The sequence below is a fragment of the Gopherus flavomarginatus genome, chromosome 10 (assembly GCF_025201925.1).
Source record: "Gopherus flavomarginatus isolate rGopFla2 chromosome 10, rGopFla2.mat.asm, whole genome shotgun sequence".
Taxonomy (NCBI): Eukaryota; Metazoa; Chordata; order Testudines; family Testudinidae; genus Gopherus; species Gopherus flavomarginatus.
The window spans coordinates 69,946,456-70,014,806 of NC_066626.1; the positions used below are offsets into that span (position 1 = coordinate 69,946,456).

Sequence of the window (68,351 nt, forward strand, 5' to 3'; positions counted from 1 at the left end):
CTTATTAGAACACCACTACCACATTTTCCCCAGCTCTGAAGTCAGCGGTAGGCATACAAGAGTTTGCTCAGTCTGAGGCTTAAAAGCTCAGGAACAGATATGATGTAGACAAATAGTAATGACTAATAAATAATATATTTCTTTGTTGTATTCATAATATGGTGGAGTAGCTGGTGTACTTCACATTTGGTTTTGAAGGTCCCAGGTGCTGCTGTTCCCACAGATGCCCCCTAAGGATTTAGATAAATTTGTCCTAACAAAACCTTTTACCTTTGGAGTCTAGGCATAATAATAGCACTAGAACATCACATCTCCCAGCTGGTAGGAAGTTAAAACTCCCATGCGCTGTTTGCCTGAGTTATGATCAGAGCCGATGTCCACAGATGTCAGACATTTACAATGTCTATGAATATTTGTTTTCTATGGTTCATCAGCTGCAGCTCCAAGAAGGCTACAGCCCTTTGGGGTCTGCCAAGCTGCTGCTGAACACATGGAGCTGACAATCCCAGGGTTTGTTCCCTCTGATGCTCCCCTAGTGGTTAAAATAAATATATCTTATCCAAAGGTTCTAGTGATGTGATATTTCTTTTCTTTTGTTGATCAGCTGCAGCTCCTACAGCTGCATCAGGTATATTTCTGTAGTGTTATTCTGACAAATAAATTTTGCAGAATTTTAATATACTGTGCACATAATTTTTAATTTTTGGATGCAGAATTTTTAATTTTAGCACAGAATGCCCCCAGGAGTATAATGTCATAATATTCAATGTATATGTTGATATTTGGGATATTACCATAACAAAAAGACAAGAACAGCACATCTTCCATTTGCAAGAAAGTTAAAACTTTCATGGCAGTTCTCTGAGTTAGGTCAGGTTTGACGTCTATATTTACTAGGATGTCATTGCGTTGCTTGCATTTAAAGATTTGTTTCTTATTTACAGAAAATGCCACTTTCTTGGCACCCACCACTACCCTGTCACTCACAACTGAGCTAGTTAAGCGGGAGGAATGGAACTGACTGATAAATATAAATCTTAAAATCACAATCAAAAATATTTTGCCATAGAAAAGAATTGTAAAATATAACTGATAATGATGATGATTTAATTGTGAAGACTTAACAGAGTAGCTGATGTCAATTTGGAATTTAGTCAGTTTCTAAAAGGTGTTTAAAGGAAGCTTTCAGGTCTTCCATTTTCATCACCCTCTAGCAGTGGAACACCCATACAAAGAATGGGGATGGAACTGATTGTCTGACTCTACAGGGGAACCACTGCTATAGGCTAACACAAAGTGTTATCAAATGCCCAAAGTACAGAAACTGACTAAAGAGAAAAAATAGTTTTTTCCCTCTAAACTCTCTGTTAAATCCTTTCTGCAAATATATCACAGCTGTGTCAAGTAAACAGAAGGACTAGGAGTGAAGTGAGGAGTAATATATCTGATGTTTCATAGCATCATGCACGGGGGTGCAGAAGAAAAATCATTATTACTGATGGACTAATCATGAGACACTAACATTATTTGCAAGGAAGCTATGGCCCTTTGGAGTCTGCTGTAGCTGCTGCTGAGTACATGGTGCTGACAATGTCAGGGTTTGTTCCCTCTGATGCCTCCTAGTGGTTTAAATAAATATATCTTACCCTAACATGGTAACGTTTAATGTACATGTTAATATTTGGGACATTGTCATAACCAATGGACAAGAACAGCACATCTTCCATTTGAAAGGAACTTAGAAGTTACCTGGCTATTCTCTGAGTTAGGGTCAGGGCTGATGTCAACATATATTTACTAGGATGTCATAGCATGGCTTGCATTAAAAGATTTCTTTCTTCTCTTACAGTAAATGCCACTACTCAGGTACCCACTAATACAACAGGTAAGCATGAGGAATGGAACTGATTGATAAATATGAAGCTTAAAATTACCATCAAAATATTTTGCTATAGAAAATAATTGTAAATAATAAATAAAACTCACAGTGATTTAATTGTGAAGACCCAACAGAGTAGCTGATGATATTAAAGGGTCTTTGTCAATTTGGAATTTTGTCAGTTTATAGAAGTTCTATAAAAGAAGCTTCAGGTCCTCTCTTTTCATCCCCTGTAGCAATGAGACATCCATACAAAGAGTTCCCTGGCTCTACAGGGGAAACACTGACACAGGCTAGTCACAAGGTGTTGTCAAATGAAAAAGGCAACAAACTGACTAAATAGAGGAAAAACAGTTTTTTTCCTCCAATCACTCTGTTATTGCCATTTTGCAGGTGCAGCAGCTAACAAGTTTATGATGTGGCCCTCTTGTGCATATGTATTACAATAACAGTCTTTGTTACATGATCACTAATATTTTTTCCACAAGACCCTGGCCTCACATTCCCAGAGCAGGTCCATCACATGCACTTGGTATCAAGACTGTGTAGTGAATGAGGCTGTTATCTGTAGGATAACACATTTGTTTACAGGCCTCTGTGAGCCTCATTAGAAAGGATAGTTTTGTGGTTCAAATGGTTGAATTAGCCTCCTGGAGAATTGAATTCTATCCCTGCCTCTACCACAGAGTTCCAATGTGATGCTGGTCAAATCCCTTAAACCAACATTTTTTTACTGGTGTCTGCTAATTGTGTGTGCCTTATTTTATAGGTCACATTTGCAGAAATGCACTAACCTGCCGGATCCGGGGGACACTCGCCTCAGGCAGCTCCCTGCAAGCGGCGACCTGTCCCAGCTGGGTTCAGTAGCACCTTGTGGTGGCTAGCAGCATTACAGCCCATTTCTGTGGGGGGGCGGGTCGGGCAGAAATCTCTGCACATGTTAATTTCTGCAAAATTCTGCATTGCACAGTGGCACAGAATTCCCCCAGGAGTAATATTAGGATAAGATATATTCATTGAAACCATTAGGGGGCATCAGAAGGAACAAACCCGTCCTCATCATAGCAACTGGGGGCTGAACTCCATCAGACCTCCCTTTTCATGTCTAAAGAAAAGATTCTGTACTGCCTGGACTATCATAGCAGCGGGATGCTGGGCTCCTCTCCTCCCCACCGTTTAATGCCCTGCCTGGACTATCATAGCAGCTGGAGGCTGCCTCCCCCTCATTTTATCTCATTAAAAAGCCAGTGTTTCTTATTCCTGCATTCTTTATTACTTCATCACACAAATGGGTGGACCCTGCAATGGTAGCCCAGAAGGGTTGAGGGAGGAGGGTAGCAACGGGTGGGGTTGTTGCAGGGGTACCCCCTGTGAATGGCATGTAGCTCATCATTTCTGTGGGATCTGACATGGAGCAGTTGTGCTCTCTGGTTCTCTGGTACACTGGTTCTCTAGTACACTTGCCCCATATTCTAGGCAGGACTGACTATTTTTAGATACAACATAAAGGAGGGAATGACCCGGGGGGTCATTCCCATTTTTGTCTTTGCGCTCCCGGACGACCTCAGCGAAGGTCAGCCAAGAGCACCCATGACAGCAGCAGACGGTACAGAACAACTGATAACTGTCATCTCATCGCCAATTTACAATGGCACAGCAGATGGTACAGAACGACTGATAACCATCTCTGCTACCTTGCAAAGGCAAATGAATGCTGTTGTGTAGTGCTGCAGTACCGCTTCTGTCAGCGGCATCCAGTACACATAAGGTGACAGTGACAAAAGGCAAAACAGGCTCCATGGTTGCCGTGCTATGGCGCCTGCCAGGGCAATCCAGGGAAAAAGGGAGCGAAATGATTGTCTGCCGTTGCGTTCACGGAGGAAGGAATGAGTGAGGACATTTACCCTGAATCACCCGCAACACTGTTTTTGCACCATCATGCAGTGAGACCTCAACCCAGAATTCCAATGGGCGAGGGAGACTGCGGGAACTATGGGATAGCTACGGGATAGCTACCCACAGTGCAATGCTCCAGAAATTGACGCTAGCCTCGGTACATGGACGCACACCGCCGAATTAATGTGCTTAGGGTGGCCGCGTGCACTTGACTTTATACAATCTGTTTTACAAAACCAGTTTATGTAAAATTGGAATAATCCTGTAGTGTAGACATACCCTTGATGTCAATATATACTTACTAGGATGTCATAGTGTGGCTTGCATTTAAAGATTTGTTTCTTCTTTTATAGTAAATACCCAGAACAGCACAGCTACGCCAGGTAAGCAGGAGGAATGGAACTGATGGATGAGTATGAATCTTAAACTCATTATTAAAAATATTTTGCTATAGAAAATAATTGGAAATAATAAATGATACTGACGATGATTTAATTGTGAAGACCCAACATAGGAGCTGATGTCAATTTGAAATTTAATCAGTTTATATGATATGTTTAAAGGAAGATGTAGGTCTTCTGTGACGAGCCAGCAAATAGCTGGTGGTGCTTCACGTTCTGGTCTTTTTGTCTCTGGTCCCAGTGATAGGTTTGATCAATGTTATACCAATGCATATATACATTTATGTTAAAAGTTAACTTTAATGTAAAAAAGAGCCAAGAAACTCACGTGTCCCATTGCTCAGAAGTTAAAATTCTCATGGTAACTTTTCCCTGAGTGAGGATCCAATGCACAGATATATATGTACAATATTAACATTCACATAACAAACTAAAAAAATTACATCCCATTGCTCAGAGGTTCAAATTCCCATGGGTGAATTTTTTCCTGAGTAAGGATCAGACCCCTAGTCTATATTTAAATTATATTTTTCTCTGTCACATTGAGGTTTGAATTGTTAGGTCATTTACTCTCTTATTAGAACACCACTACCACATTTTCCCCAGCTCTGAAGTCAGCGGTAGGCATACAAGAGTTTGCTCAGTCTGAGGCTTAAAAGCTCAGGAACAGATATGATGTAGACAAATAGTAATGACTAATAAATAATATATTTCTTTGTTGTATTCATAATATGGTGGAGTAGCTGGTGTACTTCACATTTGGTTTTGAAGGTCCAGGTGCTGCTGTTCCCACAGATGCCCCCTAAGGATTTAGATAAATTTGTCCTAACAAAGCCTTTTACCTTTTGGAGTCGAGGCATAATAATAGCACTAGAACATCACATCTCCCAGCTGGTAGGAAGTTAAAACTCCCATGCGCTGTTTGCCTGAGTTATGATCAGAGCCGATGTCCACAGATGTCAGACATTTACAATGTCTGTGAATATTTGTTTTCTATGGTTCATCAGCTGCAGCTCCAAGAAGGCTACAGCCCTTTGGGGTCTGCCAAGTTGCTGCTGAACACATGGAGCTGACAATCCCAGGGTTTGTTCCCTCTGATGCTCCCCTAGTGGTTAAAATAAATATATCTTATCCAAAGGTTCTAGTGATGTGATATTTCTTTTCTTTTGTTGATCAGCTGCAGCTCCTACAGCTGCATCAGGTATATTTCTGTAGTGTTATTCTGACAAATAAATTTTGCAGAATTTTAATATACTGTGCACATAATTTTTAATTTTTGGATGCAGAATTTTTAATTTTAGCACAGAATGCCCCCAGGAGTATAATGTCATAATATTCAATGTATATGTTGATATTTGGGATATTACCATAACAAAAAGACAAGAACAGCACATCTTCCATTTGCAAGAAAGTTAAAACTTTCATGGCAGTTCTCTGAGTTAGGTCAGGTTTGACGTCTATATTTACTAGGATGTCATTGCGTTGCTTGCATTTAAAGATTTGTTTCTTATTTACAGAAAATGCCACTTTCTTGGCACCCACCACTACCCTGTCACTCACAACTGAGCTAGTTAAGCGGGAGGAATGGAACTGACTGATAAATATAAATCTTAAAATCACAATCAAAAATATTTTGCCATAGAAAAGAATTGTAAAATATAACTGATAATGATGATGATTTAATTGTGAAGACTTAACAGAGTAGCTGATGTCAATTTGGAATTTAGTCAGTTTCTAAAAGGTGTTTAAAGGAAGCTTTCAGGTCTTCCATTTTCATCACCCTCTAGCAGTGGAACACCCATACAAAGAATGGGGATGGAACTGATTGTCTGACTCTACAGGGGAACCACTGCTGTAGGCTAACACAAAGTGTTATCAAATACCCAAAGTACAGAAACTGACTAAAGAGAAAGAATAGTTTTTTCCCTCTAAACTCTCTGTTAAATCCTTTCTGCAAATATATCACAGCTGTGTCAAGTAAACAGAAGGACTAGGAGTGAAGTGAGGAGTAATATATCTGATGTTTCATAGCATCATGCACGGGGGTGCAGAAGAAAAATCATTATTACTGATGGACTAATCATGAGACACTAACATTATTTGCAAGGAAGCTATGGCCCTTTGGAGTCTGCTGTAGCTGCTGCTGAGTACATGGTGCTGACAATGTCAGGATTTGTTCCCTCTGATGCCTCCTAGTGGTTTAAATAAATATATCTTACCCTAACATGGTAACGTTTAATGTACATGTTAATATTTGGGACATTGTCATAAGCAATGGACAAGAACAGCACATCTTCCATTTGAAAGGAACTTAGAAGTTACCTGGCTATTCTCTGAGTTAGGGTCAGGGCTGATGTCAACATATATTTACTAGGATGTCATAGCATGGCTTGCATTAAAAGATTTCTTTCTTCTCTTACAGTAAATGCCACTACTCAGGTACCCACTAATACAACAGGTAAGCATGAGGAATGGAACTGATTGATAAATATGAAGCTTAAAATTACCATCAAAATATTTTGCTATAGAAAATAATTGTAAATAATAAATAAAACTCACAGTGATTTAATTGTGAAGACCCAACAGAGTAGCTGATGATATTAAAGGGTCTTTGTCAATTTGGAATTTTGTCAGTTTATAGAAGTTCTATAAAAGAAGCTTCAGGTCCTCTCTTTTCATCCCCTGTAGCAATGAGACATCCATACAAAGAGTTCTCTGGCTCTACAGGGGAAACACTGACACAGGCTAGTCACAAGGTGTTGTCAAATGAAAAAGGCAACAAACTGACTAAATAGAGGAAAAACAGTTTTTTCCTCCAATCACTCTGTTATTGCCATTTTGCAGGTGCAGCAGCTAACAAGTTTATGATGTGGCCCTCTTGTGCATATGTATTACAATAACAGTCTTTGTTACATGATCACTAATATTTTTTCCACAAGACCCTGGCCTCACATTCCCAGAGCAGGTCCATCACATGCACTTGGTATCAAGACTGTGTAGTGAATGAGGCTGTTATCTGTAGGATAACACATTTGTTTACAGGCCTCTGTGAGCCTCATTAGAAAGGATAGTTTTGTGGTTCAAATGGTTGAATTAGCCTCCTGGAGAATTGAATTCTATCCCTGCCTCTACCACAGAGTTCCAATGTGATGCTGGTCAAATCCCTTAAACCAACATTTTTTTACTGGTGTCTGCTAATTGTGTGTGCCTTATTTTATAGGTCACATTTGCAGAAATGCACTAACCTGCCGGATCCGGGGGACACTCGCCTCAGGCAGCTCCCTGCAAGCGGCGACCTGTCCCAGCTGGGTTCAGTAGCACCTTGTGGTGGCTAGCAGCATTACAGCCCATTTCTGTGGGGGGGGCGGGTCGGGGAGAAATCTCTGCACATGTTAATTTCTGCAAAATTCTGCATTGCACAGTGGCACAGAATTCCCCCAGGAGTAATATTAGGATAAGATATATTCATTGAAACCATTAGGGGGCATCAGAAAGAACAAACCCGTCCTCATCATAGCAACTGGGGGCTGAACTCCATCAGACCTCCCCTTTCATGTCTAAAGAAAGATTCTGTACTGCCTGGACTATCATAGCAGCGGGATGCTGGGCTCCTCTCCTCCCCACCGTTTAATGCCCTGCCTGGACTATCATAGCAGCTGGAGGCTGCCTCCCCCTCATTTTATCTCATTAAAAAGCCAGTGTTTCTTATTCCTGCATTCTTTATTACTTCATCACACAAATGGGTGGACCCTGCAATGGTAGCCCAGAAGGGTTGAGGGAGGAGGGTAGCAACGGGTGGGATTGTTGCAGGGGTACCCCCTGTGAATGGCATGTAGCTCATCATTTCTGTGGGATCTGACATGGAGCAGTTGTGCTCTCTGGTTCTCTGGTACACTGGTTCTCTAGTACACTTGCCCCATATTCTAGGCAGGACTGACTATTTTTAGATACAACATAAAGGAGGGAATGACCCGGGGGGTCATTCCCATTTTTGTCTTTGCGCTCCCGGACGACCTCAGCGAAGGTCAGCCAAGAGCACCCATGACAGCAGCAGACGGTACAGAACAACTGATAACTGTCATCTCATCGCCAATTTACAATGGCACAGCAGATGGTACAGAACGACTGATAACCATCTCTGCTACCTTGCAAAGGCAAATGAATGCTGTTGTGTAGTGCTGCAGTACCGCTTCTGTCAGCGGCATCCAGTACACATAAGGTGACAGTGACAAAAGGCAAAACAGGCTCCATGGTTGCCGTGCTATGGCGCCTGCCAGGGCAATCCAGGGAAAAAGGGAGCGAAATGATTGTCTGCCGTTGCGTTCACGGAGGAAGGAATGAGTGAGGACATTTACCCTGAATCACCCGCAACACTGTTTTTGCACCATCATGCAGTGAGACCTCAACCCAGAATTCCAATGGGCGAGGGAGACTGCGGGAACTATGGGATAGCTACGGGATAGCTACCCACAGTGCAATGCTCCAGAAATTGACGCTAGCCTCGGTACATGGACGCACACCGCCGAATTAATGTGCTTAGGGTGGCCGCGTGCACTTGACTTTATACAATCTGTTTTACAAAACCAGTTTATGTAAAATTGGAATAATCCTGTAGTGTAGACATACCCTTGATGTCAATATATACTTACTAGGATGTCATAGTGTGGCTTGCATTTAAAGATTTGTTTCTTCTTTTATAGTAAATACCCAGAACACCATAGCTACGCCAGGTAAGCAGGAGGAATGGAACTGATGGATGAGTATGAATCTTAAACTCACTATTAAAAATATTTTGCTATAGAAAATAATTGGAAATAATAAATGATACTGACGATGATTTAATTGTGAAGACTCAACATAGGAGCTGATGTCAATTTGAAATTTAATCAGTTTATATGATATGTTTAAAGGAAGATGTAGGTCTTCTGTGACGAGCCAGCAAATAGCTGGTGGTGCTTCACGTTCTGGTCTTTTTGTCTCTGGTCCCAGTGATAGGTTTGATCAATGTTATACCAATGCATATATACATTTATGTTAAAAGTTAACTTTAATGTAAAAAAGAGCCAAGAAACTCACGTGTCCCATTGCTCAGAAGTTAAAATTCTCATGGTAACTTTTCCCTGAGTGAGGATCCAATGCACAGATATATATGTACAATATTAACATTCACATAACAAACTAAAAAAATTACATCCCATTGCTCAGAGGTTCAAATTCCCATGGGTGAATTTTTTCCTGAGTAAGGATCAGACCCCTAGTCTATATTTAAATTATATTTTTCTCTGTCACATTGAGGTTTGAATTGTTAGGTCATTTACTCTCTTATTAGAACACCACTACCACATTTTCCCCAGCTCTGAAGTCAGCGGTAGGCATACAAGAGTTTGCTCAGTCTGAGGCTTAAAAGCTCAGGAACAGATATGATGTAGACAAATAGTAATGACTAATAAATAATATATTTCTTTGTTGTATTCATAATATGGTGGAGTAGCTGGTGAACTTCACATTTGGTTTTGAAGGTCCCAGGTGCTGCTGTTCCCACAGATGCCCCCTAAAGATTTAGATAAATTTGTCCTAACAAAACCTTTTACCTTTTGGAGTCTAGGCATAATAATAGCACTAGAACATCACATCTCCCAGCTGGTAGGAAGATAAAACTCCCATGCGCTGTTTGCCTGAGTTATGATCAGAGCCAATGTCCACAGATGTCAGACATTTACAATGTCTGTGAATATTTGTTTTCTTTGGTTCATCAGCTGCAACTCCAAGGAGTATGGCCCTTTGGGGTGTGCCAAGCTGCTGCTAAACACATGGCACTGACAATCTTAGGGTTTGTTCCTTCTGATGCCCCCTAATGGTTTCAATGAATATATCTTATCCTAATATTACTCCTGGGGGAATTCTGTGCCACTGTGCAATGCAGAATTTTGCAGAAATTAACGTGTGCAGAGATTTCTCCCCGCCCTCCCCCCCAGAAATGGGCTGTAATGCTGCTAGCCACCACAAGGTGCTACTGAACCCAGCAGAGCCCAGCTTGCACATAGAAGACACTGCTGGGGGGAGAGGGAGGGAACTAGAGGGTTTCAGGCAGCTGCAGTTCCCAGCATGCCCTGAGGGAAGGAGGGGCAGTGTACAGGAAACTGTGCAAGCCTGGGACCAAGCATCAGGCTGTTTCTCCCTCTGGATCCCAGGGCTCTGGGGGAAGAAGGGGACAGATGTCTAGGCTGGGCTCAGGGAGGCATGGCTGGGCTCGGGGGTGTTGGTTGTGGTGGGATCAAAGAAACAGGAACTGGGTTGTCATAGGGTTTCTTTAGCTCTCTACTCCTGTGAGAATTTTTGTGTGTGTCTGTATTTTTACAGACATACTGGCTGGCAGGTATTTTGAAATAAATTACCAAAATAATTGACCTGGCATGACTACGTAGCATATACCAAAATATAACTATATAGCATATATATAGCATTTAACATTTGCAGAATTTTAAAATATTGTGCGCAGAATTTTTAATTTTTGGCGAAGAATGACCCCAGGTGTATAACATGGTAACATTCAATGTATATGTTACTAGTTGGGGCAAGAACAGCAAGAACAGCACATTTTCCATTTGCAAGGAAGTTAAAACTTTCATGGCAGTTTTCTGAGTTTGCGCCAGGCCTGGGCCTGGTCTACACTACGCGTTTATACCGATTTTAGCAGCGTTAAACCGATTTAATGCTGCACCCATCCACACAACAAGGCCCTTTATATCAATATAAAGGGCTCTTTAAACCAGTTTCTGTACTCCTCCCCGCCGAGAGGAGTAGTGCTGAAATCGGTATTACCATATCATATTAGGGTTAGTGTGGCCACAAATCGACGGTATTGGCCTTCGGGTGGTATCCCACAGTGCACCACTGTGACCGCTCTGGAAGCCAATCTGAACTCAGATGCACTGGCCAGGTAGACAGGAAAAGCCCCGCGAACTTTTGAATTGCATTTCTTGTTTGCCCAGCGTGGAGCTCTGATCAGCATGGGTGGTGATGCAGTCCCAAATCCAAAAAGAGCTCCAGCATGGACCATACGGGAGATACTGGATCTGATCACTGTATGGGGAGACAAATCTGTTCTATCAGAGCTCCGTTATAGAAGATAAAATGCCAAAGCATTTGAAAAAAATCTGCAGGCTATGATACAGGGTCCACAGCACAGTGCTGTGTGACAAGTGTAACGGAAAGCCAAAGAATCAAATGGATGCTCATGGAAGAAGGGAGGGGGGACTGAGGACTCCAGCTATCCCACAGTCCCTGCAGTCTCCGAAAAGCATTTGCATTCTTGGCTGAGCTCCCAATGCCTGTAGGGTCAAACACATTGTCTGGGGTGGTTCAGGGTATATCTTGTCAATTTACTCCCCCTTTCCCACCGTGAAAGAAAAGGGAAAAAAATCATTTCTTGACTTTTTTCAATGTCACCATATGTCTACTGCATGCTGCTGGTAGACACGGTGCTCTGGCACTGAATAGCAGCATCCTCTCCTCTCCCTTCCCTGGTGGCAGATGGTATAGTGCAGTAGGACTGGTAGCTGTCCTCGTCATCATCCCGTGAGTGCTCCTGGCTAGCCTCAGGTGAGGTCAGCCGGGGGCGCCTGGGTAAAAATGGGACTGACTCTCGGTTATTCCCAGCAGATGGTACAGAACGGCTGGTAACCGTCCTCATCATAGCAACTGGGGGCTGAACTCCATCAGACCTCCCCTTTCATGTCTAAAGAAAAGATTCTGTACTGCCTGGACTATCATAGCAGCGGGATGCTGGGCTCCTCTCCTCCCCACCATTTAATGCCCTGCCTGGACTATCATAGCAGCTGGAGGCTGCCTCCCCCTCATTTTATCTCATTAAAAAGCCAGTGTTTCTTATTCCTGCATTCTTTATTACTTCATCACACAAATGGGTGGACCCTGCAATGGTAGCCCAGAAGGGTTGGGGGAGGAGGGTAGCAACGGGTGGGGTTGTTGCAGAGGTACCCCCTGTGAATGGCATGTAGCTCATCATTTCTGTGGGATCTGACACGGAGCAGTTGTGCTCTCTGGTTCTCTGGTACACTGGTTCTCTAGTACACTTGCCCCATATTCTAGGCAGGACTGACTCTATTTTTAGATACAACTTAAAGGAGGGAATGCCCCGGGGGGTCATTCCCATTTTTGTCTTTGCGCTCCCGGACGACCTCAGCGAAGGTCAGCCAAGAGCACCCATGACAGCAGCAGACGGTACAGAACAACTGATAACTGTCATCTCATCGCCAATTTACAATGGCACAGCAGATGGTACAGAACGACTGATAACCATCTCTGCTACCTTGCAAAGGCAAATGAATGCTGTTGTGTAGTGCTGCAGTACCGCTTCTGTCAGCGGCATCCAGTACACATAAGGTGACAGTGACAAAAGGCAAAACAGGCTCCATGGTTGCCGTGCTATGGCGCCTGCCAGGGCAATCCAGGGAAAAAGGGAGCGAAATGATTGTCTGCCGTTGCGTTCACGGAGGAAGGAATGAGTGAGGACATTTACCCTGAATCACCCGCAACACTGTTTTTGCACCATCATGCAGTGAGACCTCAACCCAGAATTCCAATGGGCGAGGGAGACTGCGGGAACTATGGGATAGCTACGGGATAGCTACCCACAGTGCAATGCTCCAGAAATTGACGCTAGCCTCGGTACATGGACGCACACCGCCGAATTAATGTGCTTAGGGTGGCCGCGTGCACTTGACTTTATACAATCTGTTTTACAAAACCAGTTTATGTAAAATTGGAATAATCCTGTAGTGTAGACATACCCTTGATGTCAATATATACTTACTAGGATGTCATAGTGTGGCTTGCATTTAAAGATTTGTTTCTTCTTTTATAGTAAATACCCAGAACAGCACAGCTATGCCAGGTAAGCAGGAGGAATGGAACTGATGGATGAGTATGAATCTTAAACTCATTATTAAAAATATTTTGCTATAGAAAATAATTGGAAATAATAAATGATACTGACGATGATTTAATTGTGAAGACCCAACATAGGAGCTGATGTCAATTTGAAATTTAATCAGTTTATATGATATGTTTAAAGGAAGATGTAGGTCTTCTGTGACGAGCCAGCAAATAGCTGGTGGTGCTTCACGTTCTGGTCTTTTTGTCTCTGGTCCCAGTGATAGGTTTGATCAATGTTATACCAATGCATATATACATTTATGTTAAAAGTTAACTTTAATGTAAAAAAGAGCCAAGAAACTCACGTGTCCCATTGCTCAGAAGTTAAAATTCTCATGGTAACTTTTCCCTGAGTGAGGATCCAATGCACAGATATAGATGTACAATATTAACATTCACATAACAAACTAAAAAAATTACATCCCATTGCTCAGAGGTTCAAATTCCCATGGGTGAATTTTTTCCTGAGTAAGGATCAGACCCCTAGTCTATATTTAAATTATATTTTTCTCTGTCACATTGAGGTTTGAATTGTTAGGTCATTTACTCTCTTATTAGAACACCACTACCACATTTTCCCCAGCTCTGAAGTCAGCGGTAGGCATACAAGAGTTTGCTCAGTCTGAGGCTTAAAAGCTCAGGAACAGATATGATGTAGACAAATAGTAATGACTAATAAATAATATATTTCTTTGTTGTATTCATAATATGGTGGAGTAGCTGGTGTACTTCACATTTGGTTTTGAAGGTCCCAGGTGCTGCTGTTCCCACAGATGCCCCCTAAGGATTTAGATAAATTTGTCCTAACAAAACCTTTTACCTTTTGGAGTCTAGGCATAATAATAGCACTAGAACATCACATCTCCCAGCTGGTAGGAAGTTAAAACTCCCATGCGCTGTTTGCCTGAGTTACGATCAGAGCCGATGTCCACAGATGTCAGACATTTACAATGTCTTTGAATATTTGTTTTCTATGGTTCATCAGCTGCAGCTCCAAGAAGGCTACAGCCCTTTGGGGTCTGCCAAGCTGCTGCTGAAAACATGGAGCTGACAATCCCAGGGTTTGTTCCCTCTGATGCTCCCCTAGTGGTTAAAATAAATATATCTTATCCAAAGGTTCTAGTGATGTGATATTTCTTTTCTTTTGTTGATCAGCTGCAGCTCCTACAGCTGCATCAGGTATATTTCTGTAGTGTTATTCTGACAAATAAATTTTGCAGAATTTTAATATACTGTGCACATAATTTTTAATTTTTGGATGCAGAATTTTTAATTTTAGCACAGAATGCCCCCAGGAGTATAATGTCATAATATTCAATGTATATGTTGATATTTGGGATATTACCATAACAAAAAGACAAGAACAGCACATCTTCCATTTGCAAGAAAGTTAAAACCTTCATGGCAGTTCTCTGAGTTAGGTCAGGTTTGACGTCTATATTTACTAGGATGTCATTGCGTTGCTTGCATTTAAAGATTTGTTTCTTATTTACAGAAAATGCCACTTTCTTGGCACCCACCACTACCCTGTCACTCACAACTGAGCTAGTTAAGCGGGAGGAATGGAACTGACTGATAAATATAAATCTTAAAATCACAATCAAAAATATTTTGCCATAGAAAAGAATTGTAAAATATAACTGATAATGATGATGATTTAATTGTGAAGACTTAACAGAGTAGCTGATGTCAATTTGGAATTTAGTCAGTTTCTAAAAGGTGTTTAAAGGAAGCTTTCAGGTCTTCCATTTTCATCACCCTCTAGCAGTGGAACACCCATACAAAGAATGGGGATGGAACTGATTGTCTGACTCTACAGGGGAACCACTGCTATAGGCTAACACAAAGTGTTATCAAATGCCCAAAGTACAGAAACTGACTAAAGAGAAAAAATAGATTTTTCCCTCTAAACTCTCTGTTAAATCCTTTCTGCAAATATATCACAGCTGTGTCAAGTAAACAGAAGGACTAGGAGTGAAGTGAGGAGTAATATATCTGATGTTTCATAGCATCATGCATGGGGTTGCAGAAGAAAAATCATTATTACTGATGGACTAATCATGAGACACTAACATTATTTGCAAGGAGGCTATGGCCCTTTGGAGTCTGCTGTAGCTGCTGCTGAGTACATGGTGCTGACAATGTCAGGGTTTGTTCCCTCTGATGCCTCCTAGTGGTTTAAATAAATATATCTTACCCTAACATGGTAACGTTTAATGTACATGTTAATATTTGGGACATTGTCATAACCAATGGACAAGAACAGCACATCTTCCATTTGAAAGGAACTTAGAAGTTACCTGGCTATTCTCTGAGTTAGGGTCAGGGCTGATGTCAACATATATTTACTAGGATGTCATAGCATGGCTTGCATTAAAAGATTTCTTTCTTCTCTTACAGTAAATGCCACTACTCAGGTACCCACTAATACAACAGGTAAGCATGAGGAATGGAACTGATTGATAAATATGAAGCTTAAAATTACCATCAAAATATTTTGCTATAGAAAATAATTGTAAATAATAAATAAAACTCACAGTGATTTAATTGTGAAGACCCAACAGAGTAGCTGATGATATTAAAGGGTCTTTGTCAATTTGGAATTTTGTCAGTTTATAGAAGTTCTATAAAAGAAGCTTCAGGTCCTCTCTTTTCATCCCCTGTAGCAATGAGACATCCATACAAAGAGTTCCCTGGCTCTACAGGGGAAACACTGACACAGGCTAGTCACAAGGTGTTGTCAAATGAAAAAGGCAACAAACTGACTAAATAGAGGAAAAACAGTTTTTTCCTCCAATCACTCTGTTATTGCCATTTTGCAGGTGCAGCAGCTAACAAGTTTATGATGTGGCCCTCTTGTGCATATGTATTACAATAACAGTCTTTGTTACATGATCACTAATATTTTTTCCACAAGACCCTGGCCTCACATTCCCAGAGCAGGTCCATCACATGCACTTGGTATCAAGACTGTGTAGTGAATGAGGCTGTTATCTGTAGGATAACACATTTGTTTACAGGCCTCTGTGAGCCTCATTAGAAAGGATAGTTTTGTGGTTCAAATGGTTGAATTAGCCTCCTGGAGAATTGAATTCTATCCCTGCCTCTACCACAGAGTTCCTATGTGATGCTGGTCAAATCCCTTAAACCAACATTTTTTTACTGGTGTCTGCTAATTGTGTGTGCCTTATTTTATAGGTCACATTTGCAGAAATGCACTAACCTGCCGGATCCGGGGGACACTCGCCTCAGGCAGCTCCCTGCAAGCGGCGACCTGTCCCAGCTGCTCCTAGGTGGAGGCATGGCAGGCAAGGTGGACGGATGGTTCAGCTGGTGATGAGAATGTCATTGATGGTGGTTGTTACTGACACTTGTCACACCAAGCGAATTCCAGCGTCATATGGCATAAGAGACCATAAAGGGCATCTAGAAGACAGGCGAACTGGAGGGTGGTTTAAGAGGTCTGAATATAGAGGCAAGTTCTCATGGATCTTGGCCAGGAGCATGATTAGGGTGACCAGATATCCCGATTTTATAGGGACAGTCCTGATTTTGAGGGCTTTTTCTTGTATAGACACCTATTACCCCCACCTCCATCTTGATTTTTCACACTTGCTATCTGGTCACCCTAAGCATGATGGAAGCCCCCTCAAAGCAAATATGCTTTGTTAGTAAGTATTGGTGCCCTCTTTCAGGGGCGAATTCATCGTTGGTGCTGACACGCTAGGTTTTGTTCCCACCAACTAACCCTGGCGGTTTCGCATTCAGCCTATATGAAATTACACTTATTTTCCATGGTAACATTTGAAACAGTGATGTGACCAGTGGACAAGGCCAGCACATCTCCCAGTTGCTAAGGAATTAAAATAGCCATGTCATCTAGTTGCCTTTGCAAAGTTCAGACCCGATGGCGTTTATACGTTTACCATTTCCTTGTATTCTAAGATTTTGTTTCCTTTTTTCATAGGAACTAACTCTTCCACAGGTCCCCTGACGACGACAAGTAAGCTTGGAGAAATGGAAGGGATTGATCACTTAGGGGACTAAAAGCACCTGACCCAAATAGGATGCTATGGGGAAATAATTAGAATTAATAAATAATAACGATACAATTCTGAGCAGCCAGTTCAGTAGCTAGTAATACTAAAGGGACACTGCTAACTGGGAAGTTAGTAATTTGCAAAAAGGAATTCAAAGTTGTTTCAAGTCCCACACCAGACCCTAAGCTCCTCAGCCAAATTCTGGGGTTCTGCAATTACATTTTCCTCTCCCTCGTTGCCATGTGAGACCCACACAAACAAGAGAGGAAGCAGTGAAACTGACTATGCACAAAGTGTTCCTCTCTCCCTTTGCTGTGGGGAAAACGAACACGGACAATACGGGAAACTAATTAAGGCCCCACAAAGACTTATGCACTTGCTTAACTTTAAGCATGTGACTAGTCCCACTCCATTTATTTGGGACTATTCATATACTTAAAGTGAAACAAGTGCATAACCTGGTTGGCTATACTGAGCAAGAGGTGACACTTACTTGATATAAAGAAATCCACAAATATCTTCCAAACCAGTAAAACTTTAAATTTTTGCTCCCATACTCCACCATGTATTCTTGATTATTCCTCCCCACCCCCACCCCCACCCCCAAAATATAATAGACTAAACCCCCATTGGTGTGATTTGGTGTCGCTCTCACAATACAGTTACACTGACTTACTCCAAGGATCAATTTAACCCAATATTTATATGTGTACAATAGGGTAAGTGTCACATACATGTTAGCACATTGAAGGTTTACAGCAAATGAACAAGTACCTCACAACTCCCAGCAAGTTGAAATATAATAGACTGTGGGCCCAAAACGTGGTACACAAATGCATGGGAATTCAATGATAAGTAATGGTAGGATTGGGTCCTGTGTCTATATAAATTTACCAGAATGTTGCAGTGGTGTTTGCATTTTAAGAATTGTTCTATCTGTTTCAGAATTACCCGTTACGACAGCACCCCCAGCTACAACAGGTAAGAAGGGTACCAGGAGGAATGGAATACATGTGAGGTTTGCAGTAAAGCTGCAAAGATACCTGCTCTCCCCTTATTCTAGCAAAACTCCCGTAAGCTTCAATGGGAGTTTTGCTTGTGTAAAGACTGGATGGGTTTGGGAGCTTTATCTTTCATGAGTGAATGAAAAAGAACTATTTTCACTCTGAGCAGAATATAGGTCGTTCTAACAAATGCCTTAGGCCAGCAGAAGGCATTAAGGGCTCATTCCTTTCAGTTGCTGAGCATTCTGGCCCCAGTCCAGCAAATCACTTCTCCGTGTGCTTGAAGTTTAAGCATGTGAATACTCTATTGAAGGTAAGCATGTGTTTAGATGCTTTGCTGGATCAGAGTTGAGTGGTCTGCACCTGTAAGGATCTAACCTATAGTGATTAGAATTCAGACAAATAAAGACTTTGAGATTATCTTGTGATCTCCAAATACACTCATAGCATGTCTGAATTTGGAGATCACTAGATAATATTCTACTACCAATTTTATACCATATTACATGTTCAAAACTCTACATGCACATCAGGTACTGATATATCTGTGATGTGGTCTTATTATACAGTTGGTTCTCTTATCCACATTGTACTGATGGTGAAATTGAGACATGAAAGAGGCTTGTTTTCCACTAGAAGTTTTTGCATCATTTGTCTAGGGCCAGTGCAGTTCCACAAGTGCTAGTAACAGTGGAAGCACTAGGTTAAGACAGTGACATGATGGTAAAATGTCTGTGCCTGGTGCTGGATGCAAAATGTAACAAATCCTATGGTACGTACAGCCAATGAGAATAAATACTCTTTCCAAGGGCAACTCATGAGTCCTTTTTGCCCATGTTTGCTTATAGAAAAACTTTCAGGTTTAGAATTGATTGCATATCATGATTCATCTGTGGTCTCACTGTTGCATGCTGGGCCAGATCCTCAGCTGCAGTAAACAGGCATAGCTCCATGGAAGTCATGCGGGGGAGGGATAGCTCAGTGGTTTGAGCATTGGCCTGCTAAACCCAGTGTGTGAGCTCAGTCATTGAGGGGGCCATCTAGAGATCTGGGGCAAAAATCCATACTTGGTCCTGCTAGTGAAGTCAGGGGACGGGACTGGACTGGATTTGATAACCGTTCAGGGTCCCTTCCAGTTCTATGAGATAGGTAATATATGCATATTCTACACCAGCTGAGAATTTGGCCTACTGTCATAAGGAATGTTTAAGTGTTTGAATTTTCCTGAAGCATATATAGTTTAATAGGAGGAAAATGAAAAGCTTCCATCCTCCTGGTCTAGTGCACTGTTCAGCTGTATCAATATCTTTTCTCTTAGAAGCACCTCTGCCCTGTGCAAATAAACCATGCAGTGGCAGTGCTAAGTGTATTAACCTATATCAAGGTTATACATGCCAGTGCTCATACGGATACTACTACACAACATCAGGATGTCAGGAAGGTGAGTTGGGGGTGATCTGTTTTCTTAATCCACTGCACAGACAATGTTGCATTTTCTATACTCATTCTAATTTTCTCGGTGAAAATATTCATGGTCTGGGCAAGTCTCTTCCACTCTCACCCACGCTGAGTAGTACTTTACTCTGCAAATAGTTTCCATTGAGTTGACCTGTTTTATCTTCTGAAACATTATTGAAACAAAAGGATTTAACACACTAGAAAAAATTGCACTTCCACAGTGCTCAGGGTGTGGATTAAATTGTGTGAAAAGCAGACAGAAATCCCAGGGTAAGTAGAAGCTAATGTTTATGGCCAAGATTGTAAAAAAGCAGGTGCCTAAAATAGGCTTCTAAAAAAATGGCCCGGTGAGCACCCACCAAGTCCTGTTGAAGTGGGACTGCATAGGAGCTGCTGGACGCTCAGCATTTGGGGAAATTAGGCCTCTTAGGTGCCAAAGGGCCAGTTTTTCAAAGTTATTTAGGCACTGAGAGATGCATATTGGCACTTAGTAGGATTTTCAGAAGTGTTGAAGCAGGTTAGGCACCTAACACTCATGATTTCAATCATTAGACACCTTTGGGCACCACTGTACCTTTGAAAATCTGACCCAAAATCCATACGTCATAGAATCATAGGACTGGAGGGGACCTCAAGAGGTCATCTAATCCAGTGCCCTGCACTCATGGAGGACTAAATATTATCTAGACAATCCCTGACAGGTGTTTGTCTAACCTGCTCTTAAAAATTTCCAATGATGGAGATTCCACAACCTCCCTAGGCAATTTATTCCAGTGCTTAACCACTCTGACAGTTGGAAGGTTTTTCCTAATGTCCAAACTAAACCTCCACTGCTGCAAATTAAGCCCATTGCTTCATGTCCTATCCTTGTAGAATAATGTTAATTTTTCTCCCTCTTTGTAACAACCTTTTATGTACTTGAAAAATGTCCCCTGAGTCTTCTCTTCCTTCTCTTTCCTCTCTTCTCCAGATTAAACAAGCCCAGTTTTTTTCAATCCTCCCTCATAGATCAAGTTTTCTAGACCTTTAATCATTTTTGTTGCTCTTCTCTGGACTTCCTCCAATTTGTCCACATCTTTCCTGAAATGTGGTGCCCAGACTTGGACATAATACTCCAGTTGAGGAGTAATCAGCGTGGAGTAGAGTAGAAGAATTACTTCTCGTATCTTGCTTACAACACTCTTGCTAATACATCCCAGAATGATGTTTGCCTTTTTGGCAACAGTGTTACACTGTTCACTCATATTTAGCTTTTTATCCGCTATCCAGATCATTTTGTATTTTAACCCTATCCTCCAAAGCATTTTCAACCCCTCCCAGCTTGGTATTCTCTGCAAACTTTATAAGTGTACTCTCTGTGCCATTATCTAATTCACTGATGAAGATATTGAATAGAACCAGACCCAGAACTGATCCCTGGGGGACCCCATGTCGACACCTAGACACCCATTTATGAAAATCTTGGCTTATGCCATTAAATGCTGTAATACTTAGACATATCCTGTTTTTGTTTGCATTGAGCCACACTCATAGTTTAACATTATTTTAGTAGAAGAACCACATCAGTTTCTCTTCCCTCCGTGCCCACTGATAGCAGGGTTTAGCCCTTTGTTGATAAAAGTTGATGAAGTGAATACTTATCCCTTCCTGTCTCCTCCAATAGAAGAAAATTAACAAATATAGATCCTATGTAGAGCTGCTTCCCATTTCTAAAACTTGGATAACCCAACATTTAACCCTGTTTATTACAAATGCAGTGTAATGAATTAATGTCTCTGCTTTATTTTTAGGAAAAGTATTCCCTGGACAGTTTACAGTGAATATAACGTATTCCGACAGGATGGCAAATGAAAGCTCTTCAGAGTATGAGAAATTATACAAGATCATCACAGATTTTGTGAGTCATTTAAAAAAATTCTTCCATATATATTTAATAGTGAGATCTGCTTCCTGGAATGAGATATGTACAGGAAGATATGGGGCCTCAAAGTAGAGTCTTGGTCAGTGTAACTTACACCTTCCTCTACCTCCGTCACGGGACATGCTACATCAGTCTAGACCCCTTTACATGGCAGCCAAATTCTACCCTCAGATACGTACACACATCATTCCTACTGAAGTCAGTGGAAGTTGCATGTATGTGTCGGAGATCAGAATTTGCCCTAATTTGCTTACTAGCTTCCCTTCTGAAAAAGTCCTGCAGAATGTAAAACAAACAGACCCTATGACGGAGTGCTATCCCTTTAAGAGCAAGGCAGGTTGGAAGCCCTCTCCAAGGTATTAAATAAAAGTTGGTGCAGGGAATGCAGTCTGGGAGCAGTCTGTGGTGAAATAAGGGCCTAGAAGCAGATAGGAAACTGAGTTTGGCAGTATAGGTTGTGCCCAGGGCCGTCCTTAGGCATAGGCAGAATAGACAGCCGCGTAGGGCCTCACACTGCCTGCGGGCACCATTCTGCAGGCAGCCCAGACAGTGTAGAAGCAAGGCTGCTGGGTCCTAGAGAAAGCCGAATGCAGCACAGTCTGAGGAATGGGATTGGCTGCTGGGGTCTCTGGGAAGGGAAGGGGGTAGGGGTTGGGGAAGGAGCTCACCTGTGAGTGTGACTCTTTCCCCCCGGCTGAGGTCAGGTGAGGCAGGCTCTGTGGCTCTGGAACCAGTATCCTTTGTTGTCCCCCATAACATCCATTCTTCTCCCCCCCGCCCCACGGAGCACCCCCTCCTTTCTCCCTCCTCCCCAGGAGCACCCCTCTCTCTCTCCTCCCTCCTCTCCCTCAGGGCGGGTTGGGTGAGGTGCTGGGGGTAGGTGGGGGGAGGAGGCTGGCTGGCTGCCTGCTGAGGAATGAAAGTGAAAGTAACTCACTTACTGGGCAGGCAGCCAGAATTGGAATGTCACACAGGGCTTGGCTGGGGTTAGCCAGATGTGTGAAAAATCAGGATAGGGGATTGGGGTAGGGTGAGCAGATATCCCTATTTTATAGAGACAGTCCCAATTTTGGGGTCTTTTTCTTATATAGGCTCCTTTTACACCCCCCCCCATCCCTGTCCTGATTTTTCACATTTTCTGTCTGGTCACTCTAGGTGGGGGTAATTGGTGCCTATATAAGACAAAGCCCCAAATATCGGGACTGGCCCTATAAAATCAGGACATCTGGATCTGGCCACCCTAGCTGGGGAGCGCCTCTCCCCTGAGCTGGCAGCTGCCAGCGATCCATCTCATCCGGGGGAAGCTGCACAGGGCAGGATGAGCTGCTGTGGCTCCATGGGTGCCCCGTCCCTGAGATCAGATGCTGTGCTAAGTTCACCATGGTCCGTAAGGCTGGTGGTGGTGCCCATTGGCATGTGATTGGACCTGAGGGTTTGCTGCTACTGTTGCCACTCTGCACCCCAAGAGGTGGATTTTGGGGTCCTGCAGTTTTCCACCTATCTCCTCCTCTATTGCAGCTGTTGGACCAGCAGGCTGGAGGGTGAGCCAAGCACGAAAGCAGTACTGTGTTGCCATTTAGATTGTCATTTAACAACTTTGTTTGCCAAAAATTCTTGCTAACAATCCTGAATCCAATTTCAATATTTTTTTTAAAAAATATCAATATCTTAGCCAAAAACAGAAAATTAAGTTGTTGACAATTATTAGTGACAGGTTTGGTTTGAGGCAGGGAGTGGGCCAGTTTTCATCAGAGAAACAAAAAATGTTGACTGACTTTCCTATAGCCTGTTACTCCTGATAAGAGCCCTCCAACAACTGTAATATGCTCATCTCCTTACTAGTGTATAAAGCAGGGGTCGGCAACCTACGGCACACGTGTCAAAGGTGGCAGGTGAGCTGATTTTTGATGGTATGCAGCAGCAGGCTGAGTGGCTCAGCCCATCACTGCTCTGGGGTTCCGGCTGCTGCCCTATTGCCAGCTGGGATACCAGCCATCGGCCCCACTCAGCACCTGCTGCTGGCCTGGGGACCTCCAAGGAACCCCAGGCTGGCAGTGGGCTGAGCAGGCCAGCTGAACCACTCAACCTGCTGTCAGCCTGGGGTTCCATTCACTCAGCCAGCAGCGGGCTGAGTGGGCTGGTAGCGGGCTGAGCAGGGCCGGTGGGGGGTTGAGTGGCTCAGTCTGCTGCCAGTCTGGGGTGCCAGCAGCACTCAGCCTACTGCTACTCCGGGGTTCCAGCTGCCGGCCCCTTGCCAGTCAGGAGCTCAGCCGCCAGCCCCACTCTGCCTCCTGCCAGCCTGGGTGAGCAGAATTCCAGGCTGGTAACGGGCTGAGGGGAGGTTGGCGGCCGGGATCCTGGCTGGCAGGAGTTGGTGGTCAGAACCCCAGACCAGCAGCGGGCTGAGCGGGGCCTGGGATCCTTGTCTAGGGTTCCAGCCACCAGCCCGCTGCTGGTTTGGGGTTTCATTTATTCAGTGGCCTGCGCAGGACCGGTGGCCAAGACCTCAGATAATAACAATAGTTTATTTATATAATATAGACATAGAGAGAAACCTTCTACAAACATTAAAATGTATTACTGGCATGAGAAACCTTAAATTACAGTGAACTTGGCACACCACTTCTGAAAGGTTGCCGACCCCTGGTATAGAGTAACCATATGTTGTACTAAGATTCTCCTGCTTTTTTTTTTCCCTGTGAGTCAGTATAACTTTTGCCAGCCCAGAAGTTGGGCAGCCAATGTTTTACGTTTTCACAATGTTTTCTCCAACTTTCATAAAGTAAATACATAGTTAATATGAGTTAAAAAGGCCAGGGACACTTCTTTGTGAAGAATCTGTACAGCAGATCATGCCCATAGACAATCCAGAAAAGAAATTTGAGGTTGAATTTTTTAATGTTGTGATGGATAAAGCAGTATCTGCTGTTGATGAAAGGTTTAATACCTTACAAGTACACCATGAACAGTTTGGATTTTTGTATGACATAACTAAATTTAACGAAATAGGAAAACAAGAGCAACTAATGACAAAGTGCAAGAACCTAGAGAGCCTCCTGAAGCACAGTGATAGTTTTGATTTAAATGGACTTGAACTGTACGAAGAATTGAGTACACTGTCATCAATGTTGCCACATGCAAAATCGGTGATGGACATTGTACAGTTTATTCATACCCGCAAACTTGTTGACATATATCCTAATGTGTACATTGCCACTCATATTCTACTGACAATTCCTGTAACAGTAGCATCAGGAGAACGGAGTTTCTCAAAACTAAAGCTCATTAAAAACTATCTCCGCTCTACAATGAGTCAGGAACGCTTAACTGGTCTTGCTATTCTTGCGATCGAACAAGACACGACTTTGTCTTTGTCATACGATGACATTATTACTGATTTTGCAGCCAAAAAAGCCAGAAAGATTGCTTTTAATTAAAAACAAATCTTTGTTTCAATACCTCTTCATATAAATTTCCAATAAAATTTTGATAAATTAAAAAATATATATTATTTGCATCATTCTGTCATATCAGAATTTTTTCTATAGTGCTGCTTCTTTAGTGCTAGTCGATCAGCGTTACAGTGTGCTTAATTAAGTTAAACTGGTTTTAATAACGTGAATGTGGCAAGTTTTCCAATACTGTAAGCTTATGTTTGTGTTGCTAAGAGCAGATCAGGCACAGGGGCACCAGTTTAATAATCTCGCCTAGGGCACCATAAATCCTAAGGCCGGCCCTGGTTGTGCCTGAAGTATCGTTCTTTTTCTTTTATAGATAAGAAACCAAGATATGGCCTTGTATACTAGAGCTGGCCAACAAATGGGATTTCTTTCCCACAGGAAATTCCAAGTGTGCAAGATTTTGTTTCGTTCCAAATCGGTTCAAAACATCAAACTTCAGAATTTCCCATGAAAGGGAAATTCCCATTTAGGAACATATCAATGCTGCTGGCACCTGTTCCAGGTCTCCCTGTCCCTTCTTCCCGGCTGACTTAGGATGGCGGGGAGTGGGAGGGTGAACCCCCCAGACTGGCACCAGAAGGAAGTTTGAGGAGGAGAGGGAATGCCTCAGGCTGATAGAAGGGAAAATTCTACTGCTACCTCCATTTTTTCCATTGTCACTTTCATAGAAATCGACATGTTCCTGCAAAACTTTTACATTTTTGACAAAACTCAGTAAACATGATCCTACTCAGTAATAACTATTTGAACATCATCAGCAAGTTCAAGACAGTAATTCTCAATCATAAGAGTAGAAGTAGGTTACAGTTTTATACAGGAAAAGATATTCCTACCATATGACCATAAGTAAAGGCCAGCATTTTCAGACATTGATGCCTAAAGGTTAGATGTCTAAATATGGATTTAGGCACCAAAATAAGAGTCCTAATTTCTGTTCCATAAGTAGATGAATAGTATGAATGAGAGGAATGTTAAATACCATGTGCATTTGTATAAACATTAACTGAAGTCTTGGAACATCTTTCCTGGGGAAGTGGGATATACTGGGTGATTATACTAGTGTTCTTTAATGACTATGATGATAAGTTTGCTTATCATAAGAGGTGCTTCTTGGTGCCCCACATGGCACTGATAAGTGAAGGGAAGGGAGATCTTTCCCCCCCTGCTAAGAAACCGGTGTGAGGAGGTCTCGGAACAGAAGCCACTATGAGTTTCTCTTTGTGGGATTTCCCCTGGGTACTTAAGCCAGGGGGATGGAATCTGTGTATGAGTGTATCCGCACACAGACATCCTTGTGCTCAAAGAAGGGGGCTCAGCCACTAAACTTCCCAGATCCACATGAATATCTGTGAGGAACAGGAACATCTGTGGGCAGATGTGCCTCCCCATCATCTCCTGGGCTCACTGTCCTGCACATGCTCTCTAGCTGTGAACTTCCATTGGACCTGTGCTACCAAGGATTCCTCCATTATCCAGTGCTTCTGAGAAACTTCTCTCTACCCTACTTTAAGTGGTGGGGGGAAAGCCAGTGCACAGAGTCGGGGGCTGGATGGGGCGGAGGAGGAGGCACAGAAAAGTTACCACTGCTTAAGACTCAACTAACCATTCACCGCTTGCCAAGGGGGCAGGGAGGGAAATGATGTTCATCCTGAACCCACCCCACTGCCTCTGTCCCTGGTCTGCTTCCTCACCATGGATATCAGAGGCCCAAGGATGCCCAGCCATAGTGTCGCGGGGAACAGGGTTTTGGTTCCACCGGGGTGGCTGAGCCCCTCTCGCCCTCTGTCCAATCTGGATGAGGAAGATCTGTGCACAAAGTCATCTCTTTAAGTGTGGAGCCTGGGAGGATGGTGCCCACTACAGTGTCTGTATGTAGTGGTAATTTATTATTATACTCATAATTGTATGGCCCACTCCGGCATTCCTTGCTTAGGCTGAGCTCTCTTAGGAGTCAATAGGAATTTGCCTGGACAAGGCGTGAGGAACTCTGGGCCTTTAATTTCCCTAACTGGCTCTGAGAGAGATGAACCCCGCAAATTTTCCTTGGCTATTTTGTTCTGTGGTCTTACAAAGGTATAAACTAAATTCATTTTATCTTTCATAGTTCAACACAACTTTCCAAAATGAGACAGACTATGAAGAGACGATAATTGTGAATATAAAGTAAGTTCAGCAGCTCCTCTGTGTGTGTGTGTGTGTGTTTGTGATCTCTCTTTGTGTACGTAGCATAGGCACAGAACACATAGCTCACATTGCTTTCCTGGTTTGCCCCAGCTTATATACCCTCAATCCTCATTTAATCAAATGAGATAAGCAATATGAAATGAACTCAGCTAAACGAGGTTTCAGATCAGTGGGGACTTCTTACTTCTGGGAATGTGGCACACTTTGGAACATACACATTTTAACATCAGAAGTTTCAGACTCATCCTGTGTGTCGGGTGAGCTGAGACAATACCCTATATACCGCTTGATGCACAGCAGAACTCCCACTAGTAACAATGGGAGTTTTGCAAAAATACTAAAAGTAGAATATAGTATCGATGTGGTACATACATTTTTAGGGCCAGATTCCAAGAATCTTACTTATGCTGAGTAGCGCGTTACTCCATGGGTATTCCCACTGATAATAGCCAATGGAGCAAGACAGACATGGCATGAGACCACGTTCATCATGAATATAGGTATCAGAATCTGGCCCTTAGTAAAGTTACTATTGTATTCAGCAGCATTAAGAGGGAAAAATGTTTTGGGGCACATTTAGGATCACTCTGACTTCAGCCTTTTACTTATTTGTACGTGTACATATGCACTTAACACAATGTGCAAAAATTACTTGGGCAATTGTACACCCATGTTATTTGAAAATCTGGCTCTTGAAAGTGTATTGATTAGAGTTAAGAGTGAAAACCTCATCACAACAGGGACTGGATGCCTCAAGATGTTACTAAGTAAGACAGCATCTTAAACCTCTTGGTTACTAGTTGACATGAGATCCTGGTTAGTGCAAATAACCAGTAGTCAGTGAATTTGTGATCTCAGTCTAATTTCTAGTGAGAAAATGACCATTTCATAAAATCCTGTTGCAACTCATTTGACATTCATTGGCTCACTTGTTGGCAGAGCAGAGACTAAGCCCTCGTCCAGACTAACCCGCGGCATCGGCGGGTTAAAATCGATTGCTCGGGGATCGATATATCGCGTCTAGTCTGGACGCGGTGTATCGATCCCTGAGCGCACTTACATCGATTCCGGAACTCCATCAATCCGAACGGAGTTCCGGAATCGACGCGGAGAGCCGCGGACATCGATGCCGCGCCGTCCAGACTGGTGAGTACCTCGATTTTAGAAATTCGACTTCAGCTACGTTATTCACGTAGCTGAAGTTGCGTATCTAAAATCGATTTTAATTCCTAGTCTGGACGTGGCCTAAGAATGAGATGTGGAGACTGAATTATCTTTACCCCCTCAAGATGTTATTGCTGGAGAACCAAGAGGCACTGCACAGTGGTATAATGTGTCTGTGGGCAAATCTGCTCTTGCTGCCTACGATATGCCTGTTGACTGATTACAAAAATCTGTTGTTAAAGTAAATGTGGTGTTTATGGTACTTTCTACAATTACACTAGATATTTATTTTTCAGACAAAGTTCAGCAAAATCTAAAATACAGAATAAAGCGGGGACCAGTGGAACTAGTGTGACAGTAAGGAACATGTTTAAAGTGACCACAAAATTAAACTCTAGCGAAGTTACTAAACTCATAGAAGACACAATGAAAGGCAATTCCGGTTTCAGTAGTGATAGCTATGAAGGTAAGTACCGCACTAAGAACACTGCCTGAGATTTTCCAAGCTGATAAGGACAAAGCTCTTAGAAACATACCCTCTGATAATATTAATGAGTTATGTCTAAATCCCCTAATCTACTTTGAAAACGCAACCATTCATTGTAACTTTTTGTCTTTTTGAGACACAGACAATGTTCTATTTGTATTTGGGAATAAAAGAGAAATATTCATTTCCCAAAATGAATGTTTTTCTGAATGTTACAGGTTGTGTAGTTAATGGGAGTATTATTATTTATTGTTTGTATTATTACAGCACCTAGTTATGGACCTGGAACCCATTGTACCAGGTGCAGGACAAACACATAATAAAAATACAGTCCCTCCCTTTAGACAGAACAAAAATAAAATAAATATGACTCCTGTGTTTCTGAACATAAGACAATCTCTTACTGGTGAGTGAGGAAGAAACTTCTTTATTGTCTGATTATTCATAATTGTCCAGTAGGGAGTTTCTTACCCCATCCTCTGTAGCATTCGGTATTGGTCACATTTAGGCCAGCATCCCTATTTAGATTCATAGGTTCATAGATTCTAGAACTGGAACGGACTTTGAGAGGTCATTGAGTGCAGTCTTCTGCCCTCATGGCAGGACCAAATACTGTGTAAACCATCCCTGATAGACATTTATGTAACCTACTCTTAAATATCTCCAGAGATGGAGATTCCACAACTTCCCTAGGCAATTTATTCCAGTGTTTAACTACCCTGACAGTTAGAAACTTTTTCCTAATATCCAACCTAAACCTCCGTTGCTGCAGTTTCAGCCCATTGCTTCTTGTTCTATCAGTAGAGGCTAAGGTGAACAAGTTTTCTCCCTCCTCCTGATGACACCGTTTTAGGAAAATATTTAAGTAAATGCGTAGCTTAAGCATGTGCGTAAGTGTTTTCTTGAATAGGGATGGATTAAGCACATGCTTGAGCTCTTTTCTGAACTGGGGCCACAGTGACCAGGTACGAGACTAGATGTCTCACCAATGTAATCTAGTATGGAAATTCTTATGTCACTAAATAACCAACGCTTGCAGGAAAAATGCATTAATGCTTAGAGCTGAACATTTTTTGTTATGTTTTGCACTTTCTCTATTATTTCCTGCAAAAGTATCATTAATTAAAAATAACCAGAAGCTAGGACTAGTCAAAAAATGTTGACATTTTTCAAGGAAACACAGGGACAAGATATTTTTTTCTAAAATTTTCATGAAAAATGTTCACATTTTTAACCAGCTCTGGCAAAAATAAAACTTGCACGCCAATGCCCTGATCCTGCACTGAGCTCCATGCAAATGGAGACCTGTATACATGCAGAACTTACGGCTCATTTGTATGGATGCCAAATCCTTTTGTCCTTAGCCAGTAAAGCACTAATGCATATGTTTAACTTCAAGCACATGAATAATTCCGCTGAGTTCAGTGTGACTACTTTTGTGCTTTATTGCCTTGCTAAAACAAAGCCTGCATATTTACCCAGTAATACTATTCAGATGCTTAAAGTTAAGTATGTGTTTAAGTGCTTTGCTAGATCGAGGTCAGTTCACTGAGCACCTTGCAGGTTTAAGCCTGTAGTTAGGAACTGAGATGAATCTTTTGTTGAAAAATTGGGGGGAGCTCAGAGGCTGACCTAGCATGTGACTCAATTTTGCCTGAATTACAATAGATTTGAACTGTTTGTGAGTCATGGTGGATTAAGATTGCTTTGTAAAACTGAATCTTTAAAATTTACAACTCAGTCACTTCTGTTTATAGTCCATTATTAAATAATTTAAGATGCCTAATTATCTTCTCAAAAAGATTCCTTCTGTGCATGGGGTGGCTGAGCACTATCAGTGCTGTAGCAGCAAGTTTGAGTTTGACAGAATATTTTATGCTAGTCTTTTTTTTGAGGATGTAACATTCTAAATGGAAAAATTAAACTAAGATGTAAGTAGTGCATTATTAGTGCCATTTACTCATTTTTCGTCACTTACGGCTGTGCAAATCAAACAACGCCATAGTTTTTGAAACCAACTTTAAACAAAATCCTGAGAGATTTATTTTCAGAGTATCATTTTGAGGTTTATTTTCCTGAATCAATTTTAAATAATATAGAAATATAGAAATGGCTATGCTAGTTCGGACAATCAGGTGAATCTAGTGCAGTATCCTGTCTCTGCGTGGTCAGTACTAAATGCCTCAGAAAAAGGTAGAAGAAACTCCATAGTGGAAATTACTGAATAACCTGTGCAAAGGGGAAATTTCTTCTAACCCCAATCAATTATAGAGCTCCTCCCTTCGTCTGAGCTCCTATCCCAATTTCAAGTTATATATAAGTTGAACACTGTATGACATATTAAATATAAGCCCAGATCCTGCAAATACTTACATATATGCTCAGCTTTACATCCATCAATAGTCTCCACTAAAGAGCAACTCCCTGTATGGGAGGGCAGGGAGTGGAATGTGTTTTTTTAAAGGGGGTTAAGGGAAGAAATTTTCACAAGAGCTCTTTGTTAAAGTATTGGTAGAACATCACTCTTTCTGGATGGCATTGGGGAAGGTTAGGCTGCTGGGAGGCAGATCAGGCCAGTTGTAGGCAGGGAGAAATGAGAGATCAGTACCTGTGATGGGAATGGTTCAGTTGTTGGGAAGGTTGTCAATACTGTAAGGGTTAATTCAAGGTGATGGGGGTATTTGTACCCTACATATACCTTAAAACTGAATTCAGAAATACTAACTATACAATACATAGGTTATTAAGGAGGCACACTGCTTCATATTAAAGGCTACTGCTAACTATAGATTTAACTTTATGATCAGTCTTTGAAATACTTCATTTTGTTTTTAGCACTTTCACAATGTGCCATTTATGACTGTGACGAGGCAACTACTACTTGCCAGGACACTGATGAAATAACATGTGAATGTAAATCAGGATTTTCTAAGAAGAACCCAGAAGACAAAAGCTGTTCAGGTGAGAGCTTTGTGACCCTTATAAGCTCTTATAATGGGTTGTGCTTTCCCCTCCCCACCTTCATTCCTCCTTCATCACACTCTGTGTCAGCACCATTTGAAAAAAAAAGGGATTTTCTCAGGTGCTGAGCACCTGCAGCTCTGAAAGTTGGGCACTGCAGCCCTGATGAAACAGTGGCCTTAAGCATATGCTTAACTTTAATCACATGAGTAATTCCATTCCAATTTAGCAAAGCTCTTAAGCACATGAGTAATTTAAAACATATGATTGTTGTGATTGAAATCACAGTATTGGCAGCACATAGCCAGCTGAGTATTGGGTAGACAATCTACTCTCCTTGCAAACAGTTCAGGAGTCAATCCACCATGACTGCTGGGCTTGAAAGAATCTGGAGCCTGACTGTGCATACCAGTGGTTTACAAATAGCAGGTCTTTGTCATTTGACAGGATCTATTGAATAAAATATTCTCTCTTACCAGCATGCCTGTGGGACAGTATTATTATTTTCCCTGACAGTTGGCAGATTTTCTTGAGGCCTATGGTCCTCCTCAAACTGAGATTTGCCAGTTGCCTCACCACAACCCAGAGCTAGCCAGCAGTCCAACTACCCCTAATCTTCTTTCTAGGATTCAGCTGCCCTGCTGCCCTTTGGGCTTTAGGGGTTGTACCGTGACAGTGCCGCACACGACAGCATTGCCAACCCTAAGCATTCAAAAATCATGAGGAGATTTCAGAAGATAAGGAATTTGGGGGTTCTTATTTGCCTTTTGGTTTTGGAGCCTTTACCAGATATTCAATTCATGTTTTTCAAGCTTTTCTCCATAATCACGAGTGCTAGAAACATGCTTTATTAGCTGAGATTTCTCACATAATCAACTGATTCCAAGAGCTGAGGCTTTAAGGAAAACACTAACTCTTGCAAAAATTCATGATAAAATCGCAAGAGTTGGCAAGGCTGCAGACTGGTGGGAACCAAGCAATGATACTTTTTCTTCTGTTATTGTGCCTATATTTACGTTTCCTTTCTGTGTGTGTATTTCTATTAAAAGATCATTCTGTAGCCCTTAAACACATAACACAGTTCAGAGGCGAATCAGAATTCTGTGAGTTTATAAAGGGACAGGAAAAACCATGTGTGTTTTGCCACCTTCTTCTGTGTTAACTAAAAATGTGAATATTTGCATATTGAAGTATTAAGCCTCTATATCAGAATATCCATTTTCAGACTTTCTTTAAAACAACTCTTTTTTTTTCCCATTGAAAATGTAGGTTGTGATAACACATGTTCTGAAGAAAAGCACATGCATTGTGTTATAGATAGAAACAATGTCCCAGTTTGCCAATGTCTTCCTAATTTCCAAAACAAAGATGGAAACTGCATGGAGTGAGTACTCAGCTACTTCCTTTGTTCTATCAAGATAAGGGGCAACACGGTATTTAAAACAGGATGGAGTTGACAGTATTGCTTTTAGAACCACAGCCCTAAACTGGACAAATTAAATGACATTAAGTAAGCAACAAAGACTGAGCTATACTGCTTCAAATTCCTGGCAGAACTTCCGCTGAGGTCCAGGGGAAGCACATGTGCTGACCAGTATAAGTCCTGTGGTATTTTGCTTGGGTTTGCCTCCAGAGGTGCTTCCTCCAGGACAGGGTTAAAACTCATTACTGGAGTAGTGTGGGGAAACTATGCTACTACCCAGGCTGTACCTCTGGATAAACAGAGAACGTCTTCATTCTCTGTCAGTCCGGCTGGTCCTATGACTGTTACATTCACCAGCAAAATTAATGCTGACACTAGCATACGTTTTATTTCAAAATGGTAACATTGGGATGAAAAGTGAGGCGCTGTCAGCAGTCAGGTGCCCAAGAAAGACTATGACTCACAAAGACCAAGTTTTTCAGAAGTGACTAGTGACTCTGAGTGCCTCCATTTTTGGGCATCCATCTTGAAACACCTACGGAGTCTTGATTTTCATAGACGGGTGCTCAGCACATTCTGAAAATCAGCTTCTTTTAAGGTTTATCAAGTTGGACACTTCAAAAATTGAGACATCCAAAATCACTAGTCATGGGGGTTGGACTAGAGGACTTCCTTAGGTCTCTTCCAACCCTAATCTTCTATGATTCTATATCTGAAAATCTTGGTCAAAGAAATTTTAGTTTAAAAAGGAAATTGGTGTTCCTCAACTGTTTCTTCTCACCCAAATCACCACAGAGAAACTACACAGATATAGCGATAAGATGACAAATATGAAACCCAACAATAAGAGAAGGTGGTGGTGGGTGGGAGTGTTCTATTGTTTCATGACCATCTACTGAATAGCATGAACTCAGTTTCCATTTCTTTTGCTATCGTTTAGGTGTGATGTGGGCTACTCTGGAGTAAACTGTAGCAACAGTGAGTACAAGAGTTTTTGATGTTTACTTATTGGAAAGATTTCCAGCAATGTTTTACTTGCAGAGCAGACCCTGCAATAGTAGAGTGAGCATTAGCAGCATATGGAGATGCAAACACACCATGTTAACAACAACAAAAAGTTAGAGAAGGATGAGTTAAAAAGCATGAGTCCTGTAGCCATGTGGAGAGAAGCATCATAGACTTTAAGGCCAGAAGAAACTATTAGATCAGTGGTTCCAAAACTTGTTCCGCCGCTTGTGCAGGGAAAGCCCCTGGCATGCCAGGCTGGTTTGTTTACCTGCCGCGTCTGCAGGTTCAGCCGATCACGGCTCCCAGTGGCCGCGGTTTGCTGCTCCAGGCCAATGGGGGCTGTGGGAAGTGGCGCGGGCTGAGGGACATACTGGCCACCACTTCCAGCAGCTCCCATTGGCCTGGAGCAGCGAACTGCTGCCACTGGGAGCCGCGATCAGCTGGACCTGTGGACGTGGCAGGTAAACAAACTGGCCTGGCCTACCAGGAGCTTTCCTTGCACAAGCAGTGGAACAAGTTTGGGAACCACTGCATTAGATGATCTAGTTTGACCTCCTTGTGTCCACAGAACACAGGCTATCAAACTGCATCCAGTTACACCCTATGTTGAGCCCAATAACTTGTGTTTGGCTAAAGCACGTCTTTCAGAAAACCATCCAGTCCTGTTCTGAAGACATCAAGAGATGGAGAATCCACCACTTCCCTTGGTAGTTAATTTGTTCCAGTGGTTAATCATCCTTCATGCTTTATTTCTAGTTTGAATTTGTGTAGCTTTAACTTCATCCACTGGTTCTCGTCATACCTTTCTCTGCTACATTAAAATGCCATTTAGTACCCCATATTTTCTCCTCAGGAAGGTATTTATACACTATGATTAAGTCACCTCTTGATCTTCTTTTTGATAGCTGAACAGATTGAGCTCCTTCATTCTTGTGGATTTTATCTGCAAACTCTCCAATTTTTCAACATCTTACAGGACAGGAAAATATTGTTGTGAGAGAAATGTCCCCCTTGTCCCTCTCGGGTTGTGGCTACAGTATCATCCTGTGTAGAGAGAAGTTTGCTGAAGAATTGACACTTATGACTGTTTAATCACTGCGACTGGCTGGGGTTTAATTCAGTGCAGGGTGCATTTGTGTGTGAATGTTTCAACTTCTCTTACCCCCACTGTATTCTTACACAGGTTAAACATATACCAATTTATGTATTCACCTCTAAGACCTCAAAACCTTTGCATGTTTGGCTGAAAGTTTAGGGAAATGGCTAATAGTAGTTTTAACACAGCACAGAAAAGCTGGCCAGGCAAAAGCACATTGTTATAAGAGGAAGAAATATTTGACCTCATTGAATGCTCTGCATGTATTTTGTTAAGAAGGCTTTTGGGTTCTTTCTTCTAATGCCTTTTCTAAAACGATTAAGAAAACCAATTGCTTAAAATACGCACAAATGCAACAGCAAGGTTATGAATTTAAAGACAATCTTGGGAAATTCTAACAATAAAATTTAGAGGGCAACATCAATTCACCCACATACCATATGGAGTCTACCAAAGATATACATTTAACAGACTAACTCATGATCCAAAATGCTACAGCACTACTAGTACTAAAGGTTGTGTGGGCAAAGTGATATCTCCACTATACCTCTTCCCCTTCTCCCCACTATCTTCAGAGTAAACATTTAGAGACACTTTGTATCCTCATTGCCTGCGATGTAGCTGCACAGAGCTAAGTGATCATAAGGATGTGGAATCCAGGTCACTCTCTGAGGGCAGATCTCCACTACCACATAAGTCGATCTAACGTACGTCACTCAAGGGTGTGAAAAAAACCACCTTCCTGAGCAATGCAAGTTACAGCGACCTAAGCACTGTTCACACCGGCACTATGTTGGCAGGAAACGCTCTCCCACTGACATAGCTTACGCCACTCACGGAGGTGGAGTAGTTATGCCGACAGGAAAGCGCTTTCCCGTCGACATAGAGTGTCTTCACCAGATACGCTACAGGGGCCCAGCTGCACCGATGTAGCACTTCTAGGGTAGATCTGCCCTTATTTGTGTTGACTCTGCAGGAGTAAAGAGCAATGAAAAGTTATTTTACTCACCAAAGTTAGCAAATAAGTTTCTGGTTACTCTATCTTAAAGCAAAAACTGAAGCTGCAGCATTATGGAGTTGTGCAAATGTATTTTGCTTAATTCCATGTGGCTAAACTCCTCCACACTATAGATGCAGAAAAACCATAGCTGCAGCACTATGGCATCGGGCAGGTGGTTTTTATTATTCCACAGTGCTTCAGGCAATTACACAACTAAAAGCATCAGAAAAATGTCATCCTAAGCAAGTGTAAAAGAGAACTTCCCTACTGAAATTTCCTCCCCAAATTGATCAAGGCAATGATTCTTGACCGAGGAGTTTATAGTGTCTTCAGAAACTTTAATCTACACAGTAGCTCTATGAGGTCAGGAAGTGGTATGAGCCCCATTTTATAGAAAGACCGTTGAGGCAGAGTGTGTTTAAATGTTTTGCCCAAGGTCTTATAAGAAGTCTGTAGCAGAGCTGGGAATTAAACCCAGGCCTTCTGGTTCATACTTGCACCCATCTGTCCTCCCCTGCGAAGAGATAAAAATTTAAAAGTTCAGAGTAGACATAGTTAGAACTTTCTTTCATGCTCCCCACCCCAAAACAATTGAATGAAAACAATTTTTTAATGATTTGTAATGATTTTTTGGGTGGGGAGGTAGGTGACGGCTGTAGAAAAACGGAGGGTGTTTTGTTTTATTTTCACAAACAAAATTTGGAAAATAGCAGCCAGTCAGAAGAAAAAAATCAGTTTTACCCAAGTGGGTATTTTTTCCCACCCTTCCATAAGGTGTAACTATACAAAGGAATTTCTCCAACTTTCCAAAAACTCCAGGCTTTCACTGAGAGCAAACAGGTGACATTTCAGCTCAAAAAGTAAATATGTCAGAGAGGCACAAGCAAGTGTAAATAGGAGGTTGCAATAGACGTTAATTTGCAACCTTAGGCCCTGAGCCTGCACTGGGATCTGCTGGTATGGAACACTTGCTGAGGACCATTTACTTCAAGAGAACTCTTCACCCGTGCAAGGGTCTTTACTAGCAGAGCCTAATGCGGGAACAGGAGTTTTCTGATGGCAAGTATAACCCACCGGTGAGTGTTAAAGAGTCTCCGCCTCCCCCATGCTGATCCACAGAGGATATGAGTTGTTATAATCCCTACCTGTACAGGTATGACTCTTTAGTTCGAGCCTTAGTAGCTTATACTTTTAACTCTGGTGATTCCTAGTTCAATCCCCAGTGTGTTGGCCAATATAAGGTGGCCAATGTCATGTAAGTGGGGTCTGATCCAGGATTCAAACTGCTATGGGCCTCAGATGCTTTGGATGAGCTTCCTTTGACCTGAGAAAGTATGTAACCCACTGGTGAGTAGGTGTTGTGGGGTCTCCCTCTGCAGATTCACAGCGGATATAAGGTGTTACAGTTCTCCCTGCGCTTTAGCTCAAACTATAGCAGCTTTTAGCTCTGGAGCAGAGTTGTCATAAACAGATAGCTAAGGGTTAATGTCTCTTTCACCTGGAGCACCTGACCAGAGGACCAATCAGGAAACCGGATTTTTTCAACTTTGGGTGGGGGGAATTGTGTGTCTGAGGTCTTTGTTTTCTGGCTGCCTGCTTTCTCTGAGCTTTGGAGAAGTAGTTCTACTTTCTAGTCTTCTGTTTCTAAGTGTAAGGACAAAGAGATCAGATAGTAAGTTCTATGGTTTCTTTTCTTTGGTATTTGCATGAATATAAGTGCTGGAGTGCTTTGATTTGTATTCTTTTTGAATAAGGCTGTTTATTCAATATTCTTTTAAGCAATTGACCCTGTGTTGTATCATCTAATATCTAATAATACAGAGAGAACATTTGTACTTATTTTTCTTTCTTTTTATATAAAGCTTTCTTTTAAGACCTGTTGGAGTTTTTCTTTACTTCAGGGAAATTGAGTCTGTACTCACCAGGGAATTGGTGGGAGGAAGAAGGGGAGATCTGTGTGTTGGATTGCTAGCCTGACTTTGCATTCCCTCTGGGGAAATAGGAAAGTACTTTTTGTTTTCAGGATTGGGAACAGAGAGGGGGAGTCTCTCTGTGTAGTTTCACAGAGCTTGTGTCTGTGTATCTCTCCAGGAGCACCTGGAGGGGGGAAGGGAAAAAGGATTATTTCCCTTGGTTGTGAGACTCAAGGGATTTGGGTCTTGGGGTCCCCAGGGAAGGTTTTTCAGAGGGACCAGAGTGCCCCAAAACACTCTAATTTTTTGGGTGGTGGCAGCAGGTACCAGGTCCAAGCTGGTAACTAAGCTTGGAGGTTTTCATGCTAACCCCCGTATTTTGGACGCTAAGGTCCAAATCTGGGACTAAGGTTATTACAAGAGTGGTTCAATCCATGATAGTGGCCATCTCATAAGCACTGCCCCAAGAGTAATAGCCTGAAAGACAGATATGTTTTGATGGTGCAGAATATATTTTACTCCAAAATATATTCATGTTGTAGTATATTAGAGGTTCCCTTGTATGCTGTGTTTGCTATGAATTTTTAATCTCTCTCTTTTCAGATTTCTTGTTGATCCTTATCATTGTGGCTGCCCTGTGTGGGGCTCTTATCCTGGGCTTAATTGTAGGACTCATTTTCACTTCACTGAGGTACAAATAGTTGCTTGCTAGGCACTTGAACACAAAGGAGATTACTAAGCTCTATGGAATGGGCTAGTTTCTAAAAGAGGGGCCAGATATTTAAAGCTGCCAATGCAATTGTCTCTCTATTTGGGACATCAGTACCACATTTTGCATGAAAGTTAGGTATTTGTCCCTGTGAACGTGTCCCTCTAATAGGTTGTGTGCTGTCATGAGAAATGGGTGCTCACGCTGTTGAGAAAATGACCCTGGGTGTCTGTTTCCAAACTATGGAGATATGGTTGAAATGTACCCCCTCCGGCGGCTTAAAGCCTCTAAATTCATATCTCTGCCCCATACCACAGCCTGAAGGGAGGTCAGACTCCACCCCTTGAGCCCAGGGACAGACTATGGAGCTCAAGTTCCACACCTCTGTGGCCCTCCTTAGCCACGTGGGTTGTCCCCTGTCCAGGTTTTCCCAGGATCATCCCTTGTTTGAAGCAGCTGTTGTGGGAAATCTGTAAGTCTTCTTGGGACAATAAAAGTCCCAGGTTTGTCAGAGAGTTTCTCAGGGATGGGGCAGGGATGAGCCCCAGTGGGCAGCCAGTGCTGGCAGGTGGGAAGCCAATGAGGGTGAGCTCCAGGAGGTGGGACAGGACCGGCTTCAGGAGCAACTTGTGGTTGAGGGACGGGGAGTGGCAATAACAAGAAAGCTGATGTGCTGCAGGGCCAGCATGCCCTTAAGCCAACCTACCAGGTAGATGTTGCAGTTTTCTGTACCTCAGACGTGTCAAACCCATCAGCCACTACTCCAGGCTACAGGCTGGAATGGCAACAGCTGTCTCTGCATCTTTTATGTGGGGTTCCCAGCCACTAGATCTGCATAAGCTTAGACCCAATGGCCCCTTTCTCAGCCCAGTTCCAATACTCCCCTGTGCACTGGCCTATTCTGAATTGCTCTGGAGCCTATGATCTGGCCAAGCAAGAGGTATGGAGGCCACTCAGGCATAGTCACTCTAGCCTTGCCCACTCCTGGAGGAATACAACGTGGCATTTGCAGAGTGGAGGACTTTGACTGCATGTATGAAAGTAACTTTTGTAATGGGTATAAATTAACATACCAGTTTCTTGTTTGCATATACAGTTACAAGTGCAACTAGTGTTGTGTCAGGGAGAATTCCTTCTTCCCATGAAAATATAGAAAGGAGTTTCTCTGATCTCTGCCCCTCCTGGCACCTTAAGCCATATTTGTAATAAGAAGTTTTGGGGCTTGCGTTATAAACTGCGCTGCCTGGCCTTTGTAATAAGTGATGTCATAGCACACAACCCATGCACCAATAACTACTCTCATTGCATATTTCAAAAAGGGGGATGAGAGAGTGTGAAAAATAAGGAAGGAGTGGGAGAGAGGTTAGATGGATCAAGATACATCTAAAAAGTTACGCCTTGGAAAAGATGTTTTTCTTCTTCATTAAAGAGCAAATAAAAGGCAAAGAAATCCGGAGAAGAGGCATTTGCTGACAGAGGACTATTCAAATAAAAGAGAAACACCTGGACATGTTTCTGCCATCAACTCTGCTGCAAATGACAAAATCTTTCCCACAATCCAGACTAGCAATGCTGCTCAAGTGAACCGAGGGTTTGAGATAAGCAGCCCTTATGAGATGGAACCACCAACAAGGATACTTCCTGAGAGGGATTATGATGATGATGCGGTAAGTGATTCATACATAACTAAGAATGGTATATTTTAACCCTAGTAATGTAGGGAAAGTGTGAGATCCTCACCTCTACTCCAGCCCCTTATAGTGGGTAAAAGGGATGGAGTGGTAGATCTGAAAGCCCTTGATCAAGCCCTGGGAACATACCTTTATCACAGGAGCTGGAGAAGACAGCTGTAGGCTGCCTTCTAAGGACCCCCTTAAAAGTCCTGGTGCCTTTGTGCTGTGGGTAGAGCTGCAGGGGTAGGAAAGGGTGTCGGGGGGAGGGTAGAGCGCAGCATGCAGTGATGCTGCCCAGGGAGGCTGCTGAAACTTAGACAAGCTCTCAGAACAGTCTGATTTATACTGGGGACTCCAGCCCCCCAGAGCAGCTGAGGATTTGGAGGGCACAAAGGGGGCTTAAAAGGCCGTAAGAGACATAGCAGAAACCTCACCCATTGCTTTAACACTGCACAGGGGAACCCAACAAGCACAGACGTGTTTTGCTAGAAGGTGTTCTCTGATACGCTGGGATGCCCTGCCTGGATTTTATTCAGAAGCATTTTGGCTCGTTATACTCAGCAGTAGAACTGCTGTGCACCATAGTGTGGCAGTTTTAAACACATGAAGAACAGCAATCAAAAAAAGTCATGTGCTGTGTCCTCCATGCACCCCATAAATAACACATTGATAGTACAGGCAAATGTGTAATTTCAGAGTGTCTATGCTTTGGGTGTCATTTTCCTCCCTTCCTGCCCCCACTTCCCACCCACCCAATAACTTGTATTGAACGTTAATTTTCCCAGGTTTTAGATTTTTTCCATCAGATTCAAATTTCATTTGGAGCCTTGCAATCCTTGAACATTTTTACACACACACACACACACACACACACACACACACACACACACACACACACACACACACACACACACACACACACACACACACCTCTTTTAGGGGGAAAAAACTTTTTTAAATGTTTGACATCCCAATTTTGCAGTCCTGGCTTAGGGAAAACACCCACGTGAAGTGACTGGGAGTTTTGTCCAGATACAGAGTGCAGAATCGGACCTTGAATATTCAAAGCCCTTTTTAAAAGTATTTTAGATTCACCTCAGTAAGGCCCTGATAAAGCAAACTGCCCCTGTTTAGGAAAGAGCTTGCACAAACACTTTAATTTTAAGCGCATGCTTGTGCTGAATTGAGGCCTTCTCCCTGAATCTGAGAAACATGGAAAGTTTTATGTTGTGTAATATACAAAAACTGCTGATAAAAAATATCTGATTACTTCAGGTAACAATCACTTGATCTGATTTAGCCAAATAGTGATTTTGTCAGACTTTCCTAGTTTATCAAGAATATTAATTTTTCACTTATCTTGAAAACTTATCTTGAAAAATAATTGCCCCCAAACTCTCTGTTTTCCATTAAAGCTCAAGTTAGGCTGAGGAAGGGCTACTTCAGTAGATCCCAGGAACGCTGAACTGTATTTTCTATCCCATCAACGTGTTCATATTGCTTTTTCTAGTATGAAATACTATCAAAGGGGGATGGCTTCAGGCTACAGCGCAGATACTGAATTTAAGCAGAACAAAAGATCAGAAGCTTGAAGAGATATGAGAGCCATGACAACAAACCACGGTAGATGGGTTCTGCAGCTTCATCACCTGGCAGAGGATTTCGGTTGGGTGGCAATTAGAATGCTTAAAATGACTACAAATTCTGCAGATGACTTTTTAAATGAAGACAACAATCTGAAGGAGACCTCTGTATAATTAATCTGCTTAAAATAAGTGAAAATTAAAATGGGGATGAGATGTATTTAAGGACCCTATGGGCTTGTCCATCACAGATTTTGTCTGCACAAGATTTTTTCGGGAAGCCTCCCGCCAATGCAGCTCTAGCAGTGGCAGCAGCGGTGGGAGAGCTAGCAAGTACAGGGCACCAGCATTTTATCCACTGTTTTTGTTGAACCCTGTTCAGAGAAGGTCCAGATGACATGGTGATGACAGCCATCTGAGCTGGACTGCACCACAACTCTTGCCATTGCTACCATGGGCAAAGATGTGTTAACACATAAAAAGTAGTGTAAGTCCACGGAACAGTCTCCCAGATTTCATACTGCTTTGGGTTCCAAATAGGTAGCACTGTGTTGGGAACATTCAAACAGATGAGCTCCATTCTCAACTGGAGCCCCCAAGTGTTTTTATAAAACAAATAATAAAAGATCTGGTTTCAGATTCCAGCTCTTGCTTGCCACAGCCCCTTCAGTTCCGGGAGACCCAGATCGAGGCCAGAGTCTGGTGTCCAGAGCAAGGGCTTTGGTTTGAACCCATTTACACTTCCCTCCTCATACAATGGCAGGGCCAATACCTCCCAGTGGTGCCTTTTACCAAAGCTATAGCTTCCCATCACATGCAGTTTGTGATCACTTTCAGCTTCTCTGGACCTCAGGCTGACATAAAGCATATTTCTACTAAGCTTCCTGAAAAGAATTGTTACTTGGCTTTTTCCTCATTATTTTTAGTGTGTCATGCAATTTCACTGTCTTTTTACATTCAGTAAATCTTTTTTAAAATGATACCTAATTCATATGTTAGTGTGTAATTTATCATATAATTAATGACTCTAGTGATTAGTGCTAGCATTTCAAACTCTGTATATATATATTTAAATAGGTTAGATGCCTATAAAGTATAATTTAATCTAATTACAATGTTATGATTTGTGATTTGTGTTCTTGGGACATACAGACTAACTTGTGTTCTATTAAACACAGCACCTGCTTAATAAACTTTCATACAATGCTGTTCAGAGAGATGTGGGGTTCCCCTGCACACATCAGAACTGTCCTTTGCACCCTATACTGGCTCCCATAGAATGTCAAATCAAGTTCAAGGTTTCGGTCCTTCTCATCCAGGCACTCAATGGTGTGAGGTCAGGGTACCTAAAAGATTGACTAAAGCCATAGAATGAAGACCATGATGGAACTCTGCCATGATGGAGCTCTTTACTGTAAGGGTAAATTTCATCTGTGCAGGAGACAGTTTTCTTAGGAGCTGGTGCGAGACTGAATGAGCTCCCACAAGAACCAAGGACCACCACAAATCCCGCCCCTTCCACTTTAAGTGAAAGGCACATTTCTTTTATCTGCTCTCTCTAATATAAATACATATCAGTGTGTGTTATTTCAAAAGAATCAAAACAAAAAACTCCACTGCACACACGTCTCCCCCAGTGGAGAGGAGAAGAGAACAAACACAGGACAGATGTGAGTCACGTTACTTAACACACAACTGAAGATGCTCAGATACTACACTGATGAACGCAGTATAATTATCTGTAGGCATCTGAATAGAGCTTCTGAACACCCCAAAAAGCAGAGAGGGGTAGGATCCAGGAGTTTGGTTTGTGCCCACCACACATTCAGATGATCAAATTAGAAATATTGGTTAAATCTTAATGTAGTGATGCTTCTTAGGGGGGTTGTATCCAATGCCACTGACTTTTAATGGGTGTTGGGTGCCTAACTCCCATAGGCCTCTGAAAATTCCAGCCTAGATTCTTAATGTTTCTGTGATACACCAGCCCTGGATATATGATCATCTATCCTTCTTCTGGCTGGCCCCTATGCCCATAACTGTCTGCTACTTTCTCCCAGGTAAGGAAGTTCTCCATTAGCTCAGAGTGTGGAGGCTTTTGGTTTGGGGACTACAGGTCACAGGTTTGCTCCTGCTGATACCTATGACACTTGTATGCAGCCTTGCACTTCCCCAATACTGTAAATGTTCTAAAGCAACCAGTATGTGACTGGAAGGATGCCAGGCAGTTGTGAGGGATAGAAGAAGTGCCAAGTGGTTCTTGTATTTTTTGCAGGGCCTCTCTGATAAACTTCAATACTTGAATGATTGTTCTTTAATCTCACTTCATGTCGTCTGATAAAGTCACGCCAGTTAGTCCATTTTGTGACACCTGGATGGGGAGACAGGAAATTAAGGATTAGACCCAGCTGGAGAAAGCCAGACTGGGTGGCTTCTATCAAGGAAGGACTGTGGGGCCAAGAGCAGAACACTGAATGAGAGCTACAGCAGTGAGCTTTTACCCTGGGACTGGTCCTGAAAGGAGAGGCTAAGAGGGGTTCCAGGTGGTTGCCAGAGGGGAGCCATCCTGAGAAGAAAACTCAGCAACAAACTGGGAAAAGCTGGACAGAGAGAAGAAGCTCAAGGAGAGAGGAGTGGCGAGCACAGGTCCAAGAGAGACACCTGAAAACAGGCAAAGGTAGGAAACTGCCAAGGGAACTAGCAAAAGATCATCAGAAACAGACCCTAGCTGCTTATCACCTAGAGGAGAGGGTGGGCCTGGGTTCCCTTGCAACCCCCTTACAGGAGAGGCAGTGTAAGCCTCAAGAGGAATGGGGCAAGAACTACTGAGCCTACACTGGGGCTGAAGACCTGGTTCAGGGTCACTAAGGCTTCAGGTCTTTGTTTGGACTTCTTGTTTCCCTAGGAGGGGTGAGGCTCTCAGCTCTCTGGATGAGTCAGAAGGACCAGACCACAGAGGGCATATCTACACAGCAACCAGATACCTGCGGCTGGCCTGTGCCAGCTGACTTGGGCTTGTGGGCCTCAGGCGGAGGGGTGGTTTGGTAGAGATCTGAGGCAGTTTCACCGCTGTGTCCGGCTGGAGCCCAGGCTCTAGCACCCTGTGAGGTAGGAGGGTCCCAGAGCTCAAGCTCTAGCCTGAGCCCAGAAGCCTACACATCAATGAAACAGCCCCACAGCCTGAGCCCAAGTCAGCTGGCATGGGCCAACTGAGGGTTTTTCTTTGCTGTGTAGGCATACACAGAATGGCCCAAGTAGCTGCAGGCAGGGAGCAACACAGATGGATGCGCTCCAACACCAGCCTGAACCTTCAACACTGTTCTACTCACAATGCAGGTCATATTTAAACCATGAAACACAAGCAACAGTGAGTGGTGGTTTGGTAGAGACCCATAGACAGGTTCCAATTAAAAAAAAATGTACTTTAACCAGAATCTGAACATTTTCATTTTTTGTTGCTGCTTCATCTCTTGTTCTTCAATAGGACCATATGTAGATGGTCCAGAACAGTGGTTCTCAAACCAGGGCTGCTGCTTGTTCAGCGGTTTGCTGCTCCAGGCCAATGGGGGCCGGGGGGATGGCGTGGGCAGAGGAATGTGCTGGCTGCCCTTCCTGAAGCCCCCATTGGCCTGGAGCGACGAACCGCAGCCAGTGGAAGCCGCGATCGGCTGAACCTGTGGATGTGGCTGTCATAAACAGATAGCTAAGGGTTAATGTCTCTTTCACCTGAAGCACCTGACCAGAGGACCAATCAGGAAACCGGATTTTTTCAACTTTGGGTGGAGGGAATTTTGTGTCTGAGGTCTTTGTTTTCTGTCTGCCTGCTTTCTCTGAGCTTTGGAGAAGTAGTTTCTGCTTTCTAATCTTCTGTTTCTAAGTGTAAGGACAAAGAGATCAGATAGTAAGTTATATGGTTTCTTTTCTTTGGTATTTGCATGAATATAAGTGCTGGAGTGCTTTGATTTGTATTCTTTTTGAATAAGGCTGTTTATTCATATTTCTTTTAAGCAATTAACCCTGTATTTTGTCACCTTAATACAGAGAGACCATTTGTATGTATTTTTCTTTCTTTTTTATATAAAGCTTTCTTTTAAGACCTGTTGGAGTTTTTCTTTACTTCAGGGAAATCGAGTCTGCACTCACCAGGGAATTGGTGGGAGGAAGAAATCAGGGGGAGATCTGTGTGTGTTGGATTTGCTAGCCTGATTTTACATTCCCTCTGGGTGAAGAGGAAAGTGCTTTTGTTTCCAGGACTGGGAACGGAGAGGGGGAGTCACTCTGTTTGGATTCCCAGAGCTTGTATCTGTGTATCTCTCCAGGAGCACCTGGAGGGGGGAAGGGAAAAAGGATTATTTCCCTTTGTTGTGAGACTCAAGGGATTTGGGTCTTGGGGTCCCCAGGGAAGGTTTTCCAGGGGGACCAGAGTGCCCCAAAACACTCTAATTTTTTGGGTGGTGGCAGCAAGTACCAGGTCCAAGCTGGTAGCTAAGCTTGGAGGTTTTCATGCTAACCCCCATATTTTGGACGCTAAGGTCCAAATCTGGGACTAAAGGTATGATAGTGGCAGGTAAACAAACTGGCCCAGCCTGCCAGGGGATTTCCCTGAACAAGTGGCAGCCCTAGTTTGAGAACCACTGGTCCAGAATATCTTGACCATACTGTTCTGATCCAGTTAATCCAAGATGTGCTGGAAACCTTGCCAAGGCAGACTGATCTTGCAAGTTTTTGAGCCTGATGTCTAGACCAAAGAGGTTCAGAGAAGCTTAGGATACAATGGTCCTACACTGAACTGAGGAACTTTTTGAAGTTTAGACATCACAATAGGTTTTTAGGCCTTTCCATGGGTATTCCATAGTCTAGTTAGTATTATGGATGTATGGAAGTGCTGGGCTATACCTAAGAATAACGGAATAAATAAATAGCAGAAATAGTACTTAGGAGATAAATAATACTCCAAAGTTTTCTGGTTAATAACTTTAGGACTCACAGGGATTATATCTTCAGATATATCAGTCTGCATCTTGAAGACCTATAAATTAACTTATTGATCTATGCAGTCAATATCAATGGATGCCTTCATTCTCTCTGCCAAAGTCTCAGTGAACAGATGTATTATTTTAATTTAGTTTAAAGTCTTTTCAGAGTGTGTGATTTAAAAAAAAAATGTCTTCTAGTAAGTAAAGCAAAAGACTGTCCATTGAGGTTTATAACCTAAGTGAGTTCTCCAGTTCTACCTCCTAATGTCAATGAATTCTTTAAATATACATATAGCTGTTGGCTGTTAAAAACATTAATATAAATAATTATGAAAATCCTCTTTCTCTTGCAAAGCAAATCATAGGAATTTGACCTATGTATTTGAAGGCTGAATCATGAGTTACTCTTTAATGAAAACTTACTGAGCATAATACAACAGAAATTTGAGGGTCAATGACAAGACAGACTGCAAGAGCTGTCAGATGTTCCTGTCATTTGAACACGAGGAATTTTAATTGCAGTTCAAAGTTAACTTTATAGCAGCAGCAACAGTATCCACTACTTGTGCTAGAAGGGTCTTTCAGAGTTTCTTTTAAAACCCCTATTCTTCAGGATTTCAGATTCAGCCATAAACATCTGATCTAGGCTGCACCTGCGTGTGTAGTTATAAAAGGCAAATTGGGAGAGATTTGTTTTCTGTTTGGCTATTTTAAATTATGTGTCCAGGAAAACTACATAGAGGGGTTTTGTGATTATTGGCTTTTAGTTCAAAAGGTTATTCTAGCTGCCCAGCCTGCCAAATCAGCCTGGGATCTGAGAATGAAACTGGATGTAATCCTCTTCTATTTTCGCCAGTAGCTGAGATGCTGCAGGAAAAAGTATAGACCCCCCACTAGTGATACCTGTGGAATCCCACTGCAGCAAGACTATGCCTTCAGTGACACCAGCTTCATTCACCCACTCTACTAACGTGTAAGGGGGTCAGGTGTAAGTCACCTTCTGTGGAGCTAGAAGGATGGAGACTCCTTTAACTTGCACCTTCTTCTCACTCCTCAACATGTAGATTACACTAACACAGATTTCCTTTCACATTTGGTAGAGTAGATACAATAAGGGGGTCTAATTGATCTTATGTCTCACCTTGGAATTTGCCCTATTATGCACATGTATATTTACATGGAGCCATTGTAGTTAGGTAAGTGAAAAAAATATGCAGCTCTTAATTTATTTAAAAATACTCATCTATGTTATAGTAATGGACCTGAGAAAGCCCACAATCCCAAACAAAGGCATCAGAACAAACACTCCATAATATAGGGGTGCAATATTTGGATTAGGGAGCTTTTATTTGGTGTTCAGACTGGAGACATTAGAAAGTTGAGATCCAGACCTAGTGTCTTAGAATTTGAGTCAGGCTCATCTCCATGACATACACAGTAATTTTCTCCTCTTCCATACTTCCTTTACATTTTGATATTTTAAAAAATGTAATGCTACTTAAAATAGAGCGAATGGAGTTTAAACTTCAGTTATAATGACTTTATATTGCATTTATATAGCTTCTTATATCTCAAAGTCCTTTGCAAACTTTACTACGGCAACCAAATGTAAATACACATATTGATATAAGTAGTATAAGGGGCCTACCATCAATCAACCATAGGTCTCACCCCCTGACCCCTCAGGCCCTGCCCTCCTGTCACCCTGAGACCTGCCCCCGGGGTATTACTTCTGGGGCCAAGACAGACACATGCCCAGAAGCAAAGGGTGTCATATGACCTCTCTAAGAACTTCTCCCACCACCCTCTACCAATCAGGATGGGTTTCACACACACCCCCATAGGGTGAGAGGAGATTTGACCAATCAGGAGTTGTTCCAGAGCAGGGTGATCCATCCAGAAGAGGGTCATGTTACCCCTCTAAGAGCTTCCCCTACCACCCTCTTCCAATCAGAGCACAGCACTGACTCGCTGTGACCCACTAAGAGTTCCCCCTATCGCTCTCTTCCAATCAAAGCTCAGCACCACCCCCGAAAGTCTTGGAAGCACAAGAGGCTGAGGCAGCTGGGCTTTGTTTAAGAAAACTGCAAGCTCCCTGTCTGTTTCTATCATCACCTCCCACTCGTACTCCCAGAGGGTCCTCCCTACATAACCAAGTACTTTCAGATAGTCGGTCTTGAGCTGCATCTTGCAATAAAGAAACTCCAAAGTTGTCCCATCACAGGTTACACAGCCATTGAAAAAACACTCATTAAACTCAAAGGCTGTATGTACCCCATCAGCGACAGCGTAACCATCTAGAAAGTAGGGGCCTACCTGTAATTCCCCAGCCTGTAAAGCATGCTGTATCTGTATATTTTATTTGTGAGTGGTATACAACAGCCACTAAATAAAGGGGTTGAATATCTTTTTTTCTGCCCATGATAGTTGTCTGGAGGAAGAAAAGCTACTGTGTTAGCTGCAAAAACATAAATCTATACATAGCCATGCAGACAGATGCCAGTGTTATGTACCGGAAAGGATCTATACACAATTTTACCTCTGTGAATTTACCAGGGCCTCTGTCTACATTATCCCTCTTCTCTGTAAAGGATACAGGCCCATCTCAAAATTTTGACAGCCTGCTGACAATAATATGCGAGCTCTTTCTACAAGTCAAACGTCTCATATCTGTTTTCCCGATACTAGTCAAGAAATTCTACTTTCTCCCTGAGCATCATGCTGTCTATGACATAGTGCTCTACCCCGGACATAGGCCCCAAGTAATTTTGGTTTTTTAAAGTGTTAAAAAAACACAGGAAATATCCTTTGCAACCTTCAAACCCTTATGGCCACGGGAGCTTGCTAAGCTTCATGGGCAAGAAGTTTAAAGCATCTATAAAACGAATGCTCAGAGCCTCAATTCTACACACATTCTTTTACGACCCTGAGTTATCAGTTCTATGCACATCTTTTCCTTCAGTAACTGTCTAACCACAAAGTATGCATCATAATCTTGGAATTGTTCACTAGGAACCTGTAATCCTGGAACTTTTTGCCAATAAAGGTCATAACAAAACTAGAAAGACACTCACCACCCTTAAATTCCCAGGATTTCTCTGGCTTTAGGGACATAGCAAAAGTGTAATCAGGCTATGCAACCCTGTCTCCTGCTTGCATTCAAAATCATAAAAAATATACTTTTCCAGTGATTCAGGCTGGCTACATAGGGTGACCAGATGAAAGGAAGACAATATCAGGACACATGAGGCAAAGGGAAGTCACCAGTGGAGAAAAATAAATGAATTAAGCTGAGTGCAGAGAGAAAAAAAAAAGGCGGAGTACGCAAAATATCAGGACAAACTGCGTCCCGACCAAAGATCGGTCGGGACACGAGACAAACACCTAAATATCGGGACGGTCCCAATTTTATCGGGACGTCTGGTCACCCTATATCTACATCACAGGTGATCGAACCCTGACACTGCTTACAATGGCTCCCTTTATATCTGTGCTCCTTGTCCACATAAGACTGACACTTATCACACAGTTTTTGGTAGGCATTTGACTTGTTTTTTCGATGCACAGTTGACGTGTCTGTCTAAACACTCTGGGCAACAATACAGTCTACAGCTAGGACACCTCAGCTGCACACCCACACTGTATGAGCATGTCGCGCTCAAGCAGAGGTGGCAACGATACCTGCAAGAGGGGTCATGACTGTATACTATGTGGCAAAACTCAATAATTTTTCACACAGAGCAACTTTTTCACATGCAGAATCCCATAACAATGCTCATTGTGCAACAGGATGAAAAAAATCTTGGGGTACACCGGGTCTCCCATTTAAAAAAAACCCCTACTTGCCTTTCATCACATAAAGCACCACCTGTATGTTGACTCTTAAATGCTGTTCAAACACTGCTATGTCACTGAGAAGAATCTTTTTTTTTTTGTAATCTGACCACTCCAGTTTCTCCTGCAACTTTCTCACCCCGTCTAACAGTTCCGCATCTGTGGGTTTACAGTCGGACATGACAGCTAAGAAGCCGCCTGCAAAACACAGATTGGTATCGATGTACGTCAGGTCTACTAAGCACTATCTCTTTTTATGGATGATTTGACTACTGAGGATAGAATTTAAAACTCTACGGCCACGCCAGCCTGTGTGTTTTACAACTGTCACAGTGAGGCACAATGTCCCAGCGACATGCATCTCTCTACTACTCTATTACAGCTTTGAGGTCTGATTTAAGAAATCTTCAGCAGACAGCTCATCCCTAGTTCTTCTTACCGAAAACAAAGTGTTGGTTAAATTACAACTCTCTAAACGTAACTGAACGTAATCGTCAGGGGCTACCCTACTGTTAACGTCACTGAGAACTAACTGTATCCCCTTGTGTATGGCTTCAACGACCTGCTGAGCTGAATTTATTAGTTCAAGACTGACAAAACAAAATTCCTCACAATACACCAAACCCCTAAATCTAGGTAATTCCTGTTGCCAACTTCTCACTCACTCCATATACACATCTTTTTGGGGGTCTGCATCTGCATTTTCAGGGTTACTTGGGGATTCCTCTATGGGACCATCAGCTGCGTCTTCTATGTCAGACTGTTTTTGAGAGTCAGCTTCCGAGGGGCCACCGAGAGGATCATCAGGAGTAGACAGGGACCCGCCTAGAGATCCTTCTGGGGAATTTTCTAAATCAGACTCTGTGTGAGAGTCACCACCACCTTGCAGGTCAGATTCCACCTCTCCATTCTCAGATACATCAGTCTAAGAGCCTCCAATAGGGGGCATCTCTTTTGAGGGTTTTTTCTCCTCATCACCTCTTCAGCCTTTTAAAAAAATTTTACAGCGACCCTGGCCCATAACATTTGGGCAGCCATCCGTTTATCCCCCAAATGCTGTCCCCCCTTCTGTTTCTGCCTTAGTTGATGCGTACCTTTGAAGATGCCCCTTTTACCCCATTCCACGACTAGTCACGCCTGCTCAGAGCCACCCTCTGGAAAAACTGAAGTATTTTTCAAAAAGTCACCTCCAAGAGCTTTTGCATTTTTGATGTAGTTTCCAGTCCTCCTTTCTTTCCTGGAAGATACAGCGTTCATCAGCTTTCTGAACAAAGCATCATATTTTTCCCAAATCTTTTTAGAATACCAAAGAACTGTGCCAAGTTTATTGTGCTGGGAGAATGGTTTGTAATAATTTTCAGATACTCCAGCATTGCAGGAGCTTTCAGTCCTTAGTTTTTTAATTTACAACCCCTAAAGCACATGCTCTGGGTTTGTGAATGTATGTTTTCACTCACCGTTTTCTCAGGTGTTGTGTTGACCGCTGAGGAACTGGAGTTGTGGTTGTGTGGTTGCTTTTTACCAGAGTCTTTTGTTTTGTCCTTGGATTTGACATATACGAGCTTTGGACTGTCCTGATGCTTCATCTGTGCTCTTGTTCTGTTTTGCATTGGTGTTGTTCTTGCCGCTGTTAAAGGTCTCAGAGCAGATTCCTGGTTCTTTGGCAGTTCTGGTGGAGGTGTCCCTGTACTCTGACTATAACATTATCAGGAGAGCTGCCCGTGCCTGATTAAGAAAAACAGATGTTCTAATTTAGCATCAAATAAACATTTTACAAAACTTAACTTTACCATTTTTCTCACCCACACTTATGTATTTGCTTAAAATACAAAACCTCATAAAATAACCAAACCAATGAGCAAAATATATTTACTGGGCTTCATTCATCCATCAGCCATTGATGCTGGTGAATTTTCCTTCCAGCTGTCTCTTTTCTTTTTCTATTGAGGTTGGTTACCCTCTGGTCTAAAGATCTCTCGTATTTGGAACGTACTGTGGAGCAGACAACATTATTGTTATAAAACACATGAAACTGTCTTGTAAATTTAAAAAATAAAATACTCATTTGGGCATTTTTCTATTTAAAAAGTCATAGCTTTAAAACAAAATAATCCATTTCAGGCTCTACAACAAACACAGGGTTTCATTTATTTCTTCCACTAGTGTTTCTCTAAAACCTAGACATTTTTTAATACAAGCACGTGTTTCCACCATGCACCCAAAAACAAAGTGTGTAATAAAATACTTTTAAAATCCTGCATCATAATTATGTCTTTCATAGGCCCCCTAAATCACTAACAACAATTTAAACGCTAATTTTAAAACAACCCATTTTAAAAAACACATCACATTTTGCAGAGTAAAAAACCCTGTTAGTTTGAAACACACCAAACCAACAGTTTTCAACCATCTACTTTAAGAAATTCCACACCTATGTCTTGCACAGACCCCTAACTCACAACATTAAAACTTATTTAAAAACATTTTAAAACATACACACACTTTTAAAAGCCAATTGCAGAAATGTACCTTCCACCACAGGGTAAAGGGATACTGGCACATGGTTATTTTGTTTTTCCACCATGCATACTGGGGCTTTTGGATTAAAGAACAAGCAAAGTGTTTAGTTAGTATTATTCCCCAATTGCATCAAATCCCTATGCAATCTGTGTTATAACTGGTGTTTTTTAATTTAATAGTATTAAGCACAACTATAGTTAAAAATGCGATTTTACCTGGCCCTGATGAAAAGTATCTTGAAGTTGCTATTTCCGTGCTAAACAGATCACACTGCAATAAAGATAAGTACCATTATTTAGTACAGACAGCATGGGCAAAGCACTGCAGTAAAGAACGAGTGCTGTAATAAATTTTCTAATGAGACATTAATAGTTTCCCAACATAGTGCTTGTTACATTTTTTGGAGAGTGGGAGGAAGACACTCAAAACCCAAAGAGCAATTGTTTTACTGTGCAATTTATTAGATGTCCATTCTCCTCACCTTCTTTCCTCTGAAGTGAGACTGATTAAAAAATAAGATCATTCCTGCAGTTACCCTACAAATAAATCTGAAGTGTAACCAGGAAGAGGAAGTGAATTGCATGGATGAATCTCTGGAAAATATCTGACAGTCCCTTGAGAAATATTTTATATTACTGGTTAATTTTACAAGGTAACTAAACGGGATCTCTGAGCCACCTTTACAGAGATCCTTGCAGGAATTCCTTACTTTTCAGATTAGTTGTTAGGTTGTTTTTTTTTTAACCCTTCATGTTCTTTTGTTAAATGTAATAAATATGAAAAGAGAGTGTGTAACTTAACTAACTATAAATCAAACAATGCATGTGTTCCACCTCTAGTCATTGTAGGTTAAATGATTTTACAAGACAAGGACTTTCTTTTCAGGATTTTCATTCCTTCATTATCTTTCAAGAGTTGCATAAGCTTCCTTGTATGTATCTAGAAGGTAAGCAGATTTAAAATTCTGGATGTTTCGTGGTGAAAAAGGCAAAAGAAAATGTGTAACGATTTGCTTAGAACAATAATCTGCTAATGTCTTAAAAGTTTCAGATGAGATTTAAAAAAGCTGCATAGGGGATTTGGAGCTAACATCCATTAACTTCAGCGAGAATTTGTTTAGGCAGCTTTGCAAATCTCAGCCTTCATGCTTTCATAGCATTTCACTCACTTGAAATTCCTGCTCCATTGAAGTCAATGGGAGTTTTGCCATTGACTTCGGTGTAGCCAGGATTTCCCTGATTCTCTAACATACCAAAGCAAAATGAAATACCACCCAATGATGATTTCCACCAACGAAACCTCTTCACTGTTTCCATTCCATTTACTCTTTTGACAGACTCTATTACATCTGTGTTATAAATTGTCTTTGTTGTTGCTCTTTTACAGTGTTGCGCAGTGACTTTCATTTATTCTACTCGGCAAAGTCTTTGTTCAGCCACAAGGTGGTACTGTCACTTCTCAACAGCAGGAATAGCCTTTAGAAACCAAAGTACCCTTAATGCATTCATTCTAGTTCTGAGTCAACCAGTAACACAGATGGTAAACAATTTCCCATTGGCTTGGAGTTAATTTTTAACCTCCTTCTGTGTCATAACCTCATGCAACCATGGGTCTATCCCTTTGACGATATTCTTACTATTTTCACAGATCAGGGCACAGTTATCAGGGTCACAGGTGTGACCCTTCATTTGAGACACATATGCTCTGTCCTCATGCAATGAATAAATGACTCTTGTATCTTGACATTTTAATTAACCACACTGCTGAAATTAACGATATAGCTCACCATGGTCTGCTTTCCAGCTGTTATGTTCATGGCGCGCGCGCGCGCGCGCGCACACACACACACACACACACACACACACACACACAGAGAAGTTAGAGAAAAATATAAATACTCTTGCTGGAACATAACTCCACTTTCTTTCTTAGAATTCAGAATGATAACATACAAGAACCCCCAAAACAGACTCCTCCTGAACAGAGAGGCACAATTCCCCCACCCTTACTATAGGCTGGCTGGCTGCATCAGGGCCTAACAGCAGTCAGTCTGCATACCTCCCTCCAGAGCCCTCTAGCCCACAGAACCCTCTAGCCTGCAAGCAGGACCAGAAAAGTATCCTGAAATTTAAAGTGACAGCCTACAATTTTAACACAGTTTTGAATACAACACACCGGCCAATCCACAATTTTTTTAGATTCTAAAAATTAAATCTGGAATAACTTGACAACCAAACTAAAATCCTTCTGGTTTTATCTGAGATGCTTTGGGAGCAAGGATGTGCATGGCTCTGATGTAAATAATCCATGGACTGTGTTCCCAGGAATGATATTTTCATGTGCTCCTGTAAAGTGTTTACATCACTTCTGAAAACTGTCAATCAATCAATAACAGAGACAATTACTATGCATAATCAAACATGTGCCTGGTCTTCCATCTCCAAAAATACAGGTATCTATCACTTGGGCTAGAAGAATGTTCCCTCACGTTGTAGCTGTAGCAGATTGGATATCCTCTTTGTGGGCCCACCCACTAAAAGGCAGAATCACAACACACAGCCTGTACATTACATTGTCCACATAGGAACAAGTGCTATTATGGCAGGCAGGACCACATCCAGCTGCACAGGGAGACAGAGATCCACTCTGGAAAGATTCAGCCTTATGGGTTTCCCCAACACTCTGGTGCCCATTCCCTTTAAGAGGTACAAACCCAAAGGTTTTATGAAATTTGCCCCCTCCTTCTATGTAGAGGGAAATATGCACAACTTCTCCCCCCCCTCACGCCTGTTAGAAATTACATGAACTGGGTTTGAGATGTCACTGAGTCAGCCTATTCTGCCAGCCTGGATGTGGCCCTGCCTGGGTGCTTGACTGGAAGAGGCTTGTGAGCCTAAACCAGCAAGGTCAGGGGACCCAGGCTGGCAAAACAGGCTGACTCAGTGGCATCCCAGCACATCAGGTGACACCTCAAAGGACCCAGACCCATCACATGGGGGATCTTGACTCCCTGTGTGCTGTCTGCATGGCCTTCCTGTGTCCTAGCTCCCAGCAAAAGATTGGGGGAAGAGAAAGAGTGGGCAGGGGAGGTGGAGCTGTAACTATAGCAATCCATTATGGGGATGCAGTAGAAATGGAGGCGACTGCAGCTCTGAAGCATTAGTGGCCACCATAGAATGGTTCCATGGCCTGGAGGGGATTCCTTGCTGGTTACTTGAGCTGTGATCTGGGATAGTGATAAGGATCTAGCCCCTGATGAATAAATGAGGTGGTGAGGTCTGGGAGAAATAGTGACTCACCCAATGGCATTTCTTTGAAGATCTTTGGAAAGAGAAGAAAACAGAGAATTGGTTATTAACTTTGTCAAGAAAACTGATCTGTCAAGTCCCATATCCTGCCTACAGCTGTGTCTACTTCCTGATGCTTAAGAAAGTCTGGCAACAGATCAGATGAGAAGCTGGTGAGAATGTGTATTAATATCAGAGCTTTCCATAATGTGGTTTTGGGCACCAGGATTCATACACACTTGCTTTTTTGTTGTTTCATTTCACTGGGCTTCATTCTCTCTGACTTCGAGTTTTGGGTTCAAACCAATGCCAGAAAAACTCCAAGTTAATCTCACCTGAAACCATCACATCTCCCTTTTGGGGGATTTTTTTGGAAAATCATAGATCAATCCAGGTTGTTCAATCTGAGCCCAGGTCTGTGCTGTCTTCCATTTAACTAGGAGTTGCTTAAATCAAAAGATTGCCTTGACACTGAGGTACATGCTCCTCCTCCTTGACCTGGCAGCTGCCTCTGACACAATCTACTATGTTCCTCTTCTTGAAATCTTGTCCTCCCTTGGCTTCCGTGACAGTGTCCTCTCCTGGTTTTTCCCTCTACCTCTCTAGCTGTTCCTTCAGTATATCCTTCAGAGAATCCTCCTCCAGCTCTCTGTCCTTTTCTTCTCACTCTACATTTATCTCTGGGTAATCTCGTCTGCAAACCATTTAACTACCATTCCTAGGCTGACGCTTTACAGATCTACCTCGCTATTCCAGACCTGTCCAAACTGAAATCTCAGCCTATCTCTTTGCCATCACCTGGTGCCAAACACCCATCAGCTGAAGCTAAACATGGTTATAACAATCCATGGCTCCTAATCTTCTTCCCCCCCTGACAAGCCCTCCCTGCTACCTCCTTTTCCAATAACTGTGGATAACACTTCATCCTGCTTGTCACGCAGCCTGGATGTGAGGACCTAGAAAGGTCTGAGTTGAAGATTATATCCAGTTTATAGTACTACCTCTGATTCTCGCCAATTCTTTGTGCATCATATCTCTAAGATACAGCCTTTCTGATCCATCCGTGCTGCTATAACTCTTGTCTCATCACATCACATCTGGATTATTGCAACATCCTTTCTTTCTGGCCTTCACACATGCAGTGTTGCCAAACTCATAACCATTCAGAATGCTATTGCAAAGATCATTTCCCTATCCCATCAATTTGACCATGTCACTCCTCTCTTTTGCATCCCTTTGCTGGCTTCCTCTTCTTTATCATGTCAAACATATTGTGCTTGTATTCACGGTCAATCCCCACTCTATCAATCTAGCATTTCTCACTCACGATATAGCTGGCCTTGCTCGCCACTGATTGGCCTATGATATCAGCCTTCATCACTCACTTGTTAAATTTTCAAACAAGCACCTTCATGCTTTCTGTCATGCTGTCCCATACACTCGAAAGAAGTTCTGGATAAACATCTATAAAGCTATCTCATTATCCACTTTCAAATCTCTCTCCTAAAAACTTTCTCTCTTTGCATTGATTCCTATAAAAAATTGTCAGTGTTTAGGCTGCTGCTGTGCTGAGTCCACTGCCTATCATGTTTACCATATTCATTTCACTGTGTCCTTGTACTTCCTACGTGTCTGTATCCATCTGTTGTCGCCTCGTCTTACAATTTGAAGTGTAAGCTTCTTGGGGCAGGGACTGTCTTGTTCTGTGTTTGTACAGCACCTAGTACAATGGGCTCCTGATCCACAGCTAGGTGCCTAGATGTTATTTGCATGAATGCAAATAATTAATAATTATATATGCAGCACCTATAAGCTTCAATAATCATATCTACACTATATTGGCATCCCTCTAATGCAATTTAAATTATTGGATCCCATTCCAGAATTCACAGGCTTCAGTGTAAAACCTGGCCAGGCGTTTTGCTCCAATGTCCTTTCCAGGACTCTGAAGGGGTGTCCCCAGGACACAACAGTTCCCTGGCTGCAGAATCCTATTGCTTCTCCTATTATTGCACCTACTGGGGTTTGAATAAGAGTTCATGCTCTCACCACCTGGCTTCTCCTCCTTTTGGCTCTCATGGTAAATTACAACCCTACATTTATGACTTTACAGCCTGTTATCATGGAAAGGATTGAGATGTCACAATTTCAGGACTAGGATTTCATTGCAGTGTCAACTAGGGGCAAAGCAATGGGCTGTGAGGGATGCACTTTCTGTTTTAAATTAGAGCTGGACTCACATCCCAGTATTCAGATCTGAACAAGGTTAGAGCATGTTTGAGACCAGAGTTTTGTGTCAATCCCTATAAAGATAGGGACCATATTAAAAATCTCAACTAGGGCCTATAAAATGACTCACTTGGTATCTATAAATGTGCTAGCACTTATTAACTACCCTCCTTGCCCCAGCAAGATCCAGGGATTCAGGTATTTGGAATTCAGGTCCAAATAATCTCTGATTTGACTTTTGCAAAACAAAATATACCTGATAAGGCTTTGCAAAACTCAAATCAATCCCATTGAATTTGTTCCTCTCTACTGATAATTGGGGATCAAAAGAACTGAGTTCAAAACCATGTCCCATGTAAACAGATCTTAAGTTCAGATGTATTGGAGAGGTCTCTCTTGGGTGAAAGTCCTGCCTTAACAGTAGCTTTAAAGTGTGCCAGATGAAGCAAACAAAAAAGATGAGCCCCCTCAGAGTCCAAGTGCTCTTCTTGTTTCCTTTCCAGAGGAAAAGGACTGTGACCCTTAACTACAAGTCAGGTTTTTTGTTTGCAGTTCAAAGGCCTTATCCAGCAAGGTGCTGAATGTCCTCAGTTGCTTCAGTGGGAGGTAAGGGTTCTCTGCACCACTGAGCAGATGCTCAGCGCCTTACAGGATTGAGCTACAAGACCTCACAATACGGTAAGTGTAATATTTACTATTTCACATTCAAGGATTCCAGTGCACTTTGCTACCATTAATCAACTGAGCCTCAGAATAGTCCTGTGAGAGGTGGTATTATCCTTATTTTATAGATAAGGAACTTGAGGTGAAGAGGGTTTAAGGGCCTGATCCTGCACTATTGAAGTTAATGGCAAAACTTTCCTTGACTTCAGTAGAGCAGGACTGGCCCTTATGCAACTTGTCCATCCATGATCACAAAGTGAATGTGTCAGAACTGGGAGTGGAACACAAATCTCCTGATGCTGCGCTCTAAGCCCAGCACCACACTGCTTCCCGAAGTCCTATTTCCTCATCACTTTGCACTGCACCTTATATTGAATAACTGTCTCCACAGATTACGCTTGCATCTTTCTGGTCTTGGTCTCTTCTTTTGTATAAGGGAATCTAGGGAAAAGATGTGTGGCTCATTAAATACTGTCACACATAGGAATGCAGGAGGTAATCTTCATTCTCTGACTTTGCCCTATGCTGGCAGCTGCTCTCAGCTTGCCCCTGAATCCTCCAGAGTGTCAGCAATAGGCATGCAGTTCAAAGCCCTCCAAAGCAGGCAATTAGAAAGGATTAAAGACTAGTCTAGAAGCTTCAGTTCAGCTGCATATAATCTCCTTTAATGGATTGGCTGGCTGTGGAGCCAACCACATGGACTCAGTGGCTGTCCTCACTCTTGTGCAGTGGATTCCTCGCATTTAATGAAAACTATGAAAAAGTCCTTCTCTTGACTTTACTGCTGCTCTATAAATATCTAGGGCTATATCCTCCCAGCTGCTTCTGCATGTGACCAGATGGGAGACCACTGACTTTGCGCCATGCTCTCCCCCAGGAACCCAGAGAACTTCCTCCACTAAAGCTCTGCAGGGTATTCCTCTACAGGAACTGAGAGCAGGGCAGGAGCTGTGGAATCAAGGAGCAATCACACTCCATACCATGTTCTCCTCAATACCCCATAGATTTCCCATTGGAAATGTGACCGTGTGTTAATGCTGCTTAAATCAACGTTAATACCCTGCTGATTCCACTCCATCGCTAAGTGGAACTCTCAAAGCTAAGTCCGTGAACCACACACAGGCTCCAGGATCAGCTGTTTCCCTCTGGCAAGATTCACTGTGGGAGGGAATGAAGGAACTGAAACCTTCAGGCCCATCCTTCTCCCACTGAAGTCCAATGGCAAAACTCCCACTGAGCAGACTTGGCACCCAGTGCCATTTGCTATCCACAACGTACACATGCAAAATCCACCGTCCCAGTGGAAACCCAGTCTACCTGGAACTGCAATGACACCAACTAGTCACTAGTTTCACACTGGCCACCAAATAGTTCTCAAAAGTATATGAACTTTGGATGCTACCTAGCTGGGCTAAATACAACAATTGACGCATGGTGAAAGGCTGCATGTTCTGGAACCAAGCTCCTGAATCTTCTGAGACAACTTCTCTTCAAAAATCTATCCCGTATGTCTTCCATCTCTTTCAGTGATTTTTTTTTTTTTGCCTGACTCCACATTAGAAACTCACCATAACTTTTCCATCATTGTAGATTTCTCCTCTTACCTCTTGGGTTTCCTTTCTCTGTGTTACTTATTTACCATTCTTCACCTCCCCCTTGTACATCTTTTTTTTTTTTTTATCCCCATTGTTTTCCTGGGTAGCAAGAGGAGGGAGTTGTATGGGTGAGCTGAGCCAGCACAGAGAGCTCCTGATAGTTTCTTTTCTTGACAAGCAGAGTGTTTAAAGCACTCAGGTACTGCAGCCTGCTAATAGTGTATATCATTCTTTATTCAGAACACTGAGCATGTTGTACCTAGAGCATGATGATGTCTCAGGACACCAGGTTCCTAGAGCCTGGGCTCCACCACTTCTGCAATTTTTTAGCCCTGCAAGCCTTAGCCCCACAAGTTGGGCCAGCTGCAGGTGTCTTATAGCAGTGTAGCTATACCCTTACTGTCCACTCTAGGCTGGCTTATTCAGAGTTTAGACAGAGCTCACTACCATGGCGTGCAAAGAGTAAAGAACCCCCTGCACTGCTGCTTTACCTATCTCATTACATTTTCACAGGGGTTCTGTGGCACAGATCCTTTATCCAGGCTCCCCACAAAGGCAAGACTTTTATTCTAGAAGCTTGTCAGCAACACAGCACACCGAGGGCCAGGTGGATCTGCACTGTAAATCCAGGGATGAATTTGGCTCAGTTTGTTGAGTGGATGGATATACACACATAACAGACTAAATTCTCCTCTCAGTTACCAAACCTTTAGGACAGATTCCTTCCTGGTGCAACTTGACATGGCTGAAATTTACAGCAGGAGTCAACTTGTTTCAGGCATGCTTTGTACATTGCACTTTGAATGAACACTACACGCATTCTCCTCAGGGCCGGTGCAAGGATATTTTGCACCCTAGGCGAAACTTCCACCTTGTACACCCCCATAACATTGGTTCTTCTTCGAGTGATTGCTCATATCCATTCCAGTTAGGTGTGTGCGCTGCGCGTGCACATTCGTCGGAAAACTTTTACCCTAGCAACTCAGTGGGCCGGCAGGTCGCCCCCTAGAGTGGCGCCGTCATGGTGCTCGATATATACCCCTGCCGGCCCACCCACTCCTCAGTTCCTTCTTACCGCCCGTGTCGGTCGTTGGAACAGTGGAGCGTGGCTTAGCTGACCTCCACTTCCCTAGCTACTCGTAGTTCTCGTATATAGTTATGTTATAATCCTTTTATATATATATTTGTATAGTTATACGTTTTTTCTTTGCTAACATAGTTAGTTTAGTAATAGTTAGCGGGGTTCAGGAAGTAGCCCCTTCCCTGCACCCGGTGCCGGAGCCCATGCACGGCTCACCGGGTTTTAAAATGGGCTCGGCATGCCAGAAGCCGATGCCGACGGGAGATCCACACGACTCCTGTTTGAAGTGCCTCAGGGAATCACACTTGACAGCTAAGTGCCCCATTTGCAAGGCTTTTAAGCCGAGAACAAGAAGGAGCGGGACTTTCACTTACCCCTCCACCTTTGGCACCGAGCGATGATCAAGCGGCTGGCAGAAGCGCCTCCTCGGCACCGGACCCCGCCGGTACTACCAAGGCCTTTCGCACTGGCCGTCGCCGGCACCGAAGTCGACTCGGCACCGCTCCCTTCCTCCGAGGTCGAGAAAGCTTACAATTCCCGCTGGTGCCTGACGGCTCCCCAGCACACACCGTGGTTGAGCCCCCTGCTCCTGCTGCTTCCGTGCCACCCGCATCGCAGCCAGAGAGCTCGTCTAAGTCGGATCGCCCGGCACCGACACCTGCTGAGGCACCGACGACGTCGGCACCGTCGATCCCGGTCCCACAAGGGCCGTCGAATCCGGTGCCTGACAGCTCCCCGGCACGCGCCATGGTTGAGCTTACTGCCCCTGCTGCTTCCGTGCCAACTGCACCGCAGCCAGAGAGCTCGTCTAAGTCGGATCGCCCGCCACCGACACCTGCAGAGGCACCGATGACATCGGTACCGTCGATTCCAGTCCCACAGGGCCGTCGAATCCGGTGCCTGACAGCTCCCTGGCACGCGCCGTGGTTGAGCTTACTGCTCCTGCTGCTTCCGTGCCAACCGCACCGCAGCCAGAGAGCTCGTCTAAGTCGGATCGCCTGGCACCGACACCTACCGAGGCTCTGACGACCTCGGTACCGTCGATCCCGGTTCCACGAGGGCCGTCGAATCCGGTGCCTGACAGTTCCCCAGTATGCACTGTGGTTGAGCCTGCTGTTCCCTCCACGCCGGAGACATTACCAACGGCGAGGGATCTCCTTACCATGACAGAGTCAATGCTGCCTGACCCCGGCACCGCCGGTGCGGGTAATACAGTCTCTTCATATGACCGTCCTCTGTCGGCACAGCAGAGCGGCACTGTTCATGATCACGGTCCCGCAGATGCTCCAGGTCCCGTCGGCACACCCGACACCACTTGCAGTCCCGGTGCTGTTTTCCTCATCGGTACTGGTTGCACTCACCGCACCGGTTGGTATCCCGTTCGCCGACCCGCTACTATCGGCACCGTTCCGACTCCCGGCACTGCGACAGGTACCGTGACTCCCGTAGCCTCTCCCCGAGCCTCAAGATCTTGGTCGACCTCCCGGCACCGTTCTGGTTGCAGGTCTGGATCTCGTTCCAGGTACCGGTACGCCTCCCGGTGCTGGTCCCCGGTGCCGAGTTGGGCAAGGTCCGATAGAGTCAGAGACTCTGCCCATGCCTTTTTTTCTTAGTACCTCCATGGCATCCAGACACGCATCCGTGTCATCCCACATGCGCAGATCTTATGCTCAGGACCACGATTCTGATACGCCCCCCGACAACCTGAGGTGGAGGAGGTCCCAGAGGTAGAGGACCCGGTATGGTGCCCTCTAAGGGGTACGACTACTCGTCTGTCCGCTCTCCTCTCTGCTCACTAGTCTTTCAGTCTGTTAAGGAGAGGTATTGGCATGGCCAGCGGGCGCCAGCCCCGAAACCGAAGGAGGCTTGGCGAATGAACCTACTTGGCCTCCAGGTGTACTCTGCAGAGGCCCTGCCACTCTGGGTAGCAAAGCAACAAGCCTTGCTTAGCTGCTATAATTATAGCACCTGGGTGATGGTAGTTTAGTTTATGGAGTTTCTCCCTCAAAACTCCCGCCAAGAGTTCGCTGCCTTCTTGGAGGACGGGGGAAAAAGGTACCCAGAGCGTCCCTCCAGGCTTCGTTGGTCGCAGCAGACTCAGCAGCCAGGACTCTGGCCTTTGGTGTCGCCATTAGGTGCATCTCATGGCTTCAGGTTTCAAACCTCCGGCCGGAGCTGCAGTATACCATTCAGGACTTACCCTTTGTTGGTAAAGGCCTCTTCGCGGCAAAGACAGCCCCAGGCTGTGAAGCCTGATGGACAATAGGGTCCTAATGCGCTCTCTCAGCATGCATATGCCAGCGACCAAACGCAGGCCTTTCTGTCCCCAGCCACCATACTCTGTGCCTAGCCAGAGACAGGACTTTGGCAAACGGTGAGGCCAAGGTGGTCGCAAATAAATGTCAGGACCCCTAAAGAGCCAAGGTCAAGGTCCCTCGCAATTACCACTGGGACCAAAGACGAAACTTCCAAGGTGCGCCTGAGGGCGGTGTACCAGTCACAGGCCGGGATCCCAATCCCGCTTTCTCCTGGCGTGGCCCCAGTTAATTTCAGATCGCTGGGTCCTGCGCACGGTGGAGCATGGGTACCACCTCTAATTTGTTCCAACCCTGTCCCCCTTCAGGGACCCCTCTCACGAGCAATTCCTCGTACAAGAGGTGCAGACGCCGATGGACAAAAGGGGCAAGGGGGTTTACTCCCGTTATGCCCTAGTCCCCCACTCGAACGGAGGTCTCAGACCTTCCTAGTCCTGCGCAGACTCAACCAGTTTAGGAGAAGGTTGAAGTTCCGCATGGTATCCCTGGGAACCATTATCCCATCCTTGCCTCCTGGGGACTGCTATGCCGCCCTTGATATGAAGAACGCGTACTTTCACAACGCCATCTTCCCTCTGCACAGGAGATACCTCCGCTTTCTAGCCAACCGTCAGTACTTCTGGTTTATGGTCCTACTGTTTGCCCTTTCTGCAGCCCCACAGGTATTGGCCAAGTAAATGGCCATAGTCGCCGCCTACCTTCGCTGATGTCGGATATGCGTTTTTCCATATCTGGACTATTCGCTTATCCGAGGAGACTCCGAGACGCAAACCACTCAGCACGTGGGCATTATCACGGTCTTATTCACAGGTCTAGGCCTGATGATTACTATAGAGCAATCCACTCTGGTTCCCACGCAGAGGTTGGACTTCCTAGGAGCTATCCTGGTCTCCGACCTAGCCGGAGTCTGCTTATCACAGCCATGGTTTTAGGCGATGGCAACAATCATCCGAGGTCTGCAGACTTTCCCAACGACCTCGGCTCGCACTTGTCTCAGTCTCCTGGGTCCATGGCTGCCCGCAAGTTTGTAAACAAACACGCCAAGCTCCGCCTCCGTCCTCTCCAAGTCCGGCTCACCTTGGCGTACCACCCGGACAGGGAGCCAATGGTCATGGTAGTCACCATTCCCTCGAGCACCTTAGGCTCCCTAGAGTGGTGGCTAACTCCCTCCCTGGTGTGGGCAGGGATGCGGTTCCATCCGCCCCAGCCCTCACTGCCCCTGAGGACGGACGCGTCATCTCTCTGCTCGAGTGCTCATGGTCACCTCCGAGCTTAAGGCCTTTGGTCTTCTCTGGAGCTGGCATTCCACATCAATGCCCCAAAAATGAGAGTAGTCCACCTGGCGTGCCAGGGGTTCCAGCGGCAGCTGCAAGGCCGTGGTATCTTGATGTTTACAGCCAACACAACGGCCATGTGCTTCATAAATAACCAGGGAGGGACATGGTCCTCCCCCCTTTTGTCAGGAGGCCATCCATTTCTGGGACTTTTGCATGGCCCACTCGATGGAGCTGGTGACGTCCTTTCTCCCAGGCGTTGGGAACGCCTTGGCGCTTTGACTCAGCAGGTCTTTCCTGTCTTACGAGTGGTCACTCTGCCCCATGTGAGGCGTTCTGCTTTCCAGAAGTGGAGATTTTTCCTCACATAGACCTGTTCGCTCACCGCGAGAGCAGAAAATGCCAGATGTTCTGCTCCTTCCAAGGTCTCTCCTCAGGATCTATCTTGGACGCATTCCTGATGCCGTGGAAAGGCCAACTCCTTTATGCCTTCCCACTGTTCCCACTGGTTCATTAGGTCCTACTCAAACTCCGCAGGGGCAGAGCGCGCATCATCATGATCACTCCAGCGTGGTCCAGGCAGCACTGATATACCACGTTGCTCGGCCTGTCAATAACCAACCCAATTACCCTGCCACCCCACCCAGACCTCATCACTCAGGGCCACGACAGGCTTCGTCACCCGGACCTGCAGCCTCTTCGCCTCACGGTGTGGCTGCTGCGTAACTGAGCCAGGGTGGCAGGAAGCCTTCCACCTGGTCAACGTACCTGGCCGAGTGGAAGCATTTCTTCTACAGGTGCAATATGCTCGATGTTGCTCCTACTGAGGTCTCGATCCTCTCTATTTGGCCTGCCTCTGGCCTTCAGCGGCAGGACCTGGCGGTATCATCGCTGAGGGTACACTTGGCAGCCATCTCTACCTTCCAGTCAGGCTAAGGTGGACATTCCGTGTTCTCACACTCTATGGGTTCGAGGTCCCTCAAGGGCTTGGAGCGCTTGCACCCTCAGGTGCGCAGCCCAGCCCCAACCTGGGACCTCAGCCTAGTTTTAACCAGACTTATGTCTCCCCCATTCGAGCCGTTCGCGACCGGCCCTCTGCTATACCTGTCTTGGACGACAACTTTCCTCGTAGCTGTTACATCGGCCAGACGAGTCTCCGAGCTCAGAGCTCTCACGGTGGTTCCGCCGTACACTAGGTTTCACAAAGACAAGGTGCAGTTATGACCACACCCGGCTTTCCTCCCTAAGGTGGTTTCGGCCTTTCATGTTACCCACAGCCCAACGCAATGGGCGCAACAATTGCACTCCCTGGACATCTGTAGAGTGCTTGCATTTATATTGCGCTGACAGAACCATTTTGTAAGGTGCCCCAGCTCTGTCACGGTAGCGGGCCAAAGGGAGGGCTTGCTTGTTTTCCTCTCAGAGGATCTCATCTTGGGTGATGGCGTACATCCACACTTGTTATGATTTGGCTCATATTTCCCCAAGCCACACACCGTGCATTCTACCAGGGCTCAGGCTTCATCTGCCGCCTTGCTGGCTCGTGTTCCTACCCACGAGATCTGTCGCGCAGCTCCATTGGTCCTCGGTCCATACCTTTGCTTCGCAGTATGCCCTGGTTCAACAGTCAAGTGCTGCTGTAGCCTCTGGCTCAGCAGTGTTCATTCTGCCACATTTCACTCCGACCCCACCGCCTACGTAAGGCTTGGGATTCACCTAACTGGAATGGATGTGAGCAATCACTCGAAGAAGAAAAGACGGTTACTCACCTTTGTAACTGTTGTTCTTCGAGATGTGTTGCTCATATCCATTCCACACCCGCCCTCCTTCCCCACTGTCGGAGTAGCCGGCAAGAAGGAACTGAGGAGCGGGTGGGCTGGCAGGGGTATATATCGAGCACCATGACGGCGCCACTCTAGGGGGCGACCTGCCGGCCCACTGAGTTGCTAGGGTAAAAGTTTTCTGACGAATGTGCACGCGCGGCGCACACACCTAACTGGAATGGATATGAGCAACACATCTTGAAGAACAACAGTTACAAAGGTGAGTAACCGTCTTTTCATTGAGGGGCAAATCCCAATAAGCCTTTATAAACCCCAAGGGCCAGCCGTGCCCAGGGTCTGCTCCCCCTCCTCATCCCCTGAACTCCATTGGAGGGTGCACAGCCCTGTGAGCCCTCCCTACCCCATCCCAATGGCAGCTGCCTGTTGTCCACTCACTGGCTTTGCCGGACTTGGGCCGCTGCAGCAGCTCGGCAGGGAGGAGCTGCCTTCTGGGGGCTCCTGGAGGCTCCTGCAGCAGATGCATGCATGCAGAGGCCCCTGTGCACCCCTCAGCTCCCCCCTCGCCAAGATCGGGCTC

General features: G+C 43.7%; 1 protein-coding gene across 1 annotated transcript; it reads left to right on the forward strand.

Moving 5' to 3' along the window:
- The first annotated feature begins 15,494 nt into the window (after positions 1-15,494).
- MUC13 (mucin 13, cell surface associated) lies at positions 15,495-43,113 on the forward strand. The gene is made up of 13 exons (XM_050916733.1): positions 15,495-15,567; positions 17,099-17,134; positions 18,117-18,152; positions 19,494-19,616; positions 21,424-21,530; positions 27,120-27,178; positions 28,660-28,829; positions 31,686-31,811; positions 33,081-33,195; positions 34,175-34,212; positions 38,855-38,942; positions 40,390-40,627; positions 42,144-43,113. The coding sequence occupies exons 1-13, from the start codon at positions 15,495-15,497 to the stop codon at positions 42,192-42,194; spliced, it is 1,260 nt and encodes a 419-aa protein (XP_050772690.1). The 3' UTR covers positions 42,195-43,113.
- The last annotated feature ends 25,238 nt before the right edge of the window (positions 43,114-68,351 follow it).

What these genes read in the sequence shown, in the direction of transcription:
- MUC13 (XM_050916733.1), top strand. Translation starts at nt 15,495, where the DNA reads ATGGCTTGCATTAAAAGATTTCTTTCTTCTCTTACAGTAAATGCCACT. An exon ending in GGTACCCACTAATACAACAG is followed by an intron (nt 15,568 to 17,098) that starts GTAAGCATGAGG and finishes CTTTTTTCATAG; the next exon opens with GAACTAACTCTTCCACAGGT. An exon ending in AGGTCCCCTGACGACGACAA is followed by an intron (nt 17,135 to 18,116) that starts GTAAGCTTGGAG and finishes TATCTGTTTCAG; the next exon opens with AATTACCCGTTACGACAGCA.